Source organism: Microcaecilia unicolor, chromosome 8 (genome assembly GCF_901765095.1).
Source record: "Microcaecilia unicolor chromosome 8, aMicUni1.1, whole genome shotgun sequence".
NCBI classification, from domain to species: Eukaryota; Metazoa; Chordata; class Amphibia; order Gymnophiona; family Siphonopidae; genus Microcaecilia; species Microcaecilia unicolor.
In genome coordinates, this window is record NC_044038.1 from 242,411,079 (window position 1) to 242,483,167 (window position 72,089).

Sequence of the window (72,089 nt, forward strand, 5' to 3'; positions counted from 1 at the left end):
AGTCCCATCCATCTGTTGCTCCTTCCCTCTGCTTCCCACCCCTCCCAGTCCCATTCATCTCCTGCTCCTTCCCTCTGCTTCCCACCCCTCCCAGTCCCATTCATCTCCTGCTCCTTCCCTCTGCTTCCCACCCCTCCCAGTCCCATCCATCTGTTGCTCCTTCCCTCTGCTCCCCACCCCTCCCAGTCCCATTCATCTCCTGCTCCTTCCCTCTGCTTCCCACCCCTCCCAGTCCCATTCATCTCCTGCTCCTTCCCTCTGCTTCCCACCCCTCCCAGTCCCATCCATCTTCCCTCTGCTCCCCACCCCCCCCCACCCCCGCGAGGTCCAAGATGGTGACTCCGTTTACCCCTCTCTTCCTCCCTCCCTCCCTCCGGTGCAGGCAACAGTCTTCAGCTTTTTCAGCGTTCCTGGCAGCGGTAGCGATGTACACGCTGCCTTCGGTCTGCCCCGGAAGTCTTCTCTTCAAGTTCCTGTTCCCACCTATGCGGGAACAGGAACTTGAAGAGAAGGCTTCAGGGCAGACCGAAGGCAGCGTGTACAACGCTACCGCTGCCAGGAACGCTGGAAAAGACTGCTGCCTGCAGCGGAGGGAGGGAGGGAGGAAGAGAGAGGGGTAGACGGACACGCTCCTCTCCGTCCGCTACTCCGCTAGGCTTCCCTGCCCTCTCTGTCTGCGTCCCGCCTTCCTCTGACGTCAGAGGAAGGCGGGACGCAGACAGAGAGAGCAGGGAAGCCAAGCGGATGGAGAGGAGCGCGTGCGTGCATGTGTTTTTTTTTTTTTTTAAAACTAATGGCGCGGCGGCGCCTCATCGTCGTTTGGGGGGGCATTGCCCCCCCTCGCCCCCCCCCAGTCTACGCCTATGACTAGGCCACTCCTCCACTACAGCAACATTCCATGTAGAACCTCAAATAGTAGCAACATTCCATGTAAAATCTCAGATAATATCAACATTCCATATAGAATCTCAAATAGTAGCAACAGAATCTCAAATAATGTATTTGGATTTTGCTCACACTTTTTTCAGTAGTAGCTCAAGGTGAGTTACATTCAGGTACTCTGGATATTTCTCTGTCCCAGGAGGGCTCACAATCTAAGTTTGTACCTGAGGCAATGGGGTTAAGTAACTTGCCCAAGATCACAAGGAGCAGCAGTGGGATTTGAAGCGGCCACTCTGGATTGCAAGACCAGTGCTCTAACCACTAGGCCACTCCTCCACCCCAAAGAATCTTGTTACTCTTTGGGGTTCTACATGGAATGTTGCTACACTTTGAAATTCTGCTTGGAATCTTGTTATTCTTTAGAATTCTAGAATCTTTATTTATTTAGATTTTGCTCACACCTTTTTCAGTAGTAGCTCAAGGTGAGTTACATTCAGGTACTCTGGATATTTCTCTGTCCCAGGAGGGCTCACAATCTAAGTTTGTACCTGAGGCAATGGAGGGTTAAGTGACTTGCCCAAGATCACAAGGAGCAGCAGTTGGATTTGAACCAGCCACCTCTGGATTGCAAGACCCAGTGCTCTAACCACTAGGCCACTCCTCCACTCATTTATGTTTTGCTCCCATATTCATGGAGGCAGGTTGTTTTTTGTTTATATGTATATATGAGACACTGGTATAGCCAAATTTGGTTCCTGTGCTTTTTAATTAGGATAGTACTACAAAGTGGTGTAATTGTAGTTCTCTTGTAATAGGCTCTCCCTGAGCACCTGTCCCTGTTCCCTATGCCTTGTGGGACCTTTCCTATTGGCTGGCCCTTGTCCCTGTGTATATTGGGCTGTAGCCCACCCTTTTTCTTTCCTTTTGGAGTTGAGAGTGTGTCTGCAACATGATTTTCTAAGAATAAGTTGACTGTGCTGTACCTGTTGTATACTACCCTTTCAAGCTACTGTAAAATAATCAAGTTTTTACCAGGTTAAAACTATTCTTTACAACATCTACTCTTTTCACCTTGGTGCAGAGGTCTCTTGGCTCCCCTGGTATACAGGGTGAGCTGGTAGAGAATAGACTCCCAGTTCTGCAAGGCAGAGACTCTTGTCCAGCACATCAAACTGTAATTTATTTCCTTTTGTTTGAATTTGCATTAAAGAAGATTTTGGTTCAGGAGTTCTGAGTCTTCACAGTGATGTTCTATACTCTGGTTATCTATCCGCATGCTAATCTCCTGAGTAGAGAGAGCCTATCAGGAGAGAGAGTGGAACAATTTATAACAATTCTTATTCAATGATCAAGGCTTCTTCCATTTCTCTTAATCGTATTGAATGTTGATGGTTCTATTAATTTTCATTGTCTGTTGATTTATGGGTCTGTTAAATCTTTGTATCTTTGTTGGAGACTTTAGCAAGTATGATAATGAATCTGTTGATATCATCATCTTTGTGGATACTACTTGATCTGGGGAAGCCTTTGTTGATCTATTGCAGGATTCAAAGCCATGGTCATCTTTTGAGCCAAAATTTCTGTCCAGATGTTGCATGTGTTAAGGAAATCATCACAGTTCCCCGGTCTGATCATTATATGATCTGTGATTGCATTTCTGCAGATCTACCCTTTGAACCAGAGAAATTGTTTTGAGGACATAGTTAAGGAGCATTATCATACGTTAACAGCTGTCATTGAACAGTGGTAAGGGAAGAAAGATGCCAGCTTGGGTTTCATAATGAACTTAAATTATTAAAACATCAGTCTCACCATATAAACATGGTTGGAGAAAATATCGAATGATTCAGACTTGGGGCGTTGTGTAAGATATCATTAAATAAATCCTAATAAATAATAAATAAATCATTGTTACTATAAACAAGAGATCCAAAAGACAAGAAATGCTATTAAGGAGAGTCTTTCCTTGGCAATTAATCACCCATAAAATTTATTTAGGCAAGTTTAAGTGGCTAGTGGCTCCAGATTCATTGGCATTTAGGTTGTTCTCTGTTACGTAAGAGGACTTCACGTCTTTTTTTTTTTAAGAAAAAGTAGCTAAACAACTTTCTTGAGTGTGACAAAAAAATAAACTTTTTACTTTCCTCTGATCTGGTTGTATCACCTACACTATTTAGTTTTGAGTTGGGTATACATGATTCAGGCGTAATCTTAACTCAAGACATTTGGCTGAGTCTTATGCAGTATCTGAGAGGTGTGATAACAAATTTTCTTTTTTTGAAGTTAGTTTCAGCTTTTGGCTTAGACAAACTGGTTTCTAATAAGAGATTAATCTACTGTTTTAGATCCTTGTCCGCTGATAACTTCTAAGATGTTTTTGCTGGTACATCTTCCTTTGTTGATGGTTGTGGTAAATATCTGTCTGGAGTAGGGATTGGTGCACACTGACCCCTGAACCTACCAAGGGATGCTTGATTGAGTGTGTCCTACAGTACTGCCTTTTAGCATGTGGTAAGCATGCATTTCTGCTTACCACCGCTTAGCGAAAGGGCCCCCTAATTTGATCTTTATTTTCCCTGTTATGCCTTTTCTTCATGATATATCTGGGAAAGAGAGGCATACAAATTGATCAGACTTTTAAAGAGCTCTGTTTCTATAGGAAATCTCAATGTGGGCTGCTCCATAACCGGTTCAGATACAGAATTCTAGCATCATCATCAGTCCGTATTTTTAACTAACTTTAATTGCAATGAAGGATGCCGAGAGCTCAGATTAAGGGGATGGAGCCTCGAAGCAGCATCAGGCGAAACATGAATTCATTTCGGCAATTAATCCCCAATAAGATAAATTGCATTTTAAAGAAAAAATTATAAAAATCAATTAAAACATTTATATTGAAGGAAGAATTAAAGTTAGAGTTAAAAATATGGACTGATGAAGATGCAGTGATTGGTTTTACCAACCGATTGAAAATCTCATGGTGAATGAGAATCACTACTGAAAATTGAAGGATAGAACTCTGGTGCACGTGCAAGTGTGGTAAATCAGGGTTTAACCGTTTGTGCACTATAAACATCTGAAATCTGGATAAAATAAGCGCCAAAATCTGCTTTAATTTTATTATTTATTTATTTATTTATTTATCATTTTACTTAATTACATTCACATTTATCACATAAATGTAAGGAAAAACAGAAATTGATATTAAAAAAGAAAACATTTTTTCCCACCAATATATGTTATATAATCGTCCACAACTGGTAGATCCAAGATCAGGAAAACAATCTCAAAGAAAATAAGAAAAACTCAAAATGGTTAATCTTACAATTCACTTTTTCTGAGGGAGGAAGGTTAATCGGTAATTGTAGCCGGTGCAGTGGTAACTAAAGGAAGTTGCTGCAGAGGGTTCTTCATCTGTTTTTTCAACTCCACAAACTCTTGTAATTTCTTAGGTTCAACAAATAAGTAATTATTAAAATTCAAAGAAATAAAACACTTACAAGGGAATCGCACTAGGAAGGTCCCACTTAGGGCAATGATCTTTGGCTTAAAAGCCAAGAGTTCACACCTCCTAGTCTGCAATTTACTGATAAGTCAGGAAATATATTTATCTTTGAACCCAAAAAAACTATCAACCATGTGTCGGAAATACAATTTCAAAACATTATTCCTATCTAAATCAAAGGCAAACATTAGTTTTTAGCTTGTCTAAATAGTCTAAATGTTCTATTTAAATTTAATTGTTACAGCCCTAGAGCAGCAAAAGGTAGATATCAAGTTATCTTTTGTCTTAGCATTTTTAAAATAGCGTTTGGCTGTTTTAAAAAGAAAGGATACTTTTCTATTCTTGCAAAATGGTGAGAAAACTGTGCTACTGAGGAGAATTTATAGAAACCAAAGATTCTTCTTTTCTGAGAGAATTCTGAGAGAATAGTAAGTCAACATTACTTTGCTGGGAGATTTGGTAATGTAAAGCTCAAGATAGAAGTGAATTTGTAGGTTTATTGATAAAGTCTATTTTAATTTCATTAAAAAGGAAACATAAGTTATTAGCTTCTTTAGATACAAGGCATGAGAGGTGTAACTTGCACAGATTGGCAAGTACAACCCAAAACACATACACAGCGGGGTGTAACCCGCATGGAGCAGTAGGTACAACTTTAGCTGCCTTTCTGGGAAGACTAGATGGACAATGCTGGTCTTTATCTGCCATCATTTAACTATGTTACATTATTTTTGCCTTTGTTTAAATTTATTACAGCGGGAATAGGTATTCGATTTATTTTTATCAGGTCTAATTTTTTTGTTTTGTTTAGAATGTATGTATTTATTTATTTATACATTTATTTGACAGGATTTGTTACACCTCTCTTCAGAAATAACATCAGCGAGATGTACAAAAAATAACCTACCCACCCCAGGCGCATCTCTTAATTTATAATCAATTATCCCAATTAAGAGAACAGGAGAAAACTTTGTCACCACAGGGTATTTTCATCAGCAAGTAATTTGCACTGAACAGTGAGAAGCAAATTCTGAACAAAAGCATAAAACTAATCAAATAATCATAAGGGGCCCCTTTAAATTAGTTTAGGTATCTGTAGTCCCTCAGCACTTTCATTTACCTAAACAACTCATTGATACTAAGATGCAGACAGCAGTCCAGTTGAAAGAGGGGTACTTTGAGTGCCACATGTATGATTATTTTCCAGTTGGAGAGAGGTGTTTTGTGTGTTTGCAGTATGAAGAACCTTTCAACGCTCAGAACAAATGTGATCTCTTGAGCCTGGAGGAGCTGAGGCAAAGAGGTATACAGAGAAGACTTACAAAGACCCAGTAGAGAAGTCCCACCTCCAGTCTGACAGCTTCTGTGGGGTCTTGGAGGACATACATTCAAGGACAATTATGAGGTCCAATTGTTAATGGCAGCATTGATATCGTATGGGCTATGTGAGGGCAAAAAGAAATCACTTCATGATGAGGGTCCATATATATTAATTAAAAAAATTCCAAGTGACGTGCAAAATCAAACAACAGAAATAGTAATAAAACAATTAATCATTAAAATTCAGGGGGATCAAATGTGCAACAATCTTACAATAGTTATCCGTTGGTCTAAGGTAGACCAGTGAGCTAAGGAGACCAAAAAATTAATGCTGCATTGTCTTCTAGTGATTCAAGTATACACATAGTAACATAGTAGCTGACGGCAGGAAAAGAACTGCACGGTCCTTCCAGTCTGCCCAACAAGATAAACTCATATGTGCTACTTTTTGTGTATACCTTACCTTGATTTGTATCTGCCATTGTCAGGGCACAGACCATATAAGTCTGCCCAGCACTAGCCCCGCCTCCCAACCACCAGCCCCGCCTCCCACCACCGGCTCTGCCTCCCAATCTCAGCTAAGCTTCTGGGGATCCCTTCCTTCATAAAGTAGCACATATGAGTTTAAATTGTTGGGCAGACTAGATGGACCGTACAGGTCTTTTTCTGCCGTCATCTACTATTTTACTATGATTTGCATATGCTGCCTCCATTGTATGCAAATAGATCTCGTGCATATTCGTTGTGGAAATCTTGAAAACCCGACTGGATTGCAGCCCTTGAGGACTGTGGTTGCCCATCTTCATGCTGGTAGGGCCATAGCGAGTTATGTGCAGGCAGTATGGCCACACAGGATACAAAGTTACCAGGGATGCCAAAATTGAGCTCTGCCCATTGCTTTCCCTGTTTGACCGCGATGCAATGGCTGGGGTGGAAGCCCTAGAGGGCATGTTTTCGAAAGATAGAAACATGACGGCAGATAGAGGCCATGTGACCCATTCAGTCTGCCCATCCTCTGTAACCCCCAATTCTACCTGATCCTAAGCGATCCCACATGCTTATCCCATGCCTTTTTAAATTCTGCAACAGTCCTTGACTTCACCACCTCCACTGGGAGGCCATTCCATGCCTCCACCACCCTTTCTGTGAAATAATACTTCCTTAGGTTACTCCTAAGCCTATTCCCTCTTAACTTTGTCATATGCCTCCTCATTCCAGAGCTCTCCTTCGAAAAAGGCTCTCTTCCTGTACATAAATGCCCTTGAGATATTTAAACGTTTCTATCATGTCTCCTCTCTCCCTCCTCTCTTCCAGCGTATACATGTTGAGGTTACATAGAGGGGCATAATTGAACGAAAACGCCTATCTCCATGGGCGTTTATCTCCAAGAACGGGTCCGTGAAGGGGCGGACCGAACCGTATTTTCGAAAAAAATAGACGCCCATATGTTATTCGCTACTTTGTGAGCTGGGCGTTTTTGTTATTCAGTGATAATGGAAAATGAAAGCGCCCAGCTCAAAAACGAATACATCCAAGGCATTTGTTCGTGGGAGGGGCCATGATTCGTAGTGCACTAGTCCCCCTCACATGCCAGAACACCAACCGGGCACCCTAGGGGGCACTTTTACAAAACAAAAAAAAAAGGTAAAAGAGCTCCCAGGTGCATAGCACCCTTCCCTTGTGTGTTGAGCCTCCCAAATCCCCCTCAAAACCCACTGCCCACAAGTCTACACCATTACTATAGCCCTAAGGGGTGAAGGGGGGGCACCTACATGTGGGTACAGTGGGTTTGGGGGGGTTGAACGACTAACGCATTAAGCAGCACAATTGTAACAGGTAGGGGGGGGATGGGCCTGGGTCCACCTGCCTGAAGTCCACTGCACCCCCTAATAAGTGCTCCAGTAACCTGCATACTGCTGCCAGGGAGGTGGGTATGACATTTGAGGGTGAAAATAAAAAGTTGTGAAACGTCATATTTTGTGCTGGGAGGGGGTTTGTGACCACTGGGGAAGTCAGGGGAGGTCATCCCCGATTCCCTCCAGTGGTCATCTGGTCATTTAGGGCACTTTTTGGGGCCTTATTCATGGAAAAACAGGGTCCAGGAAAAGTGCCCTAAATTCTCGCTAAAATCGCATATTTTTCTTCCATTATCGGCGAAAGGGCGCCCATCTCTGTTCGCCCGATAACCACGCCCCAGTTCCGCCTTCGACACGCCTTCGACACGCCCCCGTCAACTTTGTCCGCATCCGCGACGGAGTGCAGTTGAAAGCGTCCCAAATTCGGCTTTTGATTATACCGCGTTATTCGTTTTTGTGAGATAAACGCCCATCTCCCGATTTAGGTCGGAACTTGGGCGTTTTTCTCGTTCGATTATAAGCAGGATAGTCTGCCGATCCACTGTAACCCCTAATTCTTCCTGTTCCTAAGCGATCCCACATGCTCATCCCATGTCTTTTTAAATTCTGGAACAGTCCTCGACTCCACCACCTCCACCGGGAGGCCGTTCCACGCCTCCACCACCCTTTCTGTGAAATAATACTTCCTTAGGTTACTCCTAAGCCTATTCTCTCTTAACTTTGTCATATGCCTCCTCATTCCAGAGCTCTCCTTCATTTGGAAAAGGCTCTCTTCCTGTACATAAATGCCCTTGAGATATTTAAACGTTTCTATCATGTCTCCTCTCTCCCTCCTCTCTTTCAGCGTATACATGTTGAGGTTACATAGTTTGCCCATCCACTGTAACCCCTAATTCTTCCTGTTCCTAAGCGATCCCACATGCTTATCCCATGACACAGTCCTCGACTCCACCACCTCCACCGGGAGGCCATTCCACGCCTCCATCACCCTTTCTGTTTGTTGCACAGAGTATGCTTCCGGCTCAGGATGCACTTGCATACCCGTGTGCATCCTCAGGAAATACTTACCCCTGTGACCAGAACAGAGCCTCTGGAACCACTTTTCCTGTTACAGTATGAGAACAGCTTCTTCTTCTGCCTTGGACCCTAAATGTGAGATGCATTGGCGTTCGTTAATTTTGCCTAGGTATTGCAATGAAAGCAGCAGCTGTAGGCCTGTCCCCAAAACAAATGATGTTAATATGCATATGGTAATTCTATCACTATAAATTGTAGCCTGCAACTCATTAGAGGTGTTTTCCATGCTAATATGTTCTTTATTTACTTCAGGTGCGCCAAGGACACACACAGCATCCGATAGGTGATCAGTCTTTCATTGGCCAGGACCTTTAGATGAACCCAGGTTTGGTTAATAATGGCTCATCCTTCATGGGATATAGTCAATAGAGGAAGCTGTGAGGCTAACTGATAACATTAATCCCTACAATCCAAGGACATAAGCTGCGCCCTGGGTGGTGATCCTGCATTTAGGGGGAAGGCGAAGGCATATCTTTCATACACAATGTGGGGCTCCTCAAATGAGACAGAAAGAGAGCGTCATAGCAGCACGTCTGTTTCTAGATGTGCACATTATCCCTTCCTGCATCATGCCGTTGAGCCTGTTGGATCATACCTTCGACGTTAAAAATAAGAATCCTGGTAAATGAATGCATCAATTCATGTTCACCTTCACGAGCTCTGTCATTGCACATGACCTGATAAAACTACTACTACTACTATTTGACATTTCTAAAGCGCTACTAGGGTTACGCAGCGCTGTACAATATAACATAGAAGGACAGTCCCTGCTCGAAGAGATTACAATCTAATGGACAAATACTCCAGTATGTGCGGACCAGATTATGCACAGTTCTCAGATATGGGCCTTAATATATGAGATCGAGGGATACTGCTCATGTACGACAGCAGCACTAATGTGAAGGAGAACCGGATGAGGTTTGTCATGTCAGGGGGCACACAGCAAGGGATGTTTTGAGTCATGTTAGGAAGGGATGAGGAAAAACAATATTGAGCCCATGGAAGTAAGGGAAAGGGGATGGGGTTTGATGTACTGGCGTTTCTGTGGTTCCAATCAAAGCGCTTTACATTTTATATACAGGTACTTATTTTGTACCTGGGTTAATGGAGGGTTAAGTGACTTGCCCAGGGTCACAAGGAGCTGCAGTGGGAATCGAACCCTGTGCCCTGTACTAACCATTAGGCTACAGTTTGTAAACCTCTCAAAGCCCCAGCTTGAACTGATCCCGATGGTCAATGCTGGGACGTTCGTGGCCTTCCTGCAGGAAATGGCCGCGTGGCAACTTGCCACGCGGCCATTTCGGAGAGGGAGCCCTTACCGCCACCCGTTGAGGTGGCAGTAAGGGCTCCCGCTTTAACCCAGAGGTAACCGGGCAGCGCATGGCACTGACCGATTACCACCGGGTACACTCCGGCACTGGAAATGTCAGGCTAGGGGTGGGAAGGTACCGCAGGGCTGTTGCTGGTAGCCCAGCGATACTTCCTGTATAGTGAGCGGTAAGCCCGCGTTGGGCTTACTGATGCATACTAAAAGGAGCCCTGATATGTTTTATTCATAAAGAGAATTCATTACCACAACTCCTCACAGCTATTATACATGTGCAATTATTTCAAAAGTGATACACAGATCTATGTTAACATAGTTTCTCTTTCATATCATCATTCATCAAGCTTACCTTTCAACCAGCATTTAAAAAGCTGAGTTTTATGTCTCACGTCGTCTCTTTGTTATAAGAAAGGACAACTGGTCATCTGATTGGCCAAATGGTATCTATGACAACCCAAGGGTGAAGCAGCTAAGCTCACAATATGGGATGGATCAATGGTCTGTCATCCATATCATCCCCCAATCTCCATAGCTTTGCTTTCATATACTTCTCATATTAGAGAGGTTTGAAGGTGAACCGAAAGATAGTCCAGAATCTCATTACAGCTTTCACTGCTCTAGTTGTGTCATTCCATATTTCTCACTTAGCCCAGTGAGATTTCCAGTCGATATGATATGCAAACACATCTGTAAATATCAAATCTATATATTTAATCATTTTAGATAGCCTAAAAGGGCCCTTCTCTCCTTGGCAGTGAATATGTCTGATCCGATCATTACTTGAGATGCTGTGTATTCACAAGAATACGTACAGGCTTATTTTCGAAAGAGAAGGGCGCCCATCTTTCGACACAAATCGCAAGATGGGCATCCTTCTCCCAGGGTCGCCCAAATCAGCATAATCGAAAGCCAATTTTGGGCGTCTTCAACTGCTTTCCGTCGCGGGGATGACCAAAGTTCATAGGGGTGTGTCGGAAGAATAGTGAAGGCGGGACTGGGGCGTGCTTAACACATGGGCGTCCTCACCTAATAATGGAAAAAAGAAGGGCGTCCCTGACGAGCACTTGGCCGACTTTACTTGGTCCATTTGTTCTTGCGACCAAGGCTCAAAAAGGTGCCCGAACTGACCAGATGACCACTGGAGGGAATTGGGGATGACCTCCCCTTACTCCCCCAGTGGTCACCAACCCCTTCCCACCCTAAAAAAACTTTAAAAATATTTTTTGCCAGCCTCAAATGTCATATCCAGCTCCGTGACAGCAGTATGCAGGTCCCTGGAGCAGTTATAGTGGGTGCAGTGCACTTCAGGCAGGCGGACCCAGGCCCATCCCCCCCTACCTGTTACACTTGTGGTGGTAAATGTGAGCCCTTCAAAACCCACCACAAACCCACTGTACCCATATGTAGGTGCCCCCGTTCACCCCTTAGGGCTGTGGTAGTGGTGTACAGTTGTGGGGAGTGGGTTTTGGGGGGCTCAGCACCCAAGGTAAGGGAGCTATGCACCTGGGAGCAATTTGTGAAGTCCACTGCAGTGCCCCCTAGGGTGCCCGGTTGGTGTCCTGGCATGTGAGGGGGACCAGTGCACTACAAATGCTGGCTCCTCCCACAACCAAATGGCTTGGATTTGGTCGTTTGTGAGATGGGCATCCTTGGTTTCCATCTCTAAGGTCGACCTAAATGTGGAGATTTGGGCGTCCCCGACCGTATTAACAAAACGAAAGATGGATGCCCATCTTGTTTCGATAATACGGGTTTTCCCGCCCTTTCGCCAGGACGTCCTGCAAGGACGTCCTCAGGAAAACTTTGGCCCGTTTGATTATGCCCCTCCACATATATGCCCCAAGTGTTAAGCGATGCTAATTTGTTAATGCAGGTTTTGTGGCAATTAACTCAGACTGGGTCCTTAAATTAATTACACCTCTCAAAGTGCAACTAACTTTCTGTAGGGAGTCAGTTCCCTAACATGAAAACCAATGTTCCCAGGGAAGACTTAAGGGGCCAATGATGCATCAAAAATACAGTCAGCACCCTATCCTAACACTTACAAAAACGATCTGGTAGCATGGATGGGCATAATCGAACGGCGCCAGCCAAATAGATGGCAGGCCATCTATTTGGCTGCCGTCGTAAAGCAGCGCCCTCACCGTATTATCGAAAAAAGATAGCCGGCTATCTTTTGTTTCGATAATACGGTTGAAGCCGGCCAAATCTCAGCATTTGGGTGGACTTTAGAGATGGCCGGCATTGGTTTCCAGCCATAATGGAAACTAATGCCAGCGATCTCAAACCCGGCCAAATCCAAGGTATTTGGTCATGGGAGGAGCCAGCATCTGTAGTGCACTGGTCCCCCTGACAGGCCAGGGCACTGCAGTGGACTTCAAAAATTGGTCGCAGGTGCATAGCTCCCTTACCTTGGATGCTGAGCCCCCCAAATCCCCCCAAAACCCACTCCCCACAACTCTACACCACTACGATAGCCCTTAGGGATGAAGGGGGCACCTACATGTGGGTACAGTGGGTTTTGTGGGGGGGGGGGGGTTGGAGGGCTCAACCTTTACCACCACAAGTGTAACAGGTAGGGGGGATGGGCCTGGATCCACCTGCCTGAAGTGCACTGCACCCTCAAAAAACTGCTCCAGGGACCTGCATACTGCTGTCATGGAGCTGGGTATGACATTTGAGGCTAGCATAGAGGCTGGCAAAAAGATGTTTTTTTTATTTTTTATTTTGGATGGGAGGGGGTTGGTGACCACTGGGGGAGTAAGGGGAGATGATCCCCGATTCCCTCTGGTGGTCATCGGGTCAATTGGGGCACTTTTTTGAGGCTTGGTCCTAAAAATAAATGGACCAAGTGAAGCCGGCCAAATGCTCGTCGGAGCCAGCCATCTTTTTTCCATTATCGGCCGAAGCCGGCCATCTCATAACCACGCCCCCTTTCCCGCCTTCCATGCCCTTCCGAAACGCCCCCTTTAACTTTGGCCGGCTCTGTGACGGAAAGTAGTTGGAGCCGGCCAAAATCAGCTTTCGATTATACCGATTTGGCCAGGTTTAGGAGATTGCCGGCCATCTCTCGATTTGTGTTGGAAGATGGCCGCCCTTCTCCTTCGAAAATAAGCAGGATAGGGAGGGACAGATGATGGTTATATCCCTGGTGGGGCTCATGAAAACTTCCTTTCTCAGTTCTGGTCTGGGGCAAAATGTGAAAATGAGCAAACCCCCTGCAGATAGTCTGCCCTCCTCCCCCCCCCCCCCCCCCCCCCCCCCCAATGGGTCTATCGTCATCCCTTGCAGAAGATGGGATCACTCCAGCCTTTTACTGTAATCCTTCTGGACAATGTTTAGAAACATGATGAGCACTGAGAAAGCTGCATAAAAATAACCAGATATGTCTATACCCAAAAACTATCCAGATATTTAAAAAATATATATCTGCAGTTAGCTGACTGCATAAATAGCCCATAACCATGTTATCCAATGTTGTCAATGGTGCCTTACAACATAGCCAGCTTTGAAAATGACACACAAAATGGTGATGGTATTGCCCGTTCAGTGCTGAATATCACTTGGAAAATCAACTGTACTCTTCTTCTCTTTTCATTTCTTTTCTCCACCCCCACCCCCTCCCACCCCGACACGTCCTCTCCCAAAAAAAACTTTTTTGCACACAGAATGCTCACATTTGGCAGTTACCACGGGACGCTTGAGCGCATTCCTTCGGTACGTCAACTTAAGCTGCCAACTTCAGGCTCCGTTCCTTTTATCTTGCAAGGCCCGTAAGCCTGGAATAAACTTCCTGAATCAATATGTCTAGGTCCGTCATTGGCTCTCTTCAAATCTAGGCTAAACGGCCACCTTTATGAGGCTGCATTTAACTCCTGATTTAACCATTTCCACAATAAATAACTTCCTAATTCCTTATTTGTCTAGTACGTATTTTGTGTACAGCGAAGCATATGTCTAGTAGCGCTATAGAAATGATACATAGTAGTAATAGTAGTAATAAAAATCATGAAAAATATGATGGGAAGCTTTTCCAGTGTCCTACAAATACTTCTTTCCTCTCCCACATACCGTTGTAAAGAAGATTCCTTAGTACCCTTCTCCACCGCCGCCAACTCCAGGCTCCGCCCTTTCTGCCTCGCCTCACCTCATGCGTGGAACAAACTCCCTGAGCCCATACGCCAAGCCCCCTCCCTGCCCATCTTCAAATCACTGCTGAAAGCCCACCTCTTCAATGTCGCCTTCGGCACCTAACCACCACACCTCTACTCAGAAATCTAGACTGCACCAACTTGCCATTTTGTCCTTTAGATTGTAAGCTCCTCTGAGCAGGGACCGCCCTTCTTTGTTAAATTGTACAGCGCTGTGTAATAGTAGTAAGTAGTAGTACCAGAACCCGGCTTGCTGTCAGACCTTCAAACCCGTTGAAACATGTTCCTCTGTGGTTTATGCTGTCTTTCCTGTGCTATTTCATGAAACAAATACAAATATTATTTCTTTTGGCCCTCCTAAGAATGCTCTGCAGCATCCGTGCAATAAAAGCATTATAATTTGGAGAAGCAGAGAAATTTGAACATTTGGATCAAATGCCAACATATTGATCTGCTGTTGACAAGGCATAAAGCCCGTCTGAAATGAATAACTCTGAGATTCATACGGATTTCTGATGATGCATCAGAATTATGTCTCAATTTACACCTTCTGTAATAATCAGCACAATAAAGCAGTAAAGCTGTCTTTGCTGAGTATACCGAATTTATATGTTATCACACTGCAATACAATCAATGCAAAAATGAGCCAATATACTTTCCGAGGACATGGTGTACGATGAGGGTGCTCAGGAAATCCACGTGCCTTCCCCCCGCCACCTCTCTAAAATGCTCTGAAGAAGTAGCATTCTTCATTTAGGAGAGATTTCTGATCCTTTACAATGTGTTTCCGTTTTTCCTTGTAACCTCCTTCCACCCAGAAGGTTTGTGATGGAATCATATTCCAGGAGTCCGGCTGTGCTGACCACCTTAATTCTCAGGCCAGCACCTGCACTGCTGTGTCTGTAAAGCTGAAAAAGTGGCCAGTTACATATTAGGGGCATTTTTGAAACAATGTCCAAGAATGGGGTTGTCCTGCTCATAACAATTAAAAAAAAACCCCATCTGTCTCACAGCCAATTCCGACATGAAAAACACTGGAATTTCCTGTTCGAAAATACTTGAGAAGCACATTCTTGTGCTGAAAACGGCCAAAATGAAACATCCAAAATACGAATGCTAAAAAAACAGGCACAAAAATGTCTGTCTGGCATCATTTGTACAAACATGGTCAAATAGACATCCCTGCAGAGCAGAGGGGCAGCCTAGTGGTCAGTGCAGTGGACTTTAGACAATGGGACCAAGGAATAAATCCCATTTTAATTCATTTATATGTTATTGTGAGCCCTCCAGGAACAAATTTTTTTATTTATTTGTAGCATTTGTATCCCACATTTTCCCAACAATTTGCAGGCTCAATGTGGCTTACATTTGCCGTAATGGCGGTTGCCATTTCCGGGTAACAGAATTACAAATGGTAATGTGTTAAGTTGCATATATACATGGTAACATACATAACATACGTGAACAGATCATGGTATAGATATATATCATGTGCATATATATGTTAAGGAAGAATAAATTTCAGTTCCCTTCTCCACCACTGCCAACTCCAGGCTCCGCTCATTCTGCCTTGCCTCACCCTATGCCTGGAACAATCTTCCTCAACCCCTACGCCAAGCCCCCTCCCTACCCATCTTCAAATCTCTGCTTAAAGCTCACCTCTTCAATGCTGCTTTCGGCACCTAACCTTCCGTGAAATATAGTATGCCCTATCAGATGGACTCTACACTTGTCTTTAGATTGTTTAGATTGTCTTTAGATTGTAAGCTCCTTGAGCAGGGACTGTCCTTCTATGTTTAAATTGTACAGCGCTGCGTAACCCTGGTAGCGCTTTAGAAATGTTAAATAGTAGTAGTAGTAGTAAATTATGGTAATACATGAAAGTTCCTGAGTACGAAATTGGAAGAATAAACTATAGTAATACATGAACGTTCCTGAGTACGAAATTGGGTTGTATCATTCTTTAGATCATCGACTATGGAGAGACCATATTCGACATAGAGATTGAAGTGGTTATGCTTATTCTTTAGTGGTAAGGAGGTTGATCAGTCAAGTGATAAGGTTTCAATTATGTCTATGTCGTGTAAAGTCTTATTTTTTGGTGTTTAAGATGGGTGTTTATGGTATGCCTTCTTGAACAGATCTGTTTTCAGTAGCCTTCGGAAGATAGTTAGGTCTTGCGTTGTTTTTATTGCCTTCGGTAGTGCATTCCAAAGCTGCGTGCAGATGTATGAGAAACTGGTCGCGTATGTGGATTTATATTTTAGTCCTTTGCAGTTAGGGTAATGGAGATTGAGGAATGTGCGTGATGATCGAAACCTATTGTACCTAAAGATCCACCACTACAGAGCCATCTCGATTGCAGGTGTGTTATAAATTCAGGTACATATTTGAACAGAAATAAGAGTTAAAATGGGAGTTACACCTGGGTCCTGTTTTTCAAAGCCCATTGCACTGTCACTTTCACTTCTTAAGGGGTGGGAGGGGGTCAGCAACCATCCCTCCTCCAGTGGTCAGCTGCTCAATCAGGACACCTTTTTGTACCCTGGACGTGATTGAAACAAGTCTAGATTTTAAAATAAAAAGTCCTTCTTTTTTGCCTCGGCTGTTTCTTCCCATTCCATTATTGCTCAAAGAGGTCCTAGTTCTGGGCCCACCTCCAACACACCCCCTTGCTATTTGGATGAATTGCAGTATAAAACATCCAAGTTCTGCCTTTTGAAAGTTGCAGTTTGGACGATTTTGGCAAATGGACTTTTTTTGGCCATTTTGAGATGTCCATCTACTTCGAAAATGAGCCCCATAGTAACGTAGTAGATGACAGTAGATAACCTGCATGGTCCATCCAGCCTGCCCATCAGTCGCATTCATTATCAAATCACGATTGAACCAACATCCAATAGTATTACTAACAACATTTTATTTACTAAGTTCCACCTTAAGATATCCCCCCCCCCCCCCCCCCCCGAGATATACAGCACCTTCACATAGCATATTATATGAATGCAGCGTAAAATATTCATACTTCATCCTGATCTATCCTTACATTTTAAGAATATAAGAATAGCCATACTGGGTCAGACCAATGGTCCATCTAGCCCAGTATCCTTCTTACAACAGTGGCCAATCTAGGTCACAAGTACCTGGTAGAATCCCAAATAACAGCAACATTCCATGCTACCAATCCCAGGGCAAGCAGTGGCTTCTCCATGTCTTGTCTCAAAAGCAGACTATGGACATTTCCTCCAGGAACTTATCCAAACCTTTTTTAAAAACCAGATATGCTAACCACTGTTAACACGTCCTCCAGCAATGAGTTCCAGAGCGTAACTATTCTTTGAGTGAAAAAATATTTCCTCCAATTTGTTTTACAAGTTTTTCCTTTTAATTTCACTGAATGTCCCCTAGTCTTCATACTTTTTGAAAGAGTAAAAAATTGATTCACTTCTACTTGTTCTACATCACTCAGGATTTTGCAGACCGCAATCATATCTCTCCCCCCCCCCCCCCCCCCCCCCCTCTCCAGCTGTCTCTTTTCCAAGTTCAGGAGCCCAAACCTCTTTAGCTTTTCCTCATAGGTAGAGAGTTCCATCACATTTATAATTTTGGTCGCTCTTCTTTGAACCTTTTCTAATACCGCTATATCTTTTTGAGATACGGCAGCCACAATTAAACGTAACACTCAAGGTGAGGTCGCACCATAGAGTGGTACATCTGGTCATTGGCAATATTTAGACTGGTACTAGGATAACTACCCAGAAAAAGTTAGGACATCATTTCTACTGCCCTAACTTTACGCAGATAACCGTCTGGTGACTGGACTGTATATTGCCACTAACTGGGTAATCCACAGCATCTCAAGAAAATGTGAAATCAGCATCTGTGCTACTGACTGTCCAGTAACATGGCTACAGCCCTAACACCAGTGCGATCTCTCTTGCTCCAATTTTCTTCCTTTGCTCAATCAACCACTCTTCTGATCTTCCCAAACCTCCCCCACCCAAAAAAAGACATCTTCTGATCCTTCCAAACCCCACCCACAGATCCTTCTAATCTCCCAAGTCCCTCCCCCAATCAGTCACGTCCTGAATCCACCACAAAGCCCCTCCTACATGTCACAAACAACCTTCCCCCACTCTCCAGCCACCCCTGACCACCATCTCTGGGACTTACCTGCAGGCAATGGCCTGGTGGTCCGGTGATAAGGAGACAGAGTGCACCACATCTGCTCCTGCAAGGTGGTTTTTCAGATTTTGATAAGCACCTCTGAAAATCCAGGTATTTTTTTTTTTTTTTACATTTGTACCCCGCGCTTTCCCACTCATGGCAGGCTCAATGCAGCAGGCAATGGAGGGTTAAGTGACTTGCCCAGAGTCACAAGGAGCTGCCTGGAGGTATGACCTGGTGAATGGGACTTACCTGGATAGAGTCACTCCAACCTGAATAAGACCCGCTGAATATCAGACCCAGAATTTGTACTGCTGTAATCCATAAATTCCTTGGAAGTCTAGTGGGTTGGTACAGACCCTCTCCCTATGGTGACCTCTGGGTGGGGTGTTGGTGTTAGTTATAACCGAAATGTCCTGATGTGTCTTTCCTGTAGAGCCTTGTCCTATTCGCTCTCAGGTTCTTCTACTAACCATGGTCAATTGTTGTTGCAGAGGTGGGGAGAAGCAGGGAGTAAATTTTAGAAATTAAGCAGAAGATATCATGCCTAAATATTAGTGCAGGAGAGTCACCCGAAGGTGCAGGAACAAAAACACTCCTGCAAACAGTTCACAGAGAAAGCAAATACCAGGGAATAAGGTGTATGATGGTCCCTTTTAATCACAAACAACAGGGGATGTCTGTCCAAAGCAAGACGTTTATTGGAATAATCGCAACACTTAAACCCGCCACAGTGCCGTGTTGCGAGGTATCCGCTTGCGCCAGGATTCTGTGAATGTGCAGCGTAATTAGAGGACAGATAATTAATTCTCTCTTCAGAGGAAAAGGCAATGTTTATCCCTTATCGTAAGAAAACGCACTTGGAAACGTTAATAGCATCCCTGCGAGTAGCATTCTTTTCCTTGAAGGTCGAAAGGGACCGTCATGCTTAAATATTAGTTACTTTGTTATGATGTTTTAAATATTTTTTTATTGCATAATCTGTCAAGTATGAAGTGCATTTAATAAGATGTTAAATTTAAAATAAAACAATCATGACAGGTACTTCTTAAACAATACTTTATGAGTAAATACAACTTCTGAATTTTAATATAATACTGTTGTCCTTTTCTTCTGTAACCCGGGTCTTAGATTGTAAGCTCTTTGAGCAGGGACTGTCTTTCTTCTATGTTTGTGCAGCGCTGCGTACGCCTTGTAGCGCTATAGAAATGCTAAATAGTAGTAGTAGTAGTATCACCTGTGCGCTAGCTCCGGCCCCTGGGCCACAAAAGAAAAATCCTTTTACAAACTTCACCGTCTTTGCTCACTCTCAAGCCCCTCTTACCACACACCTCATTTCTAGTCCACTTACAGTCGAGCTGGGGTGGATCAATGGTCCAGGGGTTTGGGAGACACTTTTCCAGTTCTGGATTCCACCCAGCTCTTCAGTCCAGGAACCACACGGCACTCCATAGATTTAACAACAAACCTACATTTTTATTGAACTTCCGCAACACGCAGTTTGCAACTTCAATGATTCTTCCCCACAATAGACTCATTTAAATCAACATCAAACTCCTGAAGTTCCGGGGGGACCAATCTCACCCCCACTTTCCTTACGGGTGTATTTACAAAGGATCTCTGTCCAGGTTATTCACTTATACACAAGTACTCCTGTCCATGCCTATCCCGCCGACCAGGTGTAACCCCAGGGCTGTTCTCCTCCACTGATTCACTCTGCTACCACCAGACACAGACCCTTATGGCTGTCCTTCTTCCGCGGATGTACCTCACAGGGCAGCACCCTTGAGCAGGCTTCAACCTGCCCTAAACCCTGCTTCACCCCAACCGCCCGAAACTCTGACTCCTTTGCCAGTTGTTGCTCCTAGAGTTTAGCCCAAGCTCAAGATGGCCCTTCAGAATCCCCGTTCTCCTTCTTCGGGTCACTTGGCAGGGGCTTGTAGGCAACCAAAGACCCTTTCCTGCTTTTCATTTTCCTTTTTATCTCCTCCCAGAACTGTCACTCTCCCCCAACACGGGCACTATTTTCTGCATTTTATTTCAAAGCTCCCCCCCCCCAGGGACCACCCCCCCCCCCCACCCCACCCCCCAGTGACTCTCTACAGGGACTCTATCTCTTAGTGATTCACTTCCTTTCTAGGATCCTCTGAGTTCTGTCATTTATTATCAGATACGGGTTTTAACAAAATGAACGTAAGGTTTCATGAAATAGTCTAAAAGCTTTTTCAAAAGCAAGGAATTTCTTTGTACTATCTCTGTTTATCACAGTTCTTACAGCTACTGAATTTCTCTGACTGTTTCTCCTAAGCCCCTCTTTACTTATTCTGCAACGCGATGAATGGTTCAAATATTTGAAAAGTATTAATCCGCAAACGAACCTTTTCCGGAGGTGCGAAGGCGGTAGAACGAGAGGACCTGAAATGAGATTGAAGGGGGGCAGACTCAAAAAAGATGTCAGGAAGTATTTTTTCACGGAGAGAGTGGTGGATGCTTGGAATGCCCTCCCGCGGGAGGTGGTGGAAATGAAAACGGTAACAGAATTCAAACATGCGTGGGATAAACATAAAGGAATCCTATTCAGAAGGAATGGATCCTAAGGAGCTTAGCCGAGATTGGGTGGCAGAGCCAGTGGTGGGAGGCGGGGATGGTGCTGGGCAGACTTATACGGTCTGTGCCAGAGCCGGTGATGGGAGGCAGGACTGGTGGTTTGGAGGCGGGAAATACTGCTGGGCAGACTTGTACGGTCTGTGCCCTGAAAAAGGCAGGTACAAATCAAGGTAAGGTATACACATATGAGTTTATTTTGTTGGGCAGACTGGATGGACCATGCAGGTCTTTTTCTGCTGTCATTTACTATGTTACTATGTTACTATGTTACTATGTATGTTAACTGAGTGCTTTTATTTTGAAAACTGTTGTACTCTATTTCCCATATTTATTTTCTACTTATTACCAACCTGGGTTCCTCAATTCCAATTAATTGCAAATTTTTTATTTTTTACTACTATTACTGCTAAGCAACTAGGATATAAATTCCATCTTTATTACATTTTTCACAAAATCTGTAAAGAAAAATGATTAAAATACCTTGTACACTGTACCAATCATTTGCTCTTGCTTACCTATCAAACATTCCTGACAATATCCTCAATTGCCACGCAGCCATTTCAGGGGAGCGCATTTACCGTCACCCATTGAGGGGACGGTACAGGCTCCTGCACTAACCCGGTGGTAACTGGGCAGAGCACGGCACTACCTGATCACCGCTGGGTAAGTACCGGCGCTACAGAAATAAAAATATTTTTGTAGCACCAGAAGTGGCGCAGACTGGGGGGTGGGAACTACTGCCAGGCTGCTGTGGTAGCCCGGCAGTTAGCCCACATTGGGCTTATCACTGCTTTGTAAATGAAATGTTGCAGCCTGTGGACTTTATAAAAGCACCTCTGCGCCTGCACTAGGGCTACTGCTCTTTACCTTGTTCTGAGGGGCAGAAAGGAGGAAAAACTCTCACTAATAGGACCTTTGTCACCTCTAAACTGCGTTAGGTGTTAATGCCTGCCTAGTGCAGCTTAAAATGAGGTACTGTGGGTCACTCGCAGCCTACTGCGGTAAGTGCTAACCATGTGCTAACATTTTTTTTAGGTGTGTCTGGGGGGTGGAGTGTGGATCAGGGGCATAGCCAGACCTCGGCGGGAGGGGAGCCAGAGCCAGAGGTGGGGGGCACTGTTTAGCCGTCTCCCCCCCACTGCCTCCCTCCCCCTTCGCCGCCTCCCCTCCTCGCCACCACCGCAACCCCCCGGTCACTTTGGACCGCTGCCGCCCACCCCACCCCCCGCCGCCACATCAGGTACCTTGTTTGCTGGCAGGGGTCCCCAATCCTCACCAGCCGAAGAGTCTTCTTCAGCGCCGGTCGACTCCGGCGCCTTCGTTGTGGGATCATCTGTTTCTGACGCCTTACGTCCTGCACGGGGCTACATGCACAATGCAGGACGTAAGGCGTCAGAAACAGATGATCCCACAACGAAGGCGCCGGAGTCGACCGGCGCTGAAGAAAAATCTTCGGCTGGCGGGATTTGGGGACTCCCACCAGCAAACAAGGTACCTGATGCGGTGGTGGGGGGTGGGCGGCGACGGCGGGGGGGGGTCAAATGTAGAGGGGGCCACGGCATAATCTGTGGGGGCCCATGAACCCGTGGCCCCACGTAGCTACGCCCCTGGTGTTCCCATACTAGTTAGCGCAGCTACATTACCATGAGCTAACTGATTAGCGCATTAACTCTTACCGCCTACAAAATGGGCGGAGTAAGTACTCACGCACTAATCTGTTTTAATGGCCACGTGCTAACAGCAATATTAGCGCACAGCCAATGATACAAAAAAAAAAATAGAAAAAACCATTTTTACAGCTGTGGATACAAATGGCCTCAGTGCATGCGGAAAACCCACGTAAGGATTCCTGCAGCTTAGTAAAAGGATCCCTTTCTTCTTTTAGATAATCCAGCTAGAAAATTCCTCAGCGTACATTAAGGGGTCATTTGCTAAGGATTAGCACATTATCTGCAGCAGGGCTGATAAAACTAGAACAGGTCCTGTGACAGATAACATGTGCTAATCTTTACTGAAAGGCCCCCATGTTGGGCTGCTTCCAGGGCCCTGAATGATCAACACAAGATGAGAAAACTCACTTCAGCGAGTGAGACACAGACTCCTTTGGTCGCATTGCTTTGCCTGTAGAAACCCCTGGATACTGCACAAATATGCCATCTTCAAATCCCTGCTAAAAGCCCATCTCTTCAATGTTGCCTTCGGCACCTTACCACTATTCAAGAAATCTAGACTACCCCAACTTGTCATTTCGTCCTTTAGATTGTAAGCTCCTTTGAGCAGGGACTGCCCCCCCCTTTTTTGTTAAATTGTACAGCGCTGCGTAACCCTAGTAGCGCTATAGAAATGTCAAGTAGTAGTAGAAAAAAACCAGGCAAATTGAAACTGGTAAATTAGGGTTGCATGTACTGTAGAGAAATATTTATACGGGAGAACTGCTCATGCATCTAAGATATATTGCAACAAACAAAGTCATTGAAGCATTTAAAAAATGGCGGTGTAGTATTTGCATTTGGTAAATATTAATGCCTCTAAATATTATGCTGACAGACTGTGACGATAGCAACATTGGCACCGGGTCTTAGACACTAGCTTTGGTTGGGCCTGTTTGCTTTTCTGCAGCTCATTTTTGGGGAAGGTTAGACATGTAAATATTCTTTATTGCTTAATCTTCTGGTGCTTCCATTTGAGTTAATTAAAATCAAAATGTATCTTAGAAAAGTTATAGGGGATCTGGAAGGAATCAGAGAAGGAAAATGAAAATGGTTAAGGGGATGGAACCGTTTCCCTGTGAAGATAAGCTAAAGACATTGGGGCTTTTCGGGTTTGAAGTCTATAAAATCGTGAGTGGGGCATTATGGTTAAACTAGTAAAACAGGCCCGTTTTTGACACAAATGAAACGGGCGCTAGCAAGGTTTTTCTCGGAGTGTGTATGTTAGAGAGTGTGTGTGAGAGTGACTGTGTGTGTGTGAGAGAGAATGAATGTGCAAGTGTGTGTGTGTGACAGAGAGAGAGTGAGACCGCTGGGTGCAAGTGTGTCTCCTCTGTCCTCTGCCCCCCCCCCCCTCCAGCCACCCAGTGAGTCTCCTCTGTCCCCTGCTCCCCCTCCAGCCACCCAGCGATTCTCCTCTCTCCCCTGCCCCCCCTCCAGCCACCCAGTGATTCTTGTCTCTCCCCTGCCCCCTCCAGCAACCCAGTGATTGTCCTCTCTCCCCTGCCCCCCCCTCCAGCCACCCAGCGATTGTCCTCGCTCCCCTGCTCCCCCTCCAGCCACCCAGCGATTCTCGTCTCTCCCCTGCCCCCCCTCCAGCCACCCAGCGATTGTCCTCTCTCCCCTGCTCCCCCTCCAGCCACCCAGAGGTTCTCCTCACTCCCCTGTCCCCCCTTCAGCCACCCATCAATTCTCCTCGCTCCCCTGTTTACCTCCGTCAAAGCGGCCGCGTCTTTGAAAGCCCTGCCCGTCTGTAGCCTTCCCTTTGACTTCGTTCCCTCTGAGTCCCACCTGCTGACATCATTTCCTCTTTCCACGAGGGCAGGACTCTGAGGGAACGAACTCGAAGGGAAGGCTATAGACGTTGAGGTTGTGCCTCGTGCTGCTATCCTGTGGTTGGTCAGTGCTGTTTGTGACGAACCTGGAAGTACGTGACGTCAGTTCAGGAGATGGATACAACGTTACAGACAGCACGAACCCTTCAAACCTTCACTGCCATGGAGTCAGCTTCAGAATGTTGGAGGTGTTTTTTATTTTATAGGATAAGTACAGTTATGTTGACTCTACTGGAAAAGGAAGATAACGAATGAAGACAACTGCATGAAGTAACTTCTTTTGCCTCCCCATTTAAGACTCAGTCTAAAGGCCATAGACCCTTCTTGTGCTAATCTGGTCTCCTCGTTTTATTTGGAGAAACAGCTTCCTAATTGCTTAGAGATCAAGTAATTGAATGGTCTCTGAGGTTCTATCCATTACAACAGCCTTCAATACTGTTAACAAATGTCAATCCATACCCTAGGATTAATGGGGTTGCGCTTGGCTTCCTTTTTAGTTTTCGCCAGCTTCTTAGATCTAACTAACATGTTGATTGCTTTGGGAGCGCTGACAAAGCCCTGCTGTTAATGAGGCCATTTGATAATTTGTCATAATAGGACTGTTTTTAAGTTAACAGGCAAATTACCAGTTTAGCATAAAGTGAAGACCAGCTCACAAACTTTCTCGGGTCATGGTGCCCCTAGGCTACACATTTCCTCTCGGGGGGGGGGGGGGGGGGTCCCTCCCTTGCCCCTCATTCAGTTCTGCCTTCACCGTCAGGGAAGCCCAAGCCACACCCACTGAAAAGATCTGAGGCCTGAGCTCCTGCTCTTATTCCTTTTATCTGTCACATTCTCAACCTCTCACTTTCCACTGCTGACTGTCCCTGCTGCCTTTAAACATGCTGTGGTCACACCTCTCCTTAAGAAACCTTCACTCGACCCTACTTGTCCCTCTAATTACCGACCCATCTCCCTCCTTCCTTTTCTCTCCAAATTACTTGAGCGTGCTGTTCACCGCCGCTGCCTTGATTTTCTCTCCTCACATGCTATTCTTGACCCACTACAATCTGGTTTTCGCCCTCTCCACTCAACCGAAACTGCGCTTACTAAAGTCTCCAATGACCTATTACTGGCTAAATCCAGAGGTCAATATTCCATCCTCATTCTTCTTGATCTTTCCGCTGCTTTTGACACTGTCGATCACAGCATACTTCTCGATACCCTGTCCTCACTTGATTCCAGGGCTCTGTCCTTTCCTGGTTCTCTTCCTACCTCTCCCTCCGCACCTTTAGTGTTCACTCTGGTGGATCCTCTTCTACTTCTATCTCTCTGCCTGTCGGCGTACCTCAGGGTTCTGTTCTTGGTCCCCTCCTCTTTTCTATCTACACTTCTTCCCTTGGTTCATTAATCTCATCCCATGGCTTTTCCTACCATCTCTATGCTGATGACTCCCAAATCTACCTTTCTACCCATGATATCTCACCTTGCATCCAAACCAAAGTTTCAGCGTGCTTGTCTGACATTGCTGTCTGGATGTCTCAACGCCACCTGAAATTAAATATGACCAAAACCGAGCTTCTCATTTTCCCCCCCAAACCCACCTCCCCGCTCCCCCCGTTTTCTATTTCTGTTGATGGCTCTCTCATTCTCCCTGTCTCCTCAGCTCGAAACCTTGGGGTCATCTTTGACTCTTCTCTCTCCTTCTCTGCTCATATCCAGCAGATTGCCAAGACCTGTCGTTTCTTTCTTTACAACATCCATAAAATCCGCCCCTTTCTTTCCGAGCACTCTACCAAAACCCTCATCCACACCCTTGTCACCTCTCGTTTAGACTACTGCAATCTGCTTTTTGCTGGCCTCCCACTTAGTCACCTCTCCCCTCTCCAGTCGGTTCAAAACTCTGCTGCCCGTCTCATCTTCCGCTAGGGTCGCTTTACTCATACTACCCCTCTCCTCAAGACCCTTCACTGGCTCCCTATCCATTTTCGCATCCTGTTCAAACTTCTTCTACTAACCTATAAATGTACTCACTCTGCTGCTCCCCAGTATCTCTCCACACTCGTCCTTCCCTACACCCCTTCCCGTGCACTCCGCTCCATGGATAAATCCTTCTTATCTGTTCCCTTCTCCACTACTGCCAACTCCAGACTTCGCGCCTTCTGTCTCGCTGCACCCTACACCTGGAATAAACTTCCTGAGCCCCTATGTCTTGCCCCATCCTTGGCCACCTTTAAATCTAGACTGAAAGCCCACCTCTTTAACATTGCTTTTGACTCGTAACCACTTGTAACCACTCGCCTCCACCTACCCTCCTCTCTTCCTTCCCGTTCACATTAATTGATTTGATTTGCTTACTTTATTTTTTGTCTATTAGATTGTAAGCTCTTTGAGCAGGGACTGTCTTTCTTCTATGTTTGTGCAGCGCTGCGTACGCCTTGTAGCGCTATAGAAATGCTAAATAGTAGTAGTAGTAGTCTCTTGTAACCAGAGCTAATATTGTGATGTCATAATGCCTCAGGCCACCAATAAGAGCCAACCTCATCAGTGATGTCACAATGGCTTGATTGTCCTATACTTGGCTCACTTTTATTACATAGCTCTTTGAGCAGGGACTGTCTTTCTTCTATGTTTGTGCAGCGCTGCGTACGCCTTGTAGCGCTATAGAAATGCTAAATAGTAGTAGTAGTAGTAACCAGAGCTAATATTGTGATGTCATAATGCCTCAGGCCACCAATAAGAGCCAACCTCATCAGTGATGTCACAATGGCTTGATTGTCCTATACTTGGCTCACTTTTATTACATAGCTCTTTGAGCAGGGACTGTCTTTCTTCTATGTTTGTGCAGCGCTGCGTACGCCTTGTAGAGCTATAGAAATGCTAAATAGTAGTAGTAGTAGAGCTCTATCCTGCCAATGTAGCGTGCAAATTGGTGGCATGATTCAGCCACTGACACCAGCACTCCTGCGCATGCCCTCCTTCTCTCCACTCTTCCATCCAGCCTCTACCCCCTTTCTCCCTTCCACCCAGGTTCTGCTCTCTCTCTCTCTCCTCTTCAATCCAGCCAAAGCCCTCTCTCTGTTCCCCTCCCCATCCAGTGTTTGCTTCCTCTCTGTCTTCCCCCCCCCCCCCCCCCCCCCACACACACACACACTCACTTACCTCTGCTGCTGCTTCTCTAGACCAACAGGAGCAGCAAAACAAGCTACAGCCGCTGCGAGGGAGGTCCTCTCCATTCACACAGCTGCTGGTTGTGCACTGGAACACTAACCAGCTTATAATCGAACGAGAAAAACGCCCAAGTTCCGACCTAAATCGGGAGATGGGCGTTTATCTCACAAAAACGAATAACGCGGTATAATCAAAAGCCGAATTTGGGTCGCTTTCAACTGCACTCCGTCGCGGATGCGGACAAAGTGGACGGGGGCGTGTCGAAGGCGTGTCGAAGGCGGAACTGGGGCGTGGTTATCACCCGAACAGAGATGGGCGCCCTTCGCCGATAATGGATGCGTTTGTAGCTAGAATTTAGGGCACTTTTCCTGGACCCTGTTTTTTCACGAATAAGGCCCCAAAAAGTGCCCTAAATGACCAGATTACCCCCAGAGGGAATTGGGGATGACCTCCCCTGACTCCCCCAGTGGTCACTAACCCCCTCCCACCACAAAAAAATGATGTTTCACAACTTTTTATTTTCACCCTCAAATGTCATACCCTCCTCCCAGGCAGCAGTATGCAGGTCCCTGGAGCAGTTGTTAGGGGGTGCAGTGGACGTCAGGCAGGTGGACCCAGGCCCATCCCCCCTACCTGTTACAATTGTGCTGCTTAATGCTTATTAGTCGTCCAACCCCCCCAAACCCACTGTACCCACATGTAGGTGCCCCCCTTCACCCCTTAGGGCTATAGTAATGGTGTAGACTTGTGGGCAGTGGGTTTTGAGGGGGATTTGGGGGGCTCAACACACAATGGAAGGGTGCTATGCACCTGGGAGCTCTTTTACCTGTTTTTTTGTTTTTGTAAAAGTGCCCCCTAGGGTGCCCGGTTGGTGTCCTGGCATGTGAGGGGGACCAGTGCACTACGAATCCTGGCCCCTCCCACGAACAAATGCCTTGGAGTTATTCGTTTTTGAGCTGGGCGCTTTCATTCTCCGTTATCGCTGAAAAGCAAAAACGCCCAGCTCACACATTGGCGAATAAAACATGGGCGTCTATTTTTTTCGTAAATACAGTTTGGTCCGCCCCTTCACGGACCCGTTCTCGGAGATTAACGCCCATGGAGATAGGCGTTTCTGTTCCATTATGCCCCTCTATGTGACGTTTGAGGGGGGCGAGATCATCGGCCACGCATATGGAGAGTCAAGTCCTGCGGTGGCTGAAGCTTGTTTTTGCTGCTGTTGCTGATTTAGAGAAGCAGCAGCAGCGGTTTGAGTGGCAGCGGGAGGGAGGTGGGGAAAATATGCCGTGGCACCCCTGTGAGTTCACTGCTGCACACAGTTTGGAAACTGCTGTCATAGGCTGTACTTGTGTTAACTTCTAGGAAGGTTAAAAGGTTTCGCACGGGAGAAAAAACTGAAGGGTCAACGTTCAACGACACTTATTTGAGTAGGTGTGGCTCGTAGTCTGGATTCTCAGTGGTAATATCCAGCTAATACCACTGAAAATTCTCTCTGACCACCCTGGCACTATCCCAGTAGGTACAAAATACATGTGGAAGTGGAAAAAAAACAATTACAGGTCGTGCAAAATTTTTTTTAAATAGTGTATTACATGATTCATTAATATAAATGTAAAGAGAACCTTGGTACTAAAAAAAAAGTGATAACGAAAAAGTTCATACTTTTTGGAAATTTCGGGTAGGTACTTAGGGGCCCTTTTACTAAACCGCGTGAGCGTCTACGCATGCCCAATGTGTGCCAATTTGGAGTTACCGCCCGGCTAACGCATGGCTCTTGCAGTCATTTCATTTTTGGTTGTGTGTCCAATACGCGCTTCTGAAAAATTTCTGGTGTGCATCTGCTATGTGCGTCAAGTGGCATTTGGCGCACGTAGGTCACTACCCCCCTGGTTAACGCATGGGACCTTACCGCTAAGTCAATGGCTGGCGGTAAGGTCTTGGACCCAAAAATGGATGCGTGCCAATTTTTCTTTTGCCATATGTCCATTTTCAGCAAAAATTTTAAAAAGGCATTTTTTGTAGGCGCGCTGAATAATGGATCTGTGCGCTCCCAACTTAATTGGTTAATTACCCAATTAATGGCAATAATTAGGTGCTAACAATAATTATTGATGTTGATTGGCACCAATTAGGATTTGCGCATGCATCTGACTGCGTGCATCCAAATCCTATAATGCACAACACAAAATGAGGCGTGGCCATGGGAGGGACATGGGCGGGTCAGGGGGCGTTTCGAAAATGTGCTCGCAGCGTTATAGAATACTGGGGATGCACCCAAACTGGGTGTCAGCAATTACACCTGGCTTCAGGAGGTGTAAGTCCTGCTGCCCAAATTTGGACCCGGAAATCAGCGCTATGCGCAGTTCTAGAAAGAGCGCTGAGCCTGGAGTGACCTTTACAGACTGAGCCTCATTTACTGAATCTGGCCCTTGATGTGCTAGGCGGGGGTGGCCGAAATGGTACACGTTAGAGATCCTGGCATTGTTGGCACTGGGTGTCAGAAATGCTTCAGATAAGTGTTATTCACTATACATTTTGGACATGTATCATTTCTGCAGTGATACTTTTAAGATTGCTACCAAATTCATTTCGAGCATTGCTTGACTTGTCATTTGAATTGTTCACCTTTTAAGCACATAGTAAACATTATTTACTTTTTAGCATATTTTAGTATTATTTAAATATACATTTGAGGAGCATATGATAGTCTATGTGGCAGGTCTGGACATTGCTTAAGGGTGTGACCCTGAGTCTTATGACCTTTTTCTAAATCACTTTTTGAGCCCTGAGGCTTCCTTTACATTTATATTTAATTAGTTACTTAATATATTATTTTTTAAAATGTCTTGCACACAGGGGCGTAGCTAGGTGGGGCCACGGGGGCATGGACCCCCACAGATTTAGCCCTGGCCCCCTCTACTTTTGACCCCCCCCCCTCCTGCCGCCACCAACTCTCCCCCGACGCCAGGTACCTTTGCTGGCAGGGGTCCCCAACCCCCACCAGCCGGAGTCTTCTTCAGTGCCGGTCTCTGGCGCGTTCGCTGATCTGTTTCTGAGTCCTGAGTCCTGACATCCTGGGACGTGAGGAGTCAGGACTCACAGAAACAGATCAGCAAACGCACCAGAGACTGGTTCTGAAGAAGACTTCGGCTGGTGGCGGTTGGAGACCCTCGCCAGCAAAGGTACCTGATGGCGATGGTTGTGACGGGGAGGATCAGCGGTGGGAGGGGGGTCAAGAGTGGTGGAGGGTTGGCAGTGGGGGGGGGGGGTCAGAAGCAGGCTAAACTGTGCCCCCCACCTCGGGCTCTGGACCCCCCCCCCCCCTCCTGCCGAGGTCTGGCTATGACCCTGCTTGCACATGACCTTCAGTTGTTCGTTTCTACTTTATATAGTTGGTATTGACATTGGAAGTGGAATTGTATTGTTTGGATCCTGTCCAGATGGTGCCAGAGTGGTCTGGGACAGAGGGATCGATATTCAGCCAGCGGCGATCAATGTTTTGCTGACCATTAAACCCAGAATTTCAAAGCTGGGCCATGTCTAGGTTCTGCCATTGAATTTCTGGGTTTCCAGAACCAGCTAACGCATAACCGGTTAAGTGCAATATTCAGCACTTAATCGGCAATGGGTTACTGCAAAATCATAGGACTGATGTTTATTCGGTCCATTTATGCCGTTAACCTGGCTGGTTAAGTGCTGAATATTGGCACTTAATCAACCAAGTGCTGACTTTGCCCTCTAGAATGTCCCCAAAATAGCTGTTTTTTTTAGTTCAGTGCTAACCAGTTATTCTCAGTGGCACTAAAGGGTTAAGAGCAGCTGAAAATTAGTGGTTAACCCTAAACAAGTGATTTAATCGGTTGGGAGCCATTTCTGACCCGTTAAATCACTTATCAATCCCTGAGTTTCCGGTTATCTGGTTAGCAGTGATATTCAGTCTGATAACTGGGTAACGATTTGAATAAAGTTAGGGCGTCAACAGGTTGGTCCATCTGTATCTGATACTGAAATATAAGTATCTGATTGAAATATAAGTTAATACATTTATCCAGTTTTTCTTACATAGGAACGCAGCTTTGGAATGCATCACCACTTGATGTGAAACAAAATAAGCGACCTTATCAATTTTCGGAAATCACTGAAGGCCTATCTCTTCAATAGAACATATCATAACGACCCCTCACCTGAACTCTAATACATTACTGTTTTAATTGCTATTTCATTATCAATCTTGTTATACCTAATGTTTTTCCACTATGTTACTCATATTCTTGAGTTATTATTAATTGTATTTCTATTCAGCCATGGCAATAGCCAGGGCAGAGCAATGTAAGCTACACTGAGCCTGCAAATAGGTGGGAAAATGTGGGATACAAATGCAATAAATAAATAAATAAATAAATAAATACTGGTTTGAATATCAAGAATACCTAGGTAAGTGCCAGCAGTCTGGTTATACCCAGGTATTCATCACCAGCCAGTACTGAATGCAGGTGTTGTATATCCAGCTTAAAAAAATAAAACCCCCACAGTGGCCAAAATGTAAATCAAACGCTAACCATTTTGGCTTAATACCAGGCAGTAAGATTTTAGCACCACCGGACTCAAAGGACTGAAATATTTTTGTTCAAATCTGCAAATGTATGTAGATGGCAGAGCTTAGATGGCAGAGACCTCTAGTGGTGCTTCCAAAATAGGAGGAACAGACCCCAGTTATCAGTCGAATAGAGAGAGAACGTTTTTCAAGACTGAAAACATCAAACTCCGGATTCTATAAATGGCGCTTTGAGTTGCAGGTGTAAAATTGGGTGTGTGCTGAATTTGCATGAATAACAAGTCAATTAGCACGGATAATTGTCATCCTAACAATTCTTAGCACTAATTGGATTTAGTTAGCAGTTTTATCTGCATAAATTTAGGCATCAGATCTGCGCTTAAATTTTACGCACAAGTCTGAGAAAAAGGCGTGGAAATGGGGGAGGGTCATGGGTGGATTGGGGGTGTTCATAGAAGTTACATGCTGTGGAGTGGAGGAGTGGCCTAGTGGTTAGGGTGGTGGACTTTGGTCCTGAGGAACTGAGTTCGATTCCCACTTCAGGCACAGGCAGCTCCTTGTGACTCTGGGCAAGTCACTTAACCCTCCATTGCCCCATGTAAGCCGCATTGAGCCTGCCATGAGTGGGAAAGCACAGGGTACAAATGTAACATAAATAAAATAGATACTATTGGAGATTCTACATGGAATGTTGCTACTATTGGAGATTCTACATGGAATGTTGCTATTCCACTAGCAACATTCCATGTAGAAGACTGCGCAGGCTTCTGCTTCTGTGATTCTGACGTCCTGCACTTATAGAAGGCTGCGCAGGCTTCTGTGTGAGTCTCAAAGAAGCAGAAGCCTGCGCGGCCACATTGATGATCTGCAAGGGCCAACTTCTACATGGAATGTTGCTAGTGGAATAGCAACATTCCATGTAGAATCTCAAATAGTAGCAACAGTGGAGGAGTGGCCTAGTGGTTAGGGTGGTGGACTTTGGTCCTGGGGAACTGAGGAACTGAGTTTGATTCCCAGCACAGGCAGCTCCTTCTGACTCTGGGCAAGTCACTTAACCCTCCATTGCCCCATGTAAGCTGCATTGAGCCTGCCATGAGTGGGAAAGCGCAGGGTACAAATGTAACATAAATAAAATAGATACTATTGGGGATTCTACATGGAATGTTGCTACTATTGGAGATTCTACATGGAATGTTGCTATTCCACTAGCGAGGGAACGAAGTACAAACTAAAGTCCAAACAAAAAAAGCAGCACCACGGGCCTTTAAAAATACTATTGGAGATTCCACATGGAATGTTGCTATTCCACTAGCAATATTCCATGTAGAAGTCAGCCCTTGCAGATCACCAATGTGGCCGCACAGGCTTCTGCTTCAGGACGTCAGACTCACAGAAACAAAAGCCTGCGCAGCCTTCTACATGGAATGTTGCAAGTGGAATAGCAACATTCCATGTGGAATCTCCAATAGTATCTATTTTATTTTTGTTACATTTGTACGCTGCGCTTTCCCACTCATGGCAGGCTCAATGCGGCTTACATGGGGCAATGGAGGGTTAAGTGACTTGCCCAGTGTCACAAGGAGCTGCCTGTGCCTGAAGTGGGAATCGAACTCAGTTCCTCAGGACCAAAGTCCACCACCCTAACCACTAGGCCACTCCTCCACTGTTGCTGCTATTTGAGATTCTACATGGAATGTTGCTATTCCACTAGCAACATTCCATGTAGAAGTCGGCCCTTGCAGATCACCAATGTGGCCGCACAGGCTTCTGCTTCTGTGAGTCCGACATCCTGCACAGGACATCAGACTCACAGAAACAGAAGCCTGCGCAGCCTTCTACATGGAATGTTGCTAGTGGAATAGCAACATTCCATGTAGAATCTCCAATAGTAGCAACATTCCATGTAGAATCTCCAATAGTATCTATTTTATTTTTGTTACATTTGTACCCTGCGCTTTCCCACTCATGGCAGGCTCAATGCGGCTTTCATGGAGCAATGGAGGGTTAAGTGACTTGCCCAGAGTCACAAGGAGCTGCCTGTGCCTGAAGTGGGAATCGAACTCAGTTCCTCAGGACCAAAGTCCGCTGCACTAACCACCAAGAATGGCAACAAGTATGACAGTTGATGTCATGACAGCTGATATTGTTGATAGTACTTTCAGAAGCTTTCATGAGTGTCTGCCTGTGTATCCAGCCCTTTCTGATCAAGGCAAGAGCTGAGTGAATGTCAGATCTATTTTTGCTAGATATTTTGGTATTTTTAAGGCCATATCAGATACATGACTGCACAGTAGTCTTAACAATCCATGTTATTGTATATATTTGAACAGCATGAATATTCAACCCCTTTGTTTGCATTACATAATGCCTTAAATAGTAACACAATAACAGAACTCTCAGGGTTAATTTGTTAGTCGGTTGGAGTGTCCTGGTAAGCACCACAGGGTCCCAGCCTGCACCTGCTTGGTTTGATTTATTTCCCCTTAGAAATTCCACATAATTATAATTAATTATCACAGCAGATTACAACAAATTAATTTAGCATCAAACAAAATAAAACAGGGGACTTAACATATTTTCAGTAAGTAACTTTTCTAGATTCTGTTTTCTTTTTTTTTTTGATATTGTGAAATGTTTTCTACACTGGTTTATTCATGTCTTTCTTCAGTTCTTCTAGTGGAGCCCTCTCTCTTCCCATTTCAAGCCCAGGAGCATCTCAAGTGTCAAATGCACCCTGTGCAGCATGCCCCCAACTAACAGGGCTGTGCTCCTGCCCTCTCTGCTTTGGTGACATCAGCACAAGGGAAGCCAATGGACGGCCATACTGTTTGCACATAATTTGCTAGGGCTGTATAAGACAGCCCCGGTCCTCCTTAAACATATTCTCCCTCCTCCCAGGCCACCTTAACAGAGCTAGGGCTGGAGAAATCAGCCAGGAGAGTGTGGTCCAGTCAGAGAAAATAAAAAACCATAGTTTAGGAATTCCAGGGATGCCTGGAACAGGAAGCAACGGCCCTCCAGATTATGTATCTTCTACCTAAGGGTAAGAAATATTTTTTTTTTTTGCTCACCTGCAAGAGTACTACAGACTCTGTTTTCTATTTTGCATTACTGTCCTAAATAAAGGGCGTTTTTGTTTATTCTTAAAACTGCCTCAGGTATTTATGTACAGGCATTCCAGGACCCAAAGCTCAAACACAAAGGCACATGGGCCCACAAATTCACAGAAGCGATGAGGCAATATAAGAACCAACTAGGCCTCCTTTGATCACCAGTTCTGTGATAGAAATGATATTATTTATTTATTTATTTGTTTGTTTGTTTGTTTTAAACATATATATCCCACACTATCCTCCTATATAATTTTTTTAAAACTCTTTACATTTTTGACTGTAGAGGAGTGTGGTAGCCGTGTTAGTCCACTCTTAAGGTTATCAATAGAAATCAAACAAAATAAAACATGGAAAAGAAAATAATATGATACCTTTTTTATTGGACATAACTTAATACATTTCTTGATTAGCTTTCGAAGGTTGCCCTTCTTCCTCAGATCGGAAATAAGCAAATGTGCTAGCTGACAGTGTATATAAGTGAAAACATTCAAGCATTACTATGACAGTCTGACAGGGTGGGAGGAGGGGGGTGGGTAGGAAGTATGCATGGGGACATCAAAGCATATCATTGATATTCTAACAGGATGGGTGTGGATAGGTGAGGGGTGGGGTGATCAACAGAGAAATACAGCTTTATGGTTTATAATGGGCTAGGAACCCCAGATCCTTGTTAAGTCCTTTCTGTTGGGTGTTAAAATATTCAATCATTCTGACTTCAAAGGTCTTACGTTCTTGTATGGTTTTAAAGTTACCTTTCAGTATTCTCACTGTGAAATCACTGGTACAGTGTCCTGGTTCTGTGACGTGCTGTCCCACCGGGGTGGGGGCCCTACTGGCTGTATTGTTCACGTGATGTCTATGTAAATTGAATCTTGTCTTAAGCATCTGGCCTGTTTCTCCAATATAGCATCCTTCGTTACATTTTTTACACTGAATGATATATACCACATTGGAAGATGAGCAAGTGAAAGATCCCTTTATGTTGAATATCTTTCCTTTGTGGATGACTTTGGGGTCCTGTGAAATATTTTGGCATAGTTTGCAACTGGATAAATTACATTATTGACTGGATAGAACTCCAGTTTTGGATTGTGCATACATATTAGAGGTCCTTTATACCTCTTATGAAGTTTGAATTTGTTCCTCTATGTACCTGTCTGTCTGCCTCAGCTACTCTGAATCTGCTACTCTAGTCTAACAGAGATCAGACTCATTCTCTGAGAACCAGAAGCTCTTTGCACTGAGCGCACAGATATGATCTCTTACCAGAGTTGGCGGTAGGGGCTTCAGTGGAGGCCTGGCAGTAACTGGGCAATGCTTGGCGTGGCCCAATTACTGTCAGGCATGCCCCCGGTCCTAGAAAATAAAAAAATATATATATTTTCTAGCACCAGAATTGGCAAGCAGCAGGAGTTGAAACTACCATCGGTCTCCCCCGGGAGCCTGGCGTTAGGGTCAAATCACCACGTGCCAAGCCAGCACTATCCCTACCACCCTTTTCTGAAAGGAACCTAAATAAAGCTATGTAAATTGAATTTTACACTCTTTAAGCAAGTTAATAATTACGTTTTTCTTTTAATGAAATCAAAAAAATAAAATGTATCCTTAAATGCAGAATACTAGTACTCACGTATGTGATTCATGCCAATAATTTAAAGTTATGCAAGGACGTGCTAGGCGCAGTTCTGTAACCAGCATAACTTAGCGCAACTGCCAGGGTGTATAAGTGGGTGGAGCATGGGTATGTCACCAAGTGATGCACGCAACTTATAAATACTGTCAGTTGTGCACATTGCATGATACGCTTAGATGTTGCTAAATTAGATGAGGCAAACAAAAAAGAAGCAGAAACTGGGCCTTCAGGATTGAGAAAAAATGGAGTCCTTTAATATCACAAATACCCGACACGGGCCGTGTTTCGGCGTACAACCGCCTGCATCAGGGGTCAATAAACTCCTATCGGTCAACTTGCAAACTGTAGCGCAAGAGGTGAGTAAACCGATCGGGGTAAAACTCCCGTTGTTTGGACAGCTCGTCTCTATTCAGAAAAACGCCTTCAAACCTGACAACCGCCAAAAGTCCATTTTTTCTCAATCCTGAAGGCCCAGTTTCTGCTTCTTTTTTGTTTGCCTTGTTGTACTTGTATGCTGTTTTCCCTCTCTTTTGTGGCTAAATTAGATGAGCCATTGACATGACATAAGTTGGCTCACCAAAGCAGTGTTGCACTAGTATTCTAATAATGGCTTTATCATGTCCAGAATTTATTTATTTGTTGCATTTGTACCCCACATTTTCCCACCTATTTGCAGGCTCAATGTGGGTTACATAGTACCGTCAAAGGCGTTTGCCCAGTCGGTGGATAACAAATAGAAAGTTGTATAGTGATCGTATGAGGTATAAGTGGAGGGTCGGAATGGATGAAGATTGCGTGTTGTCCTGTTCGATCATAGTCATGCTGTGTTGGTAGGTGAAGAGGGTTATGTGGGGTCGTTGGGGTAAGCCTTTTTGAAGAGGTTGGTTTTTAGTGATTTTCTGAAGTTCAAGTGGTCATGGATTGTTTTCACAGCTTTTGGGAGCCCATTCCATAGTTGTGCGCTCATGTAGGAGAAGCCGGATGCGTAAGTTGTTTTGTATTTCAGTCCTTTGCAATTTGGGTAGTGTAGGTTTAGGTAGGATCTTGATGATCTGACTTTGTTTCTTATTGGTAAGTCTATGAGGTCTGTCATATATTCTGGGACTACGCCGTATAGGATTTTGTGGACTAAGGTGCAGATTTTGAAGATGATCCTTTCTTTGATTGGGAGCCAATGCAACTTTTCTCGGAGGGGTTTGGCACTTTCGAAGCGTGTTTTGCTGAATATCAGCCTGGCTGCTGTATTTTGGGTGGTCTGGAGTTTTTTTTAATGAGTTGTTCTTTGCAGCCCGCGTAGATTCCGTTGCAATAATCTTATAATGTTATAGAACTGGCACTAAGAGCCAGATTCTATATATGGAGCTACAAGTGGTGGGGTCCTTTTACTAAGCCGCAGTAGGCTCTACGCATGTGCATCGTGCGCCCAAATGAGACCGCCAGGCCAGCATGCCCTCCCGGCAGTAATTTTAGATTTGGCATGCGCCCATAACACATGGATGAATTATTTATTTATTTCCTCCTACATGCGTCAGCACTCGGCACGCGCTGACTGGTCACCATGCGTGACGCGCATGAGCCTTTACCACTAGATCAATGGGTGGCGTTAAGGGCTCAGGCTGGTTTTGGATGCATGCTGGTTTCATTTTTTCCACAGGCCCTTTTTCCATCCCATTAAAAAAAACAAAAAGCCATTTTTTTTGTTACATTTGTACCCCGCGTTTTTCCCACTCATGGCAGGCTCAATGCGGCTTACATGGGGCAATGGAGGGTTAAGTGACTTGTCCAGAGTCACAAGGAGCTGCCTGTGCCTGAAGTGGGAATTGAACTCAGTTCCCCAGGACCAGAGTCCACCACTCTAACCACTAGGCCACTCCTCCACTCCACTTTTTTTGTAGATGCAGTAAAAACTGGCCCAGCACACGCAGAATACACTACCACAGGCCACTATTTACCACGGCTTAATAAAAAGGGCCCCTACGTGCATTAAATTGGGCATGTGCCCAATTTAACACACGTAACTTAATTGAGTAACAGGTCAATCAGCACTGATACTTGGGTGATAACCAATTATCAGCACTAATTGGCAATAATTAGGATTTACACACATATCGTATTCTATAACAATGTGGTCGTAAGTCCTAACATGCGTACACATTTGGGGGCATAGAAGGGGACATTTCCAAATGTTATTTGCATTGACATAGAATATGACCAAACCACCTAACTCTAGGTCCTGGCATTTAAGCCTCTCACAGTTAGGCGCAGTTTATGCCTAAGCGTGATTCTATAAAGGACGCAGACTCTTTATAGAATTGCGTTGTGTGTTAAATTTTCAGTGCCGATTTTTAGGTGCTACTTATAGAAAATAACCCTAAGTGCACCCCACTGTGGTGCCTACATCTTGGCAGCAATTTAGAGAATTGTCCCCCCAGAGATTGGAGCGGGTATGACTTGGCATGTCACAACAGTGGAAACGTTTCAAAACTCCTGCTGTCTAGGGTTGCCAACTGGAAGCATTTTTCAAGCATAGGATGATCCAGTGCTAGTTATACCCCACAGCGTGCAGGGACTTGTCATTTTGCTTGCAATGATGTGCAATCAGAACTGGATCCTCCTGCCCTGAATGTGGAGCTGCTTTGCTCTGTGGCACATCGTGCAATGGTCTATGAAAGGATTACAGTCAATGACACGTTATCTGTCACATTAACATTTGTGTTGCTGACAGAAAATCTCCAGGACCTCAAAAGTCTAGGACTCCTTGCTGTGTTGCTCCTCAATTAGATGTCATAAGCTGTTGCTTTGCAGAGTTGTGTCTGAAGAATAATTGATGAAAGAAAAATCTCATTTGCATTTTGTGTACTATGACTTTTTCTCTTGAAAGTTCTTGTTGTACATTGTAAACTTTTGGCTTGCTACCATTTTTAAACTGAATAATAAGCCACATGATTTCTGCAGTTCCCAAAGGAAACCTATGAAGTACTACTACTACTACTACTACTATTTAGCATTTCTATAGCGCTACAAGGCATGCGCAGCGCTGCACAAACATATAAGAAAGACAGTCCCTGCTCAAAGAGCTTACAATCTAATAGACAAAAAATAAAGTAAGCAAATCAAATTAATTAATGTGTACAGGAAGGAGGAGAGGAGGGTAGGTGGAGGCGAGTGGTTACGAGTCAAAAGCAATGTTCAAGAGGTGGGCTTTCAGTCTAGATTTAAAGGTGGCCAAGGAAGGGGCAAGACGTAGGGGCTCAGAAAGTTTATTCCAGGCGTAGGGTGCAGCGAGACAGAAGGCGCGAAGTCTGGAGTTGGCAGTAGTGGAGAAGGGAACAGATAAGAAGGATTTATCCATGGAGCGGAGTGCACGGGAAGGGGTGTAGGGAAGGACGAGTGTGGAGAGATACTGGGGAGCAGCAGAGTGAGTACATTTATAGGTTAGTAGAAGAAGTTTGAACAGGATGTGAAAACGGATAGGGAGCCAGTGAAGGGTCTTGAGGAGAGGGGTAGTATGAGTAAAGCGACCCTGGCAGAAGATGAGACGGGCAGCAGAGTTTTGAACCGACTGGAGAGGGGAGAGGTGACTAAGTGGGAGGCCAGCAAGAAGCAGATTGCAGTAGTCTAAACGAGAGGTGACAAGGGTGTGGATGAGGGTTTTGGCAGAGTGCTCGGAAAGTCCAGAGTAAAGAAAGCCCAGCACATAGATCACTGTTAGCAAAATTAGCTTTACCTCATTCTATGCCTATGCAATGAAGCTGCATAGTTGGTTGCGTTACAAAAGATCAAAAGAGCATCAACTTCAACTTTCTTCTGACTGCCTATCAGCTCTTTCTATAGGGTAATCCAGTGAAAGTGAGGTTACTTACCTGTAATGGAAGTTCTCCATGGACAGCATCTGACAGAACCAGGAATGGATTAGCTCTCCCACAGCTCTGAAAACCCTTTAAAAACCTTCCAGTAGCCAGCCCACTTTCTCCCTTGCTGAGTCCCTAGCCTTGTTGTGGTCATTCAAGAGGACGGGGGTGACTGACTTATCCTGTTGACAATAGAGAACCCCCCCATTACTGATAAGTAACCTTGCTTCCTCAATGGACAAGGTAATAACTACTACTACTACTTATCATTTCTAAAGCGCTACTAGACATACGCAGCGGAGAAAAGAAAATAAGGTGATACCTTTTTTATTGGACTAATTTATTATTATTATTATTTATTACATTTGTACCCCACATTATCCCACCTATTTGCAGGCTCAATGTGGCTTACAGAGTGTTATTATGACATATTCATGAGAGGATAATAGATATAATCGGTGGCAGGACGAAGATATTTGAAGAAAGAAAAGAGGGTGTTAAGTAGGGTGATGTAGGAGGTGTAATTGGTTGTGTGGGTGGATTGTGTAGTGATTTGTGTCTTTATAGGTTCTTCTTGTAGGCTCTGTTGAAGAGATGTGTCTTCAAGGATTTGCGAAAGTTGCTTAGATTGTCCATGGTTTTTAATTTAATATGTCTTTTGATTATCTTTCAAAGGTAACCCTTCTTCAGATCGGAAATAAGCAAATGTTAACAAATATCAGAATATGTAAGCAAAACACAAAAGCATAAAAGCATTCCAATGACGGTCTCACAGGAAGAGGAAGGGTTGATCAGGTGAGAAACAGGGAATGCTGGGTGCTTGATAGTCAGGGAGAGATGGATGGTTGATAAGAGGGTGACAAAGCAGTAGAATTTTATGGTTTCTAATGGACTAGGAAACCCAGTTACCTAGCCCATTAGAAATCAGTTGTATCAGTGGTATTTATTGGTGTCGTTCGGTGTCTTCAGCTTGAATTCTGTCTTTTTGCAACCTTTTGCATTTTGCAGAATTTGTGCACTGTCTCAAGACCCATGACGCAGGCAGTTTTGCCGAAACATGGACTGTGTCAGGTCTGTCTAATAAAATTTGAATTGATGCCCCCAACCTTGAAGTCTTCTTGTGTTTTTGTTTCCTGCTCCCGTGTGAGTGTACTTTGGTTTCCTTCTCCTGTGTTGCCTTCAGTGAAATCTGTTCATATAAAACCTTGTACTGAATTGTGAATATCCAATAAAAACGCAATGATACTTGACCGGGATCCGGCAAAGTAACATCTGAAAAGTTGGAAGACATCGTCAATGTATGGGTGAGTCATCCTGCTATAGCTAATTCTGCAACCATCAAAACAATTTCTTCCCAACAGCACCTTTGGAATCAGCTGAGAATCACTAGATTATTCACCAGAACACAGCGAAGGGACCCTTTCTACCTATCACAGAAAGATTAGCCTTGCAAAAAGGTAAGTCAACATTCCATTGTACAGAGAATGTTCCAGGTCAGAGGGTGAAGGTATAGTGTTTGTTTTCTGACAATATGTGTGAAGGCCACAGTGGCAGCTATTTACATAGGTATTTATTTATTTATTTGTTACATTTGTATCCCACATTTTCCCACCTGTTTGCAGGCTCAACGTGGCTTACATAGTACCGTAAAGGCATTCGCCAATTCCGGTATGAATAAATACAGTAATGTTGTGGTAGAATAAGGTTTGTGTGTACAGACACATTAGAGAATTGTAGAGAGGAAGAGAATCGTAGAGAGGAAGAGTTATTATATGTCCATTATGAGCTTTGGTTTCGTTGTGTTGCAGGATACAGGCATTTAAGTTGGGTCGGTAGGGTATGCCTTTTTGAACAGGTTAGTTTTTAATTATTTCCGGAAGTTTAGGTGATAAGTTGTTTTCACGGCTTTTGGTAATGCATGCCACAGTTGTGTGCTTATGTAGGAAAAGCTGGATTCAGAGGTTGATTTGTATTTGAGTCCTTTGCAGCTTGGGTAGTGGAGATTTAGGTATGTTTGTGTTGATCCTGTTGTGTTTCTGGTTGGTAGGTCTATGAGGTTTGTCATGTATCCCGGGGCTTCGCTGTAGATAATTTTATGAACCAGGGTGCAGATTTTGAAAGCAATACATTCTTTGATTGGGAGCCAGTGCAGTTTTTCTCGGAGGGATTTGGCGCTTTCGAATTACGTTTTTCCAAATATGAGCCTAGCTGCCGTGTTTTGAGCGGTCTGAAGTTTCTTTATAATTTGTTCTTTGCATCCTGCATAAATTCCGTTGCAGTAGTCTACATGGCTTAGTACCATTGATTGTATCAACCCTCGGGAAGAATGATTTCATGCATTTGAGTTTCTACATTGAGTGGAACATTTTCTTTGTTGTAGATTTTACTTGGTTCTCTAGTGTGAGGTTACGGTCGATTGTACCGCTGAGAATTTTCAGGTTGTCTGAGATAGGGAGAGTATAATCTGGGGTGTTTATGGTTGTGGGTTTGTTCGTATTGTATTGGGATGAAAGGATGAGACAGTGGTTTTTTTTCTGTGTTGAGTTTTAGTTGAAATACGTTTGCCCATGAGTCCATGATATTCAAGCTGAGCTTGATTTCGTTGGTGATTTCTGTCAGATCACATTTGTAAGGAATGTATATTGTGACATCGTCTGCATAGATGAAAGGGTTAAGGCTTTGGTTGGATAAGGATTTGGCTAGTGGGGTCATCATTAGGTTGAAAAGAATCGGTGATAGTGGTGATCCTTGAGGTACTCCGCATCTGCTTTCCACGGTGGTGATATGTTTGAGCTTGATTTCACTTGATTTGTTCTAGTGGTTAGGAAACCCTTGATCCAACTAAGTATGTGTCTGCCAATCCCGAAATAATCTAGGAGTCTTAGTAGTATTTTAGGGTTTACCATGTCGAACACACTGGACATGTCGAATTGGAGGAGAAGTATGCTTTTGCCTGTTGCTATTTCCTGCTTGAATTTGGCTAGGAGGGTAATTATTACTGTTTCAGTGCTATGGAGGGGGTGAAATCCTGATTGTGATTCATGTAATATTGTGAATTTGTTTATATAATCAGTAAGTTGTTTGGTTACCATGGTTTCCATCAGTTTGACCACCAGTGGGATTGATGCTACTGGGCGGTAGTTAGTGATTTCGTTTGATTTTGAGGGGGGGGGGATCTTTTGGTATTGGGGTGAGTAGGATGTTGCCATTTTCCTTAGGGAAGAGACCTTGTTGAAGCATGTAGTTTAAGTGGGATGTAAGGTTTGCTATGAAGCGATGGGGGGCGGATTTTATTAGGTAGCTGGGGCTGGTATGCAATTTACAGTGAGAGTTGGAGAACCTATTAATCGCCTGGGTGACTGTTTCCGTGGTGAGGAGAGCAAAGTTTGACCAGGTTCGGTCCGCTGAGTATTCACCAGGGGTTGGGTCCAAGCCAGTGATGAAATTTTCAATATCAGTGTTGTCCTGAGGTAGCGTGTTACATAGGTTTGCAATTTTTTCATTGAAGTATTTAGCAAGGTTATCTGCAGATGGGATGTCTGTATTGGTTGTGGTGACCAAGGTGATGTCTAGTAATTTGTTCACGAGTTGGTATAATTTCTTCGTGTCTTTGTAATCTGGCCCTATTTTAGTTTTATAGTATGACCTTTTGGTCTGTCTTATTGCGTATTTGTATTTTCTTTGTATTTGTTTCCCTGCGTTGTGTGTGTGTTCGTCTTTAATTTTTTTCCAAGCTCGTTCGAGTTTCCTGGATTGTGTTTTAATTTTTTTCAGTTCTTCGTTGAACCACGGTATCAAGTTATGCATACGTGAGGTTCTTGTTCGTAAGGGTACTATTTCGTCCAGTATGCTTCTGCATCTTTTATCCCATTCTGAGAGGTAGTATATGGAGTCCATTTGTGCTGTCCATTCGTTTTTGTATATCTGTTGCCAGAATGTTTCCGAGTCTATTTGGCATCTTGTGCTGTGTGGTTGTGTGTTCTTGTATATGGTGTGAACCCTTTTTCTGGCATTTTACAGATAGTTTTAGTCTGTAGTGGTCGGTCCATGGTGTTTCTGTCCATTTAATTTCTGTTATTATTAGGTTCTGTTCTGTGGACAGATTGTGTGAGATGAGGTCGAGTGTGTGCCCTTTGACATGGGTTGCTTGCATGTGTGGCCATTTATGATCCCATGAGTGGAGGAATTCCTTGCATTCTCATGCGTTGGTAGAGTTTGGGTCTTCTAGGTAGAGGTTAATGTCTCCTAATACTAGTATATTGGAGTTGGTTACACAAGTGTTTGAAATGAAGTCCATGAAGTTGGTCTGGCCTTCGTTCCAATTACCTGGAGGTCTGTAAAACAAGACACAATTCACATGATCGCTTAGGGTTTTGTTGTGGATTCTGATTGAGGCAGTTTCAAGTTGAGGTGTTATGGACTCGGCAGTGGTTTCGGTGGTAAAGTGGGACCGATAGGTTAGTGCTAAGCCTCCGCCTCTCTTTTCTTTTCTGGTCCATGTGTGATTTTGTATCCTGGAGGGCACAGGTCTAGGATTATAGGGTCCTTTTGGTCACGGATCCAAGTTTCTGTCTTTATCAAACTGTAAAAAAAATTGTAGTTGCAAACATTTATAGCTGCTCGGGGTCATGCCTAATGTTAGCATGTAGATTATGAGCACATGCACGGTTTTGATAAATTACATAATGTGAAGAGCAAAGAAACTACAAGCCCCAGAAGGCAGTGCAGCACCAGAGAGATTCAGAACCAAGGAACTACAAAGCCCAGAAGGCAGGGCAACGTCAGAGAAGCCAGGAGCTAAGAAACTATAAGTCCCAGAAGGCAGTGCAGCACCAGCAGAGGGTGAAGGGAGAAGAATCTATGCAAGAGAGGGAGGAGCCGGGGTGTGATTGGGAGATGGAATCAGATGGGGGAAGGGAGGAGCCCCTAGACCGAGAGGAAGGGGAGGAGAGAATGGAACTGGAGGAGGTGGAAGGAGGGGAGAATGAGGAGGAAATGGAAGTGCTGGTGGAGGGCTCTTAAAGTGAGTTATGAACTGAACTGGAGAGTGAATGAAGACTTGGTGAATTGACCCTGTGGGTGGATGTCAGGTGGTTTTGTGCTGACAAACGAGGGAGGTGGGTCATTAGGTCTAAGAGTGAGAAAGTGACTTAGACCATATTGCCATTGAATTGAACTGTTTAATTTCATTTCTAAGATGAACTGTGTTTGAAGGCAATGCTAAACTAAACTGTGTTTGAAAGCAGTGCTAAAACTGAATTGTGAGCAGTGCTTATTAACTGTGGGAAAGAGCAGTGCTACTAAGTACTGGATTAGAAGCAGTGCTGGAGAAAACCATATTGAAAGCAGGCCCAAGCTGAACTGTATTGCAAGCAGGGCTCCAATGAACTGTGTTTAAAAGTGGAGCTACACTGAGGAGAGGGGAAGGCCTGTGAAGCCTTAAAGCAGATTAAATGTTCTCAGGAGATAATAAAGCACTTCTGGTGATTTGCCTGTTGTCCGGAGACCCTGATTGCAGACTGTCGACTTGGGAGTGAAAGGCGTGCTTGGTGAAGAAAGGAAGAGACTGAGAGAGAGTGGTGCGGATCTGGCGACTGAGCCTGACATATTATGGTGGCAGCGGTGGGATCACAGTGAACATCCACGGGAAGGAGGAGTGGCCTGGAAGGAGTGGAGGGAGTTCCGGACCAGACCAGTCAAGCAGTCGGCGCGAGGTGAGGGGGTCCTGGAGGTTCCTGAAGCCCGTCGAGGGGGCCAACGCTGACAAAGGCGTATAACTCGCCTACCCAGGTAAAGGGTACCTAGGGAGGAGGCAGGGGAGGATACAGTAATTGGGGAAGACTGAGCCTGACAATATAAATCATTTATTTATTTGTGACATTTATATCCCACATTATCCCAAACAAGTTTGAGTTCAACGTGGCTTACAATAAACAGTATAAGATACATAACAAAGAATAATGCATAAGAAAGTAATTTGTTGTAAGAATCCAATTTTACAATACAATATCATAAACATACTGGGATAACTATCAATGTTTTAACATTTAGAAAATCTATTATGAATGAGAAATTGTACATGAAGTAAAGAGAAAGTTGATAGTAAATAGAGTAATAACCATAACAACCAAATCATGACTCTGCCAGCAATCTGCTCACACTCCACCCAAGAAAATACTTACACAGAGGTCATGTAAAGAGATGCACAGCCTTCTCACATGTGTCTTTTACGCATGCAACTCCTGGGGTAATTTTATAAAGCCTTTTCATTAATAAGAAATCCTTCACAAACTGACCTCCTCTGAGTGCTGAATCCTTAAAATACAAAGGCAACAGAATGGGGTGGGGGGAGGGACACAGTGTTTCAAACAGACCTGAGGTCCAGAACCTCTGCATAGGTTTCCAAGTATTAGGTCTCCCTGCTGATGTTAACTGATACTTAGCAGTAAGACATACAGAAGTCCACCAAAAATGGAAAGTAATCATATCACCTTGTTTCCAATTCTGAGGAGTAGTTTTCAAAGCAATAGCAATAAGGGTATTACATAGGTTTTTTTTTTCTCTGCCGGTAAACACTGTAACCTGAAAATAATAAACTGAGCAGAAAGCTTACTAGTTAGAGATTCAGACTTTCTTCCGGAAACCCCCACTCATTGGCCAAAACAAGCGCATACGCAAGAGTGTTCCTAAATCAACACGACAAAACGAGCAAATGTTAGAATTCTCTTTGCTAAGTTTGGGGATTTTGACTGGCTTCCAACCCACCTTCTGCGTCATGAAATATAATGGCTGTAATACTTCGTCAGAGGCTAGGGATTCATTCAACTTAGAGTAGAGACCTTCCCAGTGAGAATCCAACAACCGTTCTGAGAAATCAAGCTGCCAAGGCCTCAGTAGCGCCAAATTAATGTTGTTAAATCCAGTTCTCAGAAGCTTATAAAAGCGAGAGGCAGCATGACCCAGAGATTGAATTTCTTGACAGCAGGCAATTATACTGGGATTATCCTCTATTAAATGGCATTTCTGCAACCACGAAGCAATGCCACGTTTGAGTTCCATGTAATAAGAGAACCAGAAAGGAAGTTATTGATGTGTATCCTGCTAAATATCATATGGGTGGAAGGAATTGCCAACCATAAGATCTTTAATGGCAGCTACCTCTGAATCAGAGCAAGGTTGCCAATAAAGTTTCACTAAACTGCTTGAAATTTCACAAAACTCCATACGTTAGTAGCATAAAACAGGGGTGACGACAGGGTTGGATTTAGGGTGAGTTAAAATTAGGAAGTCAGCACTGAATTTGAGAATTAGGCTCATGAATTAAGCTGATAAATCTATGCAAACAAACGGCAGGCTAAATTTATAAGCATAACTTTTAAGATTCTAAATTAATATGGATTTTCGGCTCAAGGGAGATCCAAGATGGCTGCTGCAGACTAACTTTTCTAGTTGCACTCTTTCCTTACTTTCTGTTTCTGCAATGGGAAAGCACGAACTAAGCCGGCAATGGCATTTTTCTCAACACTTTCCTGTGTCGTCTTCTTTGGCTGTCCCTATTGAGATGTACCAAATGCTCCAGACCAGGCCCTGCTGGATAATACAACTGTGCCCCCAGACTAGTTGCTTATGTCCCAGGGACTGGTAGAGGAGGCCAACTTTGCACTTCCAACAATTACAGTGCGATTCCAAATGCTTCAGTGAGTGTTTACTACATAAAGCTCATGTGTGTGATGCATCTGTTTTTCCCCTCTTTCCATTACATATACACAGAGCCTGCTAGGTACAGATCATGCACATTTGCAGTGTACACAGTGGCGTTCCTTGGTCGGCTGCCACCAGGGGTGGATCGCTGCTGCGCACCCCCCCCCCCCCCCGGTGCAGTTGCATCCGTCCCCCCAGGGTGTAGCACAACCCCCCCCCCCCCCGGAGCAATGACCACCCTCGACGTGATGACACCCCTCCAGCACATCAACTCCCCTCCCCCCCAGGTGCATTCTTAGCTGCAGAGAGCAGCTGCGCGGCTGTCGGCTCCACTGGCTCCCTCTGCCCCGGAACAAGAAGTAACCTGTTCCAGGGCAGAGGGAGCAGGAAACCAGCGGAGCCGACAGGTGCTCGGCTGCTCTCTGCACCCCTCTAGCAGCGTGCACCCGGGGCGGACCGCCCCCACCTCCCCGCCCTTGCTATGCCACTGAGTGTACAGCTGGCTCTGGGAGTAGATGTTGCATGTGGGCTGGCTTTTCATGATGTGTATGTCAAATGAGAGACATACTTTGCCATGTGGTAGTGCAGGGCCATTGTACGATGCTGATACCATCCCTTGTATAATAGCTTATCCCAGATGTCATGATGCACACGATATCGTGTTTGGGTGATCTGACTTATGGCTCAGACTGTAGCCCCAAGTCTTGCAAAACCTGTCCCATTCAAACATAGGATACATAGCTAAAATGGCACTGCTGTGAACTGCCTTGAGTGAATCCGTTCATAAAGACGGTTAATAAATCCCTAATAAATAAAAGAAATTAATGTCGGTGCCCATCACGTGTACAAAGAATTTTCATTCACCCTAGATATATCTAACAAGTTTAATTTGCATATTTGGGTGACCCCAAGATTCAGACCCTTGTGGCTTTCTCATGCTAGATTTGAGAGCATTAGAAAATGTCTCCATCCATAATACGTTGTCAGATATCAAATACATCTAGGTTTTTGAAAGGTTTGTTCATTCTCAGAATAAAATCATAAGGACCTGTAATTTGTATCGTGTTGGTCTGCGAAAAGCTTTGTCTAGTGGATCAATTGAAACAGCTTCCAGATTTGCAGAAAAAAAGCTTCGCCTACATGAGGAGAGAAATTAGCATCATCTTGATGTCAATATACAAGTCTCTGGGCTGCAAAGTACAATAAACACACCATAGAAAAAAACCCCATTTAACCTGCTGCTGCACCAGAAGCACCAGTGGAAGCAGAAGGTGAATAAGGAAATCATTCTATTAAATAAATAATAGGGATTATACAGCCCCTGCTGAGGGGAATACGGATCAGAGCAGAGAAGAAATTGAAGAGAAAAAAGAACAATAGGTAAGTGGGAAAGTAAGACATAGGCATTAGGAAATGAGAGAGAGAGAAAAGGACTGAGACAGAAGCGAGGGGACGAGAGAAAGTTGAAACAAGGCAAGGAACGAAGGAGAAAGAGTAAAGGCAAAGGCAAGGGGGGGGGGGGGAAGAAAGAAACGAACAGTAATAATACAGAGAAAAAATAACAGACTAACACAGGAAGACATTTTTTAAAAATATCCAAAGCAATTTCTAAATATACCTTCCTGGTAACAGGAAATGTTTTAGCTAAAATCCCTTTATAGCCTCTCTCTTTCTTTTCTGGCTGTTTTTTTTTTTTTTTTGCAATCATTGCTTAGAGGAAAATCGATTCACATGGACAGCTAATAGGATCTGGGTGTCATTTATCAGATCCTGGCAGGCTGACGAAAAGAAAGTGAAAGATTTTACAGATGCCATGATGGAAGTTTGAGGGGGTTAAGCAGGAAGTGGTTTCACCAGAAACAACTACAATCACTGTAAGGGTGATTGAAACCATTAACCAGCAGAACAAAGCAATTTTTACAATGAAACGCAACACCAGAAACTGTTCTGATTCTGTCTATTTATGACAGCAGGAATCTAGAAAGCTGAATACATTGAGGCATCTACGAAAATAGAGTAGAAAAAAAATATACGTAGAACAAACAATTTGTAAGACCCTTAAGGTTCTGCTCTATAAGGATGCAGAGACCTCTAGTGTCCCTACCAAAGTACTGGACTTTGACTTGTAAATATATCCCTACAGCTTCTGGAACAAGGAGAGGGCTCTCTTGACCAGTGAAGTGATGGTGGGAAAAGGCCCCTTCTAGAGGAAAACTGTGGTTGGTATAAATACCCAGCCCAGTTTGAACTGCTTTGTCTTGGGCTCCTGCTTCCTTGGCCATTGTACCAAAGAAAAGAGGGTCTCTGGCTAACACAGTGCCAGAGCAGATGAGTCTTCAGTATTAGTCCCGGTATAACCCAGCACCCCAAAATAGTAACATAGTAAATGATGGCAGAAAAAGACCTGCACGGTCCATCCAGTCTGCCCAACAAGATAAACTCACATGTGCTACTTTTTGTGTATACCCTACTTTGATTTGTACCTGTCCTTTTCAGGCCACGGACCGTGTAAGACTGCCCAGCACTATCCCCGCCTCCCAAGCACCAGCCCCGCCTCCCGCCACCGGCTCTGCCACCCAATCTCTATTCTACAGAGGGAGATTAAGGGAGGTGCCCCCTTACCATTGGGCAATCCAGAGGCATTATGATACGGTATTCTTTCTTTTGTTCTCTGTTCCTTTTCCAATAATTCCTAATGTTCTGTTTGCTTTTTTTCTCTGCTGCTGCAGAAATAGCACCTAAATCCTTTTCCTCAGTAGTGACTCCTAATGAGGAACTTAGGATCATCTCTATATATAAAAGGCACCACCAACGTTCTAAATGAAGCCTCCAGCCGGAAGTGTGAAGGGGGAGAGATATCTGGTTTCCCCATGAGTGTCTGCCCCGCCCTCGCTCTCTCTGTAACACAAACAGTGAAGGAAAACACAGCAAAGCATGAAATCAAATCGCTCTCTCTGTAACAGTAAGGACTCAGAGGGGGGAGGGGAGAGAGGGCAGAAGCCCTCACTAGCTCTGTAACACAAACACAGCACAGCAGGAAACTTAACACTAAAGGACTCGACTCCGAGGGGGGAGGGGACAGAGAGCAGAGGGGACAGACAGCACAGGGGAAGGGAGAGAGGGCAGAGGGCAGGGACACACACACTCCCACATGCACACAGAAGAAAACCTTGCTAGCCCCCATTTCATTTGCATCAGAAACTGGGCTTTTTTACTAGTGTACCTATAATTTGGATTGTACTTGTCCACATGAAATTTCATCTGCCATTCGGATGCCTAGTCTTCCAGCCTCCCAAGGTCCTGCAATTTCTCACATTTCCTCACTTGATTTAGTAACTGAATAAGTTTGTGTCATCTGCAAATCTGATCACTTCACTTGTTCTCATTGCCAGATCATTGTAAGTATGCTAACATACCTTACAATTCACCCTCTGCCTTTGAAGGAATTGGTCGTTTAACTCTGCTCTCTGTTTTCCATCTTTTAACCAGATCCCAATCCACAAGAGCACACTGTCTTCTATCCAGGGCTTTTTTTGAGGGGGTACTTGGGGGTACTGAGCACCGGCACCTTTTCCATTGTCTGCTAAAATTGACCCATGGTTTCCAAGTTTTAATGAAAGATCTCAGGCTCTACACAACAATTCTGCCTTATCATAGGTTCTGTTACTGGTTGCAGGGGGCCTGGCTGTTGTGGGGTGGGTCCCTCAGTGATCACTCCCACCCCTGAAGGGTGCCCTGCCATTTGAGTACCGGCACCTTTTTCGCTAGAAAATATGCACTGCTTCTATCCCTCAGCTTTTTAATTTTCTCAGGAGTCTCTCATGAGGGACTTTGTCTAAAGCTTTTTGAAGTTCTAGATACTTTCCTTGGCTAAACCCACGTTGACTCTGTTCCAGAAAACCATGTTTAGCTATTTGTTCAGTTATGTTGTGCTTTCTAATAGTCTCCACCATTTTCCCCCAATACAGACGTCAGGCTTGTAGTTTGTACTTTCCTGGATCACCCTTGAAACTCTTTAAAAATTGTCATTACATTGGCTACTTTCCAATCTTCAGGTGTCATAGATGAATTTAATGAAAGGTAACAGATTACTAAGGGTAGGTCTGAAATTCGTTGCTCTCTAGTTTGTCGATTTTGTCTGTTTACATCTTCCAGGTTCACTGAAGTTCTTCTGTATCTCACCTTTAAACATCATTTTTGGCCCAGGCAGTTCTCTTACATTTTTCTCGTAAAAAAAACCAAAGCAAGAAAATTATTCAGCCTCTTCACCACGGCCTTGTCCTCCCTGTGTGACCCTTTTATTCCTATGATCTAATCATCCAACTGACTCCCTCACAGGCTTTCTGCTTCTGATGTACGTGAAAAGGTTTTTACTATGAGCAAACTTCTTTTCAAATTCTGTTTTGACGTTCCTTATCAGTGCTTTGCTTCTACCTTGCCAGTGCTTATACTGGTTCCTGTTTGCTTCATTCAAATCTTTTTTTTTCCTTTTTTGAAAGATGCTGTTTTTAACATCTTCCACCTGACCTTTTAACTATGTCGACTCTCTTTTGACTTTCCTTCCACCTTTTTTAATACGTCTGGTCTGGGCATCCAAGATGGCATTTTTAAACAACGTTCACATCTGGTTTAGAGGCCCTTTCTAAAAAGCCTAGTATGTGTTAACAGAATTAGAGCAGGTTAAATGCTAAGAAATCCATTTTATAGCGATGAGCTTCTTAGTATTTAGCACACAGTAATTCTGGGAGGCTGCTGTGAGAGGTCACAGCCGCCATTTTCATGAGGCAGCCTCAAGGGGCAGGAACAAATGGGCTTACCGCAGCTTTGCAAAAGGGCTCCTAAGTTTTGCACCTGACACAATGGACTGGCTTGCCAGGGGTCACAAGGAGCAGTAGTGGGAATTGAACCCTAGTAGGTGATATTTATCCCCTCGTATATCAGCTAAATGCAAAAGGCACTCTGTTCCCTGTTCCTGCAAAGCAATGCCAATACTGTGACGGTAACACTGGTTGGTATGCTTTCTTTTTGTTGCTACTTACAAAAATATTGAACACCTCACGTGGCTGCTTTGTTTCAGTGAGCTAATCACTTTTGAAGTGTCTATTGATTTTAGCTTCATAGTGGTTCTAGCAGCTTCAGCTTTGCAAATAAACCTTTTCTTATATGAGCAAATCATTCCTGACATATACATTATGATAATAGTTTATCATTTGTTTGCTGATCTTCAAGTATTTATTTTATTTATTTATTTTGTTACATTTGTATCCCACATTTTCCCACCGTTTGCAGGCTCAATGTGGCTTACATACAACCGTTAACTGTGTTAGTCGATTACGGTTTGAACAAATACATAGTATGAATGAATACATATTTTCAAAGCACTTAGCCTTCCAAAGTTCCATAGAAACCTATGGAACTTTGGAAGGCTAAGTGCTTTGAAAATATGCGTGATATTGTGGTATAATGAGGTCTATGTATAGTAGGAAACAGTTGGGGGGGGGGGGACTTAGAGAGGAAAAGGGGGAAGAAGAGTCAGGTAATGTCCGTTGCAGTCTTTGGTTATGTTGTGTCGCAAGTGACCGGTGTTTTTATGTTGGGTCAGTGGGGCATGCTCTTCTGAACAGGTCTGTCTTTAGTGCTTTTCGAAAATCTAGGTGGTCGAGCGTAGTTTTTGCTGCTTTTGGCAATGCGTTCCATAGTTTATTTATTTATTTATTGCATTTGTATCCCACATTTTCCCACCTTTTTGCGGGTTCAGTGTGGCTTACAATCAGGCGTATTTTCAAAGCACTTAGCCTCCCAAAGTTCCATAGAAACCTATGGAACTTAGCCTCCCAAAGTGCTTTGAAAATATGCCTGTTTATGATATAAATGATGGAAATACAATTTGTTACAACTTGGTTATGGATTACATTGTGTAGATTTAAGCGAGACAGTCAAGTAACGTTAAGGAATATAACAATGGAACACAGACATTGAAACATTGGAAGGGGACAATGGGAGGCTTAAAGGGCAATATTAAGGCATGAAGACATATGGTATACATATTTCTCTGAGTGGAGGTATGTGCGCTTAGGTAGGAAAAGCTGGTTGCATAGGTGGATTTGTATTTGAGTGCTTTGCTGCTTGGGTAGTGGAGGTTTAGGTATGATCGTGCAGATTTTGTGGAGTTTCTGGTTGGCAGGTCAATGAGGTCTGTCATGTAGCCCGGTGACTCGCCATAAATAATTTTGTGAACAGTCGTACAGATTTTGAAAGTGATACGTTTTTTGATTGGTAGCCAGTGCAATTTTTCTCTGAGTGGTTTGGTGCTGTCGAAACATGTTTTTCCAAATATAAGCCTGGCTGCTGCATTTTGGGCGGTCTGAAGTTTCTTTATGATTTGATCCTTGCATCCCGCATAGATTCCATTACAGTAATCTGAGTGGCTTAATATCATGGAAGAATGGTTTTATGAGTTTTAGTTTCCACATTGAGAAAAACATTTTCTTTATGGTGGACTTCGCTTGGGTCTCTGGTGATAGGTTACGGTCGATTGTGACTCCGAGAATTTTCAGGCTGTATCCTGGGGTGTTAATGTTTGTGGGTTTGTATGTATTATATTGGGATGAGATAATGAGACTGTGTGTTTTTTTCTGTATTGAGTATTTAGGGAGATGGTTTGGTTTAGTTAGAGCCAGGAGAAGTCTACGGTCTTATGAGATTAAATGTGGCCTTACCCTTTTTCATCTATGTTATCATAAACAAGTATATTTATCTCCTGATACCTGTGTTTGTATGTTTCTTTATTTTCATAATTTACTTTTCAAATTGCTAGCCTGCATAAATTAAAACTAAGCAGGTTACAATTAAAACATATAGCAATCCAGGGAGGGACATTTAAACAAGTACCGCATGCTGTTATGAGAGGTTGCGACAGCCATTTTCTTCAGGCAGTTACAAGGGGCAGGAGCTAGTGGACTTTGCTCCTGCCCCCATCACCTCCACTAGACCACCAGAAAGCTGAAGTAGGCCCAAGGGGGGCTGCCCAGATGGGAGGGGTTGAAGTTTGTGAGGACATTCCGGAGGGAAAGGGAGGTCTGAATGACATAGGTTGAGGGAGGGGGAAGGGAAGGAGGGGGCTTTTTCAGAGTCCCGTAGGGGGTTGTAGGGGTAAGACCCTGCATTGGTAACCTAGGAACAACCTCAGAACCAGATACTTCAAGCCATGTATCAATACAGCATGAACTGTGCCCTAACTTTACCAAGGTCCTGCTCAGCTTATGAACAGCTCCCCTAATGCAATCACCAGACAAACATTCTTGCACCATGATATCTACCCCAGGTCAGGCTATCCCAGCCACTTTGATGCCTGGGCATGGAAGAAGGCCATACAGCCCACATCACTGGGCTGTTTCTTGCTTGAGTATCAGGAATTGCAACTTTGCTGAAGTAAAGTGGACATTCCAGTAAATTCCCAGGTCAGGAGATCTGGAACAAGGGGTACTATTTATGTTAATAACCTCAGGCCCTCATCCTACAGCCAGAAACAGTACATAAGAAGCTCCCCTGTAGTTCTCATCAGATCCCAGCTAGTATCCTCTCATGCTTCCTACCTTATAAAACTCCACTGGCCTCCTCTACCCCTCCTGCATTGCTGGGACTCTTCTACACCAAAGCACCCTTCAGAGATCCAACTTGTCTCTTGGTACCTCCTTCCAGGAAAAGACATCATTGTCAGATTGTATAAAACCAGCCTTGTACTGCTATTGGATAATAAGCAGGTGGCCCTTAGATTCTGGGTCTAGGGCTTGAGCGTGTGCTCACTTTAAACCCCTTTTAATAAGGACAAGTTATTTTTCCATGAGCGACCTAGCATTTGTGCATGGCTCTTCTATTCTTGTTGGCTCCTTTATTCAAGTAGTTTATTTGCTGATAAATCTATTTTTATGTTTATAATAGTTGGGCCTTGTATCAGTATATCCAGGGCTAATGTAAATTTGGTTTTCACAAATCCCAGAGTGCTAATTATAATTATAGTTTACGTTCCCAATTGTTTCATCCTCCAAACGGAGACAGGGTGATCTGTTTTGCCACCACAGGGCTCCCAGGATTCCGCATACCTTTGAAATAGTTATATATTTATTTATTTGTTACATTTGTATCCCACATTTTCCCACCTATTTCTAGGTTCAATGTGGCTTACATAGTGCCAGAGAGCTGTTTACAGACTCCAGAGTAAACAAATACAAGGTGATGTGGTAGGGTAAGGTTCATGTGGTAGGACCATGTGAAGGAATCGTACAACGGGAGAGTTGTGTGATGATCATTACGAACTTTAGTGTAGTTGTGTCGCAGAGATCAGGCATTTACGTTGGGTCAGGGTATGCCTTTTTGAACAGGTGGGTCTTAAGTGTTTTTCGGAAGTGTAAGTGGTCGTATGTAGTCTTCAGGTCTTTTGGTAGGGCGTTCCACAGTTGTGCGCTGATGTAGGAAAAACTGGATGGATAAGTTGATTTGTATTTGAGTCCTTTGCAGCTTGGGTAGTGGAGATTTAGGTACATTCATGTTGATTCGGATGTGTTTCTAGTAGGTAGGTCGATCAAGTCTGTCATGTAGCCCGGTGCATATAGACCCCGGCTGATACTCAGTGTCAGGATCTGCATAGCTAAGCAGCCAAAATTATGACAGCTTTTCAGCTTGGCTACGGGTCTTTGATTGTGAACGTTGATGATGCGGTGCTTGGGTGGACTCGACACGGTCCGTGTTTCGGCGCCCGGCGCCTGTGTCGGGGGTCGCAAGAAATAGCTGACAACTTGCGGCAGTGATGAAGGACTGCTTGTGTGGAGGAGTGGCCTAGTGGTTAGGGTGGTGGACTCTGGTCCTGGGGAACCGGGGAACTGAGTTCGATTCCCACTTCAGGCACAGGCAGCTCCTTGTGACTCTGGGCAAGTCACTTAACCCTCCATTGCCCCAGGTACAAATAACTGTATACGTAAGCCGCATTGAGCCTGCCATGAGTGGGAAAGCAAGGGGTACAAATGTAATAAAAAAAAGTCCCGGCATAGAAAGTTGCTGGCCCCCACATAACTGTCAACAGTTTTTGCAAAGAGTACACACCCTTTTCCAGGGGTTCCCACATGCGTGACAACTGACACATGCACGTGCTAACAGACATCTTCCTTACAATCAGTGCACACTCTCTGCTTACAGGTTGCAACTATTATCAATAAATGGAAAAATACAAAATGCGATGTTTTTTTCCTGCTCATTTTTGTTTACCAACATGTTTAACAACAGCTTCTCCTACTTACTACTACTACTACTACTTAGCATTTCTATAGTGCTGCCAGGGTTACGCAGCGCTGTACAAGTTTAAACATGGGGAAGGACAGTCCCTGCTCAAGAGAGCTTACAATCTAAAGGTAACAAACTATGTAGTCAGTGTAGGTATCATGAATGGGGAAGGTGGTTAGGCGCCAAAAGCAAGGGAGAAGAGATGGGCGTTGAGTAAGGACTTGAAAATGGGCAGGGAGGGCGCATGGTGTATGGGCTCGGGAAGTCTGTTCCAGGCATAAGGTGATGCGAGGCAGAAGGGGCGGAGTCTGGAAGCGGTGGTGGAGAAGGGTACAGATAGGAGTGATTTGTCCTGAGAGCGGAGGTTACGGGTGGGAACATACGGGGAGAGGAGAGTAGAGAGGTAATGGGGGGCTGCAGATTGAGTGCACTTGAAGGTCAATAGGAGAAGCTTGAACTACATAAGCACACAACTGTGGAATGCACTACCGAAAGCCGTGAAAACAAAATACGACCACTTAAACTTCTGGAAATCACTAAAAAACAACCTGTTCAAAAAGGCATACCCCTATCGACCCAACTAAAGTGCCTAAACCTTGCAACACAATGAAACCAAAGCTTGTAATAGACATTGTATAACTCTTCCTCTATACGATTCCCCAATGTGTCTATAACACATGAACCTTATTCGGCCATAACTCATAAGTACATAAGTACATAAGTAGTGCCATACTGGGAAAGACCAAAGGTCCATCTAGCCCAGCATCCTGTCACCGACAGTGGCCAATCCAGGTCAAGGGCACCTGGCACGCTCCCCAAACGTAAAAACATTCCAGACAAGTTATACCTAAAAATGCGGAATTTTTCCAAGTCCATGTAATAGCGGTCTATGGACTTGTCCTTTAGGAATCTATCTAACCCCTTTTTAAACTCCGTCAAGCTAACCGCCCGTACCACGTTCTCCGGCAACGAATTCCAGAGTCTAATTACACGTTGGGTGAAGAAAGATTTTCTCCGATTCGTTTTAAATTTACCACACTGTAGCTTCAACTCATGCCCTCTAGTCCTAGTATTTTTGGATAGCGTGAACAGTCGCTTCACATCCACCCGATCCATTCCACTCATTATTTTATACACTTCTATCATATCTCCCCTCAGCCGTCTCTTCTCCAAGCTGAAAAGCCCTAGCCTTCTCAGCCTCTCTTCATAGGAAAGTCGTCCCATCCCCACTATCATTTTCGTCGCCCTTCGCTGTACCTTTTCCAATTCTACTATATCTTTTTTGAGATACGGAGACCAGTACTGAACACAATACTCCAGGTGCGGTCGCACCATGGAGCGATACAACGGCATTATAACATCCGCACACCTGGACTCCATACCCTTCCTAATAACACCCAACATTCTATTCGCTTTCCTAGCCGCAGCAGCACACTGAGCAGAAGGTTTCAGCGTATCATCGACGACGACACCCAGATCCCTTTCTTGATCCGTAACTCCTAACGCGGAACCTTGCAAGACGTAGCTATAATTCGGGTTCCTCTTACCCACATGCATCACTTTGCACTTGTCAACATTGAACTTCATCTGCCACTTGCACGCCCATTCTCCCAGTCTCGCAAGGTCCTCCTGTAATCGTTCACATTCCTCCTGCGACTTGACGACCCTGAATAATTTTGTGTCATTGGCGAATTTAATTACCTCACTAGTTATTCCCATCTCTAGGTCATTTATAAATACATTAAAAAGCAACGGACCCAGCACAGACCCCTGCGGGACCCCACTAACTACCCTCCTCCACTGAGAATACTGGCCACGCAATCCTACTCTCTGCTTCCTATCTTTCAACCAGTTCTTAATCCATAATAATACCCTACCTCCGATTCCATGACTCTGCAATTTCTTCAGGAGTCTTTCGTGCGGCACTTTGTCAAACGCCTTCTGAAAATCCAGATATACAATATCAACCGGCTCCCCATTGTCCACATGTTTGCTTACCCCCTCAAAAAAATGCATTAGATTGGTGAGGCAAGACTTCCCTTCACTAAATCCGTGCTGACTTTGTCTCATCAGTCCATGTTTTTGTATATGCTCTGCAATTTTATTCTTAATAATAGCCTCCACCATCTTGCCCGGCACCGACGTCAGACTCACCGGTCTATAATTTCCCGGATCTCCTCTGGAACCCTTCTTAAAAATCGGAGTAACATTGGCTACCCTCCAGTCTTCCGGTACTACACTCGATTTTAGGGACAGATTGCATATTTCTAACAGTAGCTCCGCAAGTTCATTTTTTAGTTCTATTAATACTCTGGGATGAATACCATCAGGTCCCGGTGATTTACTACTCTTCAGCTTGCTGAACTGACCCATTACATCCTCCAAGGTTACAGAGAATTTGTTTAGTTTCTCCGACTCCCCCGCTTCAAATATTCTTTCCGGCACCGGTGTCCCCCCCAAATCCTCCTCGGTGAAGACCGAAGCAAAGAATTCATTTAATTTCTCCGCTACGGCTTTGTCCTCCTTGATCGCCCCTTTAACACCATTTTTGTCCAGCGGCCCAACCGACTCTTTGGCCGGTTTCCTGCTTTTAATGTATCTAAAAAAATTTTTACTATGTATTTTTGCTTCCAACGCTAATTTCTTCTCAAAGTCCTTTTTTGCCCTCCTTATCTCCGCTTTGCATTTGGCTTGGCATTCCTTATGATCTATCCTGTTACTTTCAGTTGGTTCTCTTCTCCACTTTCTGAAGGATTGTTTTTTGGCTCTAATGATTTCCTTTATCTTACTGTTTAGCCACGCCGGCTGACGTTTAGTCTTTTTTCCCTTTTTTCTAATACGTGGAATATATTTGTCCTGAACTCTTTGTATTTGTTTCTCTACCGGAGATGACGAACGCCTCTACGGTACTATGTAAGCTACATTGAGCCTGCAAATAGGTGGGAAAACGTGGGATACAAATGTAAGAAATAAAAAAATAAAAATAATGACATGAGATATATCTTTGCAAATAACAGCCCATCCCTAGTTTATACCTGAGCAGGGGACTCTGCTGGAAACTCTACAGTAAGAAGCAACTGCGAAAAAAGTTTCTGAACCCTGTCAAATTTCTTCTTGGCGTCTACTGATAATGCCTGCCCTTGAGCTATTGCCTTTATTTGCAATATGTATGAGGTTAAGTAATCTGCATGTATTATTAACAGAGAGTCTGCCCTTAATAAACTCTGATTGGTCTTGATTAACAATAACAGGAGTAATATCCTCCATCCTTTGTGGCAAAACCTTGACAATATCTTAGCATCAGTGTTAATCAATGCTGTAATACAGTTTGAGTTCACATCTGAGTCATTGCTACTGTTCTATGAATAAATATAAAGGAGACACAAGTCAAATTTCAGGGAGAAGCAGCACAAGTGAGAAAGTAATTCAATACCAGGCACATTTGTATACATCTGGGCTAGAACTTTTACGGGAGGAAGAACTGTTAATAGCTCTCTGACCTTCCAACAAGGACATAGGAGTCTTGAGTTTCTATGCGACCAACTGTGAAATCTGGGGTGCTCATATCTCTACTAAGAAGACCCTGCTATGTTTCCTGGTTTCCCTTGTGTGGAGGCCTTAGGGAATCATTTTGTAATGTAGATGAGGGGAAGAAGTGAAACTATGGGCCCAGCCTCTGGCATTGAATAATCAGGTTAGTGCGACAAGTCAGAAGTTAACCAGGCTCCAGCTGATTTATTCAAACCGGAATCCAGTTAACTCAGTGAATAAATTTAGGATAACCTTTCTGCTGTGCTAACTTTATCCACTGAATATTGCCACTAACCAGCTAAGTAGAAGGTCTGCCCAAATTCTGTCTCAACCACTCCTAGCTGGTTAGGGGAATGGCCAAGTAGGTCAAATATTCAGCAGCACTACCTGATTAAGGGGGGACATTATCAATTTGAGTTACCGTTAAGATGTGTTATTTTACTGTTAACCCCAGTTATTAGTAACTAGGTCTCATTGCATAAAATGGGACCTGTACTAAAACAGCATAAGTTAGTGGTAAAATAGCATGTCTTAACCGTAGTCTACATTGATAACTTCCCTCCCTTAGTGTAAAGAGCTTCAGTCTCTGGAAACCAGAGCTGATATTGTGATGTCATAAAGCCTCATTCCACCAATACCTAAGAGCCGACCATCAGTGATGTCACAATGGCTTGATTGCTCTATACTTGGCTCACTTCTGATATTGTGATGTCATAATGCCTCATTCCACCAATACCTAAGAGCCAACTTCACCAGTGATGTCACAATGGCTTGATTGTCCTATACTGGACTCACTTTTATTACATACCAGTGGAACCAAGCCTGTTTTGTCAACAATGAAACGGGCCCTAGGAAGGCTCTTGTGTAAGCGTTTTTTTCTCTCTCCCCCTGCCCTGCCCTCCATGTCCAGCGATTCTCCGCTTCCCTGCCCTTCCATCTGTGTCCCGTGATTCTCTCCTCTCCTCTCTTCCCATCCCATCCATGTCCATTGATTCTCCTCTGCCCTGCCCTCCTCTCCCCTCCCCTAGATGTCCCGTGATTATCTCCTCCCCTCCATGTCCAGTGATTTGTACCTGAATGTTCTCTGGCTGGCTGGCTTCCGTTCCGTTTGTAACATCCTGACGTCAGCTCACCTCCAGCGTTCCCTTCCCTCTCACTGTTCCGCCCTCCTCTGACGTCATTACATCTTTATGCGAGGGCGGGACAGTGAGAGAGAAGGGAACACTGGAGGCTTGCTAACGTCATAGTAACATAGTAACATAGTAGATGACGGCAGATAAAGACCTGCATGGTCCATCCAGTCTGCCCATGACAAACTCATATGTGTATACCTTACCTTGAATTTGTACCTGTCCTTTTCAGGGCACAGACCATATAAGTCTGCCCAGCAGTATTTCCCGCCTCCCAGCCACCAGTCCCGCCTCCCATCACCGGCTCTGGTACAGACCGTATAAGTCTGCCCACCCCTATCCTCGCCTCCCAACCACCACCCCCTCTTCCCCTCAACTGCTCCGCCACCCAATTTCAGCTAAGCGGAGCAGTCAGGAGATGTTATGAACCCAGACAGCCAGCCAGAGAACGTTGGAGGTACAAATTATTATATAGGATAGCAGTGATTTTGATATCTAGAGACATTATTTTTTCTTTAATTAAGGTGGAAAGTTATCAATGTGGGCTACTGTTAAGATGTTATTTACTGTTAACCCTAGTTATTAGTAACAAAGTCTCATTGCATAAAGTAGGACCTGTGCTAAAATAGTATGAGTAATGATAAAATAACCCATCAACGGTAGCCCATGTTGATAACTTCCCCCCGTAGTATGAAGAGTTTCAGTCTCTGATAACCAGAGCTGAGATTGTGATGTCATAATGCTTCATTCCACCAATAAGAGCCAGCCTCATCAGTGATGTCACAATGGCTTGATGTCCTATACTGGGCTCACTTTTATTACATATAGTAGTGACTTCAATTTCTAGATACATTTCTTTTTTTCTTTAATTAAGGTGGGAAGCTAACAACGTGGGTTACCGTTAATGCTGGTTATTTTACTGTTAACCCCAGTTATTAGTAACTAGATCTCATTGCATAAAATGGGATGTGACGGAACAGTGTGCTTTAACCCTGTAAAACTGCCTTAATTATTTCCTGAAGTGTATTTCTCTAGTTTGGCCAGAAGGTGATGCATGTTTATGTTTCAAAGCTGCTGCAGAACCAAAGCTGTTTTCTTTGTTTAAGCCTTTTGTGAAGGCAGTCTGCAGCATACTTTCAAAGATTGCTGTTCTGGGCTCTGATTAGCCCAGGAGCTCATTTTTCATTTGGATTTTACTGGCTTTTTGCCCAGTCTTAGCCCGGGAGAAGAGAGAGACTGATATCTTTCCTGAGGCCCTGTGATCAGTTATATTTGATAATCTGTGAGCAGTGTATTTCCTGATCTCCGCAAGTACATTTAGATAGTTTTATAATTGATCCATATTTCAGTTACCTGTTATTGTTTGCTGATTGCACTTTTTCTGTTTCACTGTTCAATTTTTAAGACAATAAACGATTTTCAGTTTGTTGACTCTGCCCGTCTGGACTGATAAATAATCCTTGTGGTTTGTGTGTTGGGACTGTAAGTGCTTTCTTGGAACTGTGGGACCACTGGGAATGTGACCTCCAGTAGCCTAGAAATCACTGGAGATAATTTGAGAGTGAGAGACTGGCCCAGAGGTACTAAGTAAACATTGTCATACTTCCTAGAAAGTACATGGGGAGATCAGGACATATAATTCACCAAGCCTCAGCAAAGAGATCTGTCTCTATTTTTTTTCTCCCAAGTTAAGACTAAAGCAACAGCCAGCAACCACTTCTGGGTAATTTCAAACTCCAGGCCGATCAGAGCCCAGTCAACAAGTTTTAAAAGTATACTGCTCACAGTACTGTAGATTCACTTCTTCAATAAGTGAAACTAAAAGAGGGCATGCACTTTTCTATAACAGCTTTAACATAAAACATGTACCACCTGCTGGCCAAACTAGAAAAATGTACTTCAAGAATTAATAAAGGCAATTTTACAGGTTTAAAACACACTGTTCTGTCACAGGTGCACTCTTCTTAAAGAGTTTGCACTCTTTCCCTGAAATTTCGTGCACGCACGAACCATCACACAGACATTATGGGGAAGAACGCATATTCTTTAAGAAGAGTGTGTCCCTTGTGTGTATAGTGTACATTCTTGAAGAAAAGTGGACGTCCTTAAATGATCTCAGCGTGGACACTTACACCTGGTCTCACACGAGCGTAAATGTTCATGCCAGCTATGTAGGTGTGATTTCTGCCATATATGCTAATATCTTATAAAGGCACATACCACCTATGTGCCATTATAAAACGGCACCTATGGGGCATCTACTTGCCCTCTTAAATTAAGAGCCCCCTTGTAAAATTACCCTCTGTGAGACTATTCAGAAAGAAGCCAAGGGCAAAAGTGCAGAACATAGAGCACAGTGGGGCTGACGGAGAAAGCTTGCACTGACCGTAGAGTCGCACGATGCAGAAAAGGGTTTAACCTTGTGCATACCCTTGCATGAGACACCAGCACACAGCGCATTAAAATCAATGTTAATAAGTCTATTAGCTATTCCACCCCAATTAAGAGAAGTCTTTAAGGCTGAGTATAATACAGGACCTTGAACGCCAGGTCTGAGGAGGCATAGGAGGGTTAGCTCATTATTCTGCAGGAGCTTCTTTGAGGATTTAATGGCTGCTCTTCTTTTCCTTTCAAAATATGGGACCCGCCAACTTTTTCATGGCTTCCATGAAGAGCATGGGTAAAAAAAAAAAAATACAGAACAGAGGAGGTGATGGTTCTATAAACAAGTGTGAGCTGAAGAAAATTATTATTTAGCACATTGTATGCATGCGCTGGGACGCTATTCTGCACAGAAATATCAGCATTGCAAAGGCAGCATTCCAGGACATGCATCCGGTGTGGTCTCTCTGAATAGCAGCCGATTTTTGTGCAGGTCTTATTTGCATGTCATTTGTTTACTGCATCAGCAAACTATAATTGGGCTACATTTGCATTAGAAACTGTGTCAGCCATTGCTGCATGGATCTAATGCAATTTTTCCGCATCGGGGGGGGGGGGGGGGGGGGGGGTCCTTGTTTTGGCAATGGTAGCTTAAGCTAAAGCTGGTGCGTTACAGCTCTAATCGGTGCTATTAACCAGCTTTGAAGGACAACTTTGTCCACAGCAAGATACTACTCAGGGCACAGAGAAATGAAAGAACCCCCTGATGGAGACCTCAGCAGAAAGTTTCTGAAGCTCAGAATCTTTTGAAATGCGCTTCCATGTTGTTCCATAGGATGTTGCCTGTGTGATGATAAGACCTGGTGAACCTGTTTCTCAGAAGAAATTTAATTAAGCGCAGGCACAAAAGGGGTTCGAAAATTCCACAAAAAGTACAACAAAAAAGAAGAAAAAAGTGGAAAAACACAACTTCAAGAGATCAATCCGAGACAGGGGGTAAGATGCTCCAGGAAAACTTTATTAGGGACCCTACACGGTCCGTGTTTCGGCTTTTAAAAAAGCCTTCTTTTTACTCAGAGACAAGATTTTATGAGCTCCACTGTCTATCAGTATATTTTGTGCAACTACTGATCGACCCCTGATGAAGGCTTTTTTGTTGAAATTTAATTAAGGGCATTCCCTGGTGTTTCAAAAAGACATTATGCTGTCTTGCACCTAGAGGTAAGTACAAAGATATTGATTCTCTTATATATCATATTGGGGTTTTATACTTTTTTCCACCCGAAGTGTTTTCTGCTTTCAAGTCATGGCGCAACAATTACGGTTCAGAAAGAACAACCTGTGCAATTATTGTTCCTCATGGGCCAACGGACAGAGCACTGTACAGGCACTGAGCAAGGGGTTCAGCCCCAAAACCACAGGGCCTGACTGTCCTGCACTTCCAAGAAAACATTGGTGAAAATGTTCACGATTACTCCCAAGTGTTGTTCTCGTGGTACCATTAGTAAGGGTCATTGCTGCACTCTCACGACCTGTAAAGAGACGTTATCGGGGTTATTTTGCTATGTTACTATGTAGATGATTTGCTTAATTGTTACCGAAGCTATTGTTGAGTTTATTGGTTTAGATTTTCTGGAACGAGAGGAGCCCAGGGAAGAATGGCCTGAAATGTCCATACGGCAGGGAACACAGTGTGAGCTGAAATGGAGAGAAGCAGATGGTGAGGCAGTTTTATGAACTTCCAACTTTGCATGCCATTCATAAATCAATGTTTCAAATTTTGACATTTTGTGAAGAAGAAAAAATATGTGCCCTACATAATACAGGCGAGCATTAAAAAGCACGGAAAGGTAAATGTGGAAAGAGAGCATACGGATTTTTTTATTCCATCAGCAGACTGCATCTGCATTTCGGAATAGTTGTGACAGTTAAAGAAGGCAATGTCACAAGAGTCGCATGTCATTTGCATATGTTAAGGAGAAGACTTGCATATGTAAATCAGCAGGATTTTAGAACTAACAGCATGAAATGAGATTGAAGGGGGGCAGACTCAAGAAAAATGTCAGCAAGTATTTTTTCACGGAGAGAGTGGTGGATGCTTGGAATGCCCTCCCGCGGGAGGTGGTAGAAACGAAAACGGTAACGGAATTCAAACATGCGTGGGATAAACATAAAGGAATCCTGTTCAGAAGAAATGGATCCTCAGGAGCTTAGCCGAGATTGGATAACAGAGCCGGTAGTGGGAGGCGGGGCTGGTGGTTGGGAGGGGGGATAGTGCCGGGCAGACTTATACGGTCTGTGCCAGAACCGGTGGTGGGAGGCGGGGCTGGTGGTTGGGAGGCGGGGATAGTGCCGGGCAGACTTATACGGTCTGTGCCAGAACCGGTGGTGGGAGGCGGGGCTGGTGGTTGTGAGGCGGGGATAGTGCTGGGCAGAATTATACAATCTGTGCCCTGAAAAAGACAGGTACAAATCAAGGTAAGGTATACACAAAAATGTGGCACATTTCTTGGGCAGACTGGATGGACCGTGCAGGTCTTTTTCTGCCGTCATCTACTATGTTAGAACTAACACTACTTAGGCAGAAAAAGAGCAGGATGTCTCCGAGGGGGCGTGTTCAGGTTGTTTCGTTAATGTTCAAGGTGCCAGATTAAAACATTGGCATTTACACCTGCTGTAAATCATGCACAATCGCCCCCCCCCCCCCCCCCCCCCGCCCCCGGTGCATGTTTTCTTCTTCTTCTTCTTGCTATTGACCTGTTGCTTAGTGAGGTGTTTTTTGGAGGAGATTCGCTTGAGTTGGTGCTCCCTGATCATCTCTCTCTCTTCCCCTTGTTTCCATTTCTCCCTTTACCCTTTTCTGTCCTTTAAAGCCATTCCTACTCCCCCCCCCCCCACACACACACACACACACATACATTTTCCTCTTTCTCTCTCCTCCTCCCCTCCCCCTCCACACTTTTCTCTTGCCTGGTCCCGCTCTGCCTTTCTCTGTTTGTCTGCTGGTTTGAGCATTTTCTGGTGGTTGTGTCTCTGTGATTGTGTTTCCCCAATCCCCGTTTCTCTTCCTTCTCCTGCTCTGTGTTTGTCTGTCTGTCTTGTTGGTTTGGCTGGGTCATTCTGTAGCTCTGCAAGATTTTTATCTGTCTCTTTGTTCGTGGCAGTAGAAATCATGATTGAGCCTGGATGTACTGATGGTGGAGTCTTGGTTCCCAGCGAGTGCCTTAAATAGTTGGTTTATCCAAGCATTTGTGCTCAAGATAGAGATCATAGAAGATGGCTAGAAGGAAGAATCCTTTTCACAGGATTTACAAGCGCAGGACCCAGTTTCCAGACTTATCCAAGGAGATTTTTGTATATAGAGGCTCTGCTTCCCGTGCACTCCGCTCCATGGATAAATCCTTCTTATCTGTTCCCTTCTCCACTACTGCCAACTCCAGACTTCGCGCCTTCTGTCTTGCTGCACCCTACGCCTGGAATAAACTTCCTGAGCCCCTACGTCTTGCCCCTTCCTTGGCCACCTTTAAATCTAGACTGAAAGCCCACTTATTTAACATTGCTTTCGACTCGTAACCACTTGTAACCACTCGCCTCCACCTACCCTCCTCTCCTCCTTCCTGTACAAATTAATTGATTTGATTTGCTTACTTTATTTTTTGTTTATTAGATTGTAAGCTCTTTGAGCAGGGACTGTCTTTCTTCTATGTTTGTGCAGCGCTGCGTACGCCTTGTAGCGCTATAGAAATGCTAAATAGTAGTAGTAGTAGTAGTACTTCAACAATCAGACTATTCTCCACCTCTGCAGTTAGCCACGTAGCAGGGGCAGGCTACGTCAGTCCATCTGAAGCTCACTTCAAGCCTGGCTTTTTGGCCATAGGCAGCTTCCAGTCTACCCTGAGGATCAAAGTAGGCTTCATCCAGTCAGCCCTCTCAAGTTGGGTCCATCAGTTTCTGAAGGCCTTTCTCAGCCACAACCCTGTTTAGTGCTTCTTCTGTAGGATGTGCTGCTGATTGAGTTCCGTGAAATGACTCGTATGAGTGAGGTAATACACTGGAACAGAAAGGCCTTTTATTTTCAACATGCAGGTGATCTGCAATAGTGGAGCAATCATTTCAAGCTTGGATTGCAAATACCATTCATTTTGAAAGGCTGCTGCTATTGTCGGCACTTTTCCCAACGTCTGCCTCTAGAGTCAGTCATAGCCCCCCAAAGATGTGCCTCAGAGGTCACAGTTATCTGACACACATAGGAATATATAAGCCTTTGACCTGCACTTACTTATTCTATGTGTAGGACAGGAGGTATCCAGGATGCTAACACCAGTGATGATGGCCTGATCCATAATACAAGGCCCCCGGAGTTCTACTTCAGACGGACTTCTGCTTGCATTGGTTCTACGTGATGCAACTTACCTTGACCTTCGCCTTGCATCTCATATCTCTCAGTGTTTCTTTTATTGAGGTTCAACAGTGGTGCCCAAACCCGGTCGTGGAGGCACCCCAGCCAGTCAGGGTTTCAGGATATCCACAATGAATATGCAAATCTCTCTCTCTTGAATATTCACTGCGAATATCCTGAAGGGAAAGTTAGGGAGAGTAGATGGCATGGATGTTCAGGCTGGATAAGCCGTATGTCCTGTACTTGCCTTCATTTTCCTTTGTTTCTATGTTTCCATGATGCCTCCAGCAGTGGTGTTCCTAGGGGGGCGGACACCCGGGGCGGCGCCCCGCCCCACGGGTGCAGCGCCCCCCCCCCCCCCGATGCAGCGCGGACCCCCCCCCGGTGAAAGACACCCCCCACGAAAGAGCCCCCCTGGGTGCATGCCGCTGGGGGGGGGAGGTGCCGCAGCGCGCGCCTGCTGCAAGTTTACTAACTTTGCTTGTTTGCTGCAGCTCCCTCTGCCCCGGAACAGGAAGTAACCTGTTCCGGGGCAGAGGGAGCTGCAGCGAACGAACTAAGTTAGCAAACTCTCTCTCGCAGCAGGCGCGCACCGCGGCACCCCCCCCCAGCGGCGTGCACCCAGGGCAGACCGTCCCCACCGCCCTCCCCCCCCCTTGGTACGCCACTGGCCTCCAGGACAATGTTTGGGAAGCACTGTGGTGCACAGTATTGCCTTTGTGTTATATTTGTCACCTGTATCTCTTGTTTTGTGTAGTGACTGACTTTGATGCCTGTACTTCCGTAAAGAGAGTAAATTCTATAAATGGACTCCTGGCTGCAGCCTCTCATAGAAAGGAATGTACTTTTCTTCATGGAATACTTGTGGAACCACAAATACATATGCCTATAAGTTAGGGACCAGCACTTATGCATGCCATAGAGCTACAGGAAGTGTGTTCAGTTACGAACGCCATTTGCAGTATTCTGTAAGTTCCGTGTTGGAAGGTGAGGCCCATCATTCTTTGCCCAGACTCTGTCTGTGTGTAAAATGCACACATAGTCCTGATTGGGAATTTTGGCATTTGTGTGTATATTTATTTATTTATTTATTGCATTTGTATCCCACATTTTCCCACCTTTTTGCGGGTTCAGTGTGGCTTACAATATGAGATGAGTGATGGAAATACAGTTTGTTACAAATTGGTTATGGATTACATTGTGCAGAGTTATGCGAGACAATCGAGGTGTCGTTAAGGAATGTAACAATGGAACACAAACATTGAGACGTTGGAAGGAGACAATAGGAGCTTAGAGGGCGATAATAAGGCATAAAGACATATGGTATGCATATTTCTGTGAGTAAGGGTATGAGTGATGTGAGATTACGGGGGATGAGAGTTCAGAAGTGGATGTATGATGCATTAGTGAACAGTGAGTGTGGACTTTATGTGTTTTGGCTCTTTCCGTAAATTTTTTCAAAAAGATGGGTCTTCAATAATCTGCGGAAGGAAGCTTGCTCGTGGATCGTTCTTAAGTTGCGCGGCAGTGTATTCCAAAACTGCGTGCTCATGTGAGAAAAGGTTGACGCGTGTAGCGTCTTGTATTTCAAGCCCTTGCAATTGGGGAAGTGGAGGTTGAGGAAGGTTCGGGATGATCTTTTGGCGTTTCTGGGTGGTAAGTCTATTAACTCAGACATGTAGGCTGGGGCTTCGCCGTGAATGATATGTGTGTAATCACCACACAACTGTGAGCGTACACTTCTGAAAGTGTTTTTCATGCTTGATCACCTCACATACCATCAGTTCTATCTCCACGGGCAAAAATGAGCCTTTCTAAACAGAGAATTCATTTTAGCCATTGTCCCTCAGATTCTAAATATGGCACCTACAATTGCGTGAGCAGATTTGGGCTTGCAATTTAATTGAGTAACGAGTCAATAAAGAGCAATAGTTAGGCGTGAACAGCCAGTTATTGCAGTTAATTGGAGCCAATTAGGATTTGTGTACACATTCTATAAAGAGGCACGTGTAAATCTTTTAGGGGGCGAAGCAATGAGAGGGACATGTGTGGGTCAGGGACGTTCATTAAAGGTGCACATACTATTACAGAATTTGGGGGATCCTCGCCTAACGTGCCAGGATTTACATCAGGATTCAGTTGGGCACAGATCCCGGCACTATGCACCCTTTATAGAATAACGCTAATGCTCAGTGCGCATTTTTTTTCAGCACCATGTACTGAATCTGGTCCTGTATGTGTAAATGCGTACAAGAGTGTAAACATGTATAAAATCACCAGTTACATATGGAAATATCGCTATTAATACATGGAAGTGATCACCGACTGGGCACAGCTTTTTTGAGGATCAGGGCATATCATTTTCATTTTTTTAAAAATCTACATTCCGCTCATTGGTGGCAGATTACAATTAAAATAAACTAAATAACAGACAGCATAAAACAAAAGACAGCACAACATGAGAGTTTGACCAAGACATCGCAACCAAGATCACATAAAATCCTTCTGCGCTAAAGTAAATGAACTATCAGAAGTTGGCTTTTTGGAACAAATAAATTGTTTCCAAAATGACATAAGTGGACCAATTTTGTACAAGTCCAAAGGTAGTGAATTCCATAATTTTAGACCAATGACTTGAAAAGTGGACGACTGGAGCCCAAGGCGACTAACTGTCCAAAAACTGGGAATTTCAAGTAAATGTTGATCCATCGACTGGAGACTTCGTGCTGGTTTATATAACTTGAGACTAGCACACAGAACAGAGGGGGACCTCGTTGTTTACAGCCTTTAAAACAAAAGTGGCCTTATTGTGATATATTTCAGCTGATTTCGAGAACAATTGACAAATTAAGACACACAAAAGGCAATGGATGTTTGCCTGGTATTCCTCATTGCCCCAACAGATTGTAAGTCCTTCAGTAGCCCACTTAT